Raw genomic sequence first — 72,089 nt, 5'->3', positions numbered from 1 at the left:
GCCGTTTTGGAAAGCGAATCCAAACTACGGCGGTCTCGTGTGGCTGCGATTAACTGTTCGTTTTTTAGTTTTTAAGAGCTTGTAATCACATTCCCATATATTTCACACCTACAACACAACAGAGTAAGACAAGGTGAATCTTATGATACTAAATAACTGTAATGTGAATTCTGTTGCAAGTCAACCTTTAACTTGCTTTTGTATATTGTACAAATAACTTGGTATTTTCCTTTCGTGACTGGCTTCTTCATGAAATCCCAGACTATCGACATCTTGGTTATTTTTTGCCGAAAAACAGTGTGAAACCTATAATCCAAAGACTATTGTCGCAGACGGCAAAATATAGTCTTGACTCACCTTGTTTTATTTCGCCTGGTCCTTCCGTGCTAGGACTATATGCGACTCCATTTCAATCGCACTTAAAAAGCAATATACAACCGCTGTTGTTTAGCCATAAACCAACTGTGTCTTTGTATAGGAAGACCCGAGTGTCGGGTGGCCCGACCTGGGCACCTCTGACCCGGTGGGTCAAGACCAGACGAGCTACCCATGCCAGCTCTATTCTTAGCTTCATAATGCGCCATAATCGAAATATATCTCTCTGCTATCTCACGAGCTAGTCTACTAGCTTGATGATTACACTTAAACAATAGCATGATGTTGAAACTTGAACCTCAGCAACTTCTCCATGGTGGCAATTAGTGCTAGCCTGGGAAAGTTTTTCACCAATCCAGCACTACTACGCAACACTCTCGTTGCTTTCTCACTGTGGTTACAAACCTCAATCACCACAGGCGAAGACAAAGTATAGCCATTACATCACGATTCTTAATTTTGATTAGGGAATTCGTTGCTTGGTTTACATTAAAGTTGGTAACATCCACGATGCTATTGATACAATCATTACACTTCAGCTTTGGTGACCTAGCCAGCTACATAGCCAGCTGTAAAAAATCATTCTGTCTCATTTTTGACTTAAGACATACTTGCATACTCATCATATTTAGTCATGTTTAGTTCAGCATGATATTAGTCTATTCACCTAGCCAGGGTCTGGCTCTTTGAGTGGGTGGGCTATTTGCTCCCCCTCTCCTTACTCCCTTCTCTCTTTTCCCCTTCTAACTTCTTCTTTGGAGAAGGGGAAAAGAGAGCATGGGGATAGGAGAGGGTTGCAAATAAAGCCCTGATGGCTCATGATTTGTGTACAACAATTCATAGCTTTTATAGTATTAATCTATGGTGGTTATCAGATATTATCACAGAATTGCTTTAGTTTACTGGATTATGTATCCAAGAAAGTTTTTATGTGAAAATAAATTTAATTTTGCCACCTTCTTCTCATTAGCTCAATTGTAAACAACAGTGCAGTCAAGCATGAGGTACAATACAAGACGTTATGTCGTGCTATTTAAGTCTGACAAGGCAACCGATGGGAATACTGTAGCTATTATTGGCCATTCTAGGTTTATATATCTACGAGCTGTGCCACCCGGCGTTGCCCATGTAATAGAAGAGTCTTTGGACAAAAAATGGATTTGTATTTAACATATAACAACATTTGCCACTATAAATTTCAAAATGCATATCATGAGAGAAGTGTGTCGTGTAGTTGAAGTGTTGAACTAAATTAAGAGGAAAATAAAAACAATTGTAAAGGTTTTAAAACTTTGTTAAACAACTGTACCTTTCAAGCTAGTAGCCTGGCATATTGCCAATGGAAAACTCCACTAAGCTAGTTAATAAGGTTAGGCTTCCAACATAGATATAGTAAACCCTATAGTTATATACATAGTAAACTATATCTATGGCTTCCAATGACAGTAAGCCATGACTTTGAGTATTTATTGTTGTCCAGCTCAGCTGTTCTAATAATGGCTATAACCGGATTTTTAACAGACGGAATTCCAACACACGGACTTTGAAAAATATATATATAGATGACTATACTATACTGCGTCATGTCATCAGTGGTTAAAACATGATGATATGCACACTGCAGCGCAACGTCATTACATTCTACAGGTAATAAATGACATACAATGACAGGTCAAAAACAGACCTGGGTATAAATACTCCTTCATTTGTCTACAACTACATGCCAAGGCAGTGTATCATCGCAGGGCTTACAAGTTGAGTGAAACCCTGCATATTCATTTCTGTTAAGAATGGCAGATGAGACCAGTAAGAAGGTTCCTATCAACATACAGATTGTTGCGTAAGTACATTCTATATGACAACCTTTACTCTATACTAGATGAATGCCTGGCATTGCACGGGTGATAAAAAGTTTCTGCACGGAAAATTAATTCTTTTCTCAACATATACAAAATTTACCATTCTAACTTTTAAACGAATGTGTTTTGTTTATTTCTGTGTACCGTGTTTATTTTTGTGTAATTCATAATATACTGGCTGCAGTGCCGACTACAGATTTATACTTATTGCAATTATCTCATTGGCTATGTGAGTTTAGGCATTTTTCTTCAAGTATAGGCAGGCATTTTTCTTCTGGTATGGCTTCATACATAGCGCTAGCTGCAGTGTTAAGAGTGAAGCCACGAAAGATTGGCATTTGTAATAAGTATGTGCCCAATTTATTCTGTCATATAGCCAATTGGACAGCATAGTGTATTGAATAGATGACTGTCTGCATAACTGAATGTTCTCCAAGTTCAAATCCGGTGTGCAGCTGGTGTTTTATGCTGAAAACCTTATCGCTATAACTGGACATGCAGACAAACATACATACAAACATTGAGATTTATATATACATGTATATAGATGCTTGAGAATGTTCATTTGTCTCCAAGCCTAGGAATACCTTTTATTCATGATATAATTACTAGAAGTCTCGAGTAGAGTTACGATTACTACCAAAGTATTTGAAAATCCTGACTGTAGATCCTTGTCTTTAGCCTTGAACTTTGTTTATTCTTAGATAGCTAAATTATTGAAAACATTTTAAACTTTTCAAAAAGAAAGAGGATAGCATGGCAGCGAGAAACTGGCACATGTCAATAGTTGTTATTCATCAAAGTCTTTTAATAGAGGTCACATGATCAGTTGGTGGCTTACATCGAGGAAAAATTATAAAAAAAACAGACCATAATATACAAACCCGAAGTGTTCCATTCTATGAAAGCAAGAGTTATTACAGATTAGTGAAGGCATTGCAGGGGCGGATCTACTGCGGTGCATTTGGTGCAAATGCACCACCATAACTATGCAAAAAATTAAAAAAAAGATTTAAAATTCATGAAGAATTGAGTAAATTAAAATTCATTTCACTGAGAACTTGCTTTGGGAGAAAATGAACAAAAATGGCCTAGTAGAGCTCGTTATAACGAACTAGTTTTAATAACATTGACCTGAATTTGTTTAGCTTATAAACAAATGAGAGTGGTTCCAATAAACATCCCCAATTGAGCCACAACTTTTTCGAAAGAAGTACTACAAGCAATTTTAAAAACAAAAAGTCTCAAAGAAAGGTCAAGAATGAAATTTGGATCATTTCTTTCGACGAAAAAACAACAACTCAAAAAAGTATGCCCTAATATGTCTGTTTTATAATAGCATCGTTATGTAGCTAATACTACGAAACATCTCTTATGGTACTTTACAGAAATGATGGCTAATTTCTGCACAGCCAAACCAAATGGCTGTTGAGGTTTTGTGATTGATTTTGTCTTGATTTTATTTTATTGCACAAATGTTTGTTAACTTTCTGTTTACATGTAATCTTGATATACATAGTATAAGGAACATTATAAAACACCAATTTAATTGATCATGTCTAATGTCAACTTTTACCTCTAAATTTGTTGTTTGCTGCAAATAAATGATTACACTTTTTTGGGCTCAAACATACCTCTCCTTCATTCTAAGATGCCTAAATTTCAAAAATGTCCGCTAGCGTGGGGCCAGGTAAGGGGGTCACTCCGCGCACCCCTTCCCACTCTAGATATATTACACAAATTTTGCACCACACACTTTTTTTCCTAGATCCGCCCCTGCATTGCATAGCCTTGTCTTTTGGGTTACTAACGACTACCATATACAAATCACTCCAGAATAGTCTAAATCGTAGTGATGCATGAGCTGTTTTGATTGATATTCGTGGTTAGTTTTGAAAGGAAAACATTTTACTGATTGGCCATGCTTGCGTCAGTGATAACTTTTCCAGCATTGAGAGAGAGAGAGAGCATGATGTGGCATATTCTGCTTGAAGTGTTGACGACACTATCAGCCAGGAGCACATTTAATTGGCTTAAATCCAAGACCTATTCCTGCCACAGACTAATTAAAGATACCTATGCTTTTCACAGCTAGACTTCAGTCATTAAAGTTTTTGCAAACACTGGATAGATATGACACACTAAAGCAAGTATTGATTAGCAATAACATGTAACTAGAGGCACTAGACTTAAGTGATATATAGAAGCCAGTGCTAGATAAAACTAATGTACAGAGATAAGTACTAATTGGGAGTGACATGTGAGAATATGTACTGGATAAAAATGACAAGCAAGAACATGTACTGGATAGAAATGACAAGTAAGAACATGTACTGGATAGAAATGACAAGTAAGAACATGTACTGGGTAGAAATGACAAGTAAGAACATGTACTGGATAGAAGTGACAAGTAAAAACATGTACTGGATAGAAATGGCAAGTAAGAACATGTACTGGGTAGAAATGACAAGTAAGAACATGTACTGGATAGAAGTGACAAGTAAAAACATGTACTGGATAGAAATGACAAGTAAGAACATGTACTGGATAGAAATGACAAGTAAGAACATGTACTGGATAGAAATGACAAGTAAGAATATGTACTGGATAGAAATGACAAGTAAGAACATGTACTCGATAAAAATGACATGTTAGAACATGTACTGGATAGAAATGAAATGTTCGAACAGGTGCTAGATAGAGATGAAATGTTCGAACAGGTGCTAGATAGAAATGACACACTAGAATTATACCATTTTGGAATGAATGTGGCTATATCAAACTGTTAGCTATTCCCCAAAGAGCTAAATTGCCATTTCGGAGTTCTTATAAAGGGTTTTACTAAACTTTGTAGTAATAGGTATACATTTCATCAGCCCAAGGGTGCCCTTTACCCATAAACAGACTAGTTCAACAATGATAGTCTATTCTTTACAGGTGAATAACAAACAGGCAATTGAAGAGCCAGGTGCACAAAGTGATAGTCACATTTTAAAAAGTTGAGTTGTAAAACTTTTAACACCAATTCGAACATACTGAGAGTGATTTAGTGCAAAAAACTTTTATGTTAGAGGTGTAAAAGTCCTTGAAGCATTTCTAGCAGAAAAAAGCTGCGCAAAGTGTAAACTTTACACAGTTTCTTCCTGTATAAGCGTTGAGAAGCTGTTTCAATTTTGTAACTGAACTTTTTTTGACTGTGATTTGACCAATTTTATCACTGACTATCCTATGGTAGTATTCAGCCTGATTAGTAAGAAGCTCATTAAAAATCGGTTTTAAGAAAATCAGGTGAAAATATTTTAAGTGCATGAGGCAAGTTATTGATATATATTTGGGTTGAAATAGTGGTTATATAGTGGTTATATAGTGGTTGAAATAGATGAAAACTACAAAAATAAACAAATATTGAGACGCACTAAAATGATTTGCTGTCACTAAAGTCTAACGACCAGAACCAGCAAGCCCAATACAGTCAATCACAAAAATAAGATCTGGCTTTTTCCACAACTTTTCTTCATTTGGAACCTCTGTGTATTTATTGTAGCTGTTGTAGTTGTACCTAAAAAGGAACCACCAAGCATACTGGTTGTTCTGACCCTATCACCTTTACCAGACAAACTACTAGAGAGATTGTTACTTGCAGGGATTTTATGTGACTATCGTGCTGGATCGGCAAGCGAAAGCTGGAGGCTGCCATGCAGCAGACGGCTGACTTGTACGATTTCAATGTTTCTTGGGAGCCATTTTTCCTCTTTCCTGGTCTTACAGATGAAGGAGTTGAGAAACTTCCCAGGATGAAAAATCCCAGGTTAGTAGATGCGAGAAGGTCAAGGTTGGGATAAACATTTTAATCAAATAAAAAAAATTGAAAGCAGCACATACAGAGTTATAATATATGATAATATATATATATTATCATATATATTATGTATCATATATTATTTAATATATGATAATGTATAATATCCAAATATATCAGTAGTTTGTAGGGTCGCTGTGTTTAGGAGGTAAATTAACTGTTATAGCATATGCATGTTATCCAAACAAAAGCTTTCAATGTCATAGATCATGCAAATGTTGTCCAGCACCAAAGTTTTTCTCAATATATTAGTAGACATGCTCTTTTTAATCTAAACTTACTAACAACCATATAGGAAAGCGAGTAATTCACATTATTCGCAATCAATTTGAGTAAGGTTTTTGCGGTTACGCGGCATTTTGTGGGTTAGCGGAAGCTATAAATTAAAAAAGCAGTTAGCATTTCGGATAAGCAAACTCCAAACGAGCTGTAGATTCCTAGACAACAACACAGCATCAAATGGTTAACTCTATTGTCCTCTCATGATCATGGAGTAATTTAGCCAGTTGTCTTAGTACCACGTGCTTTTACTAGCATTTCTAGTAGAACATGTAATGAGTGATTACACCGTGAAAAGCCTTTTTAATAATTAATGCATTAATTAACATTGATACGGCCTGTTCAATTGAATATCATAATGGCCTGTTCGATCAAATATTAATATGGCCTGTTCGATTGAATATCAATATGGCCTGTTCAATCCAATATTAATATGGCCTGTTCGATCGAATATTAATATGGCCTGTTTGATCGAATATTAATATGGCCTGTTCAATCCAATATTAATATGGCCTGTTCAATCCAATATTAATATGGCCTGTTAGATCGAATATTAATATGGCCTGTTAGATCGAATATTAATATGGCCTATTAGATCGAATATTAATATGGCCTGTTCAATCCAATATTAATATGGCCTGTTAGATCAAATATTAATATGGCCTGTTCAATCCAATATTAATATGGCTTGTTCAATCCAATATTAATATGGCCTGTTAGATCGAATATTAATATGGCCTGTTAGATCGAATATTAATATGGCCTGTTAGATCGAATATTAATATGGCCTGTTCGATTCAATACATTGTTTTCCCAAAGATTAATCATGATAACCTCAGTGGCTCAGTTTTGCTATACCGAATAGACACATGTAATGCTTGTTTAAAATATACTTTTAATATTTACGGTACTTATAGACTTGCCTTTGATTGAAATCACATAACAGTATATTAGAAAGATTGTACAGCCATCTACGTTTGAAAATTAGTCTAGATGACATTTCTTTGTAGCATTCTTGAACAAATGCGACAGCGGGCAGCTTCTGTAGGAATCAAATTTAGTGGACGGTCTAAACGACTACCTAACACGTTTCCTGGCCATCAAATGCTGGAGTATTGTAAAACTTTGGATAATTCGACGAATGTGCAGAGCAACGTAGCTGAACGAATATTCAAGGTAACTCATGTCAATAGTACTTATCATATTATCATGATGGAATAAAATTTTTTGTTGATTTTAAACCACTAGACGAATGCTCATTTTATAATGTAATACCTTGTTTGTGAAAGTCCTAGACTTATACATTTGATAGTTGTGAAAAGACAACTCCTTTACGAGAAACACAGCCTGTGATCCCATTGATGTCTCACCAGATACAGTAACTCCAATGCTATAGAAGAGAAGCCTTTCAATTTTCTTTCAGCCTTTTTTAGCATTTCCCATTTAGGGGTCATCACTGCAAATAGTATTTCCTGGTATAGAGCGACCATTTTTCACATGAGATTTGGCTGGATGCCCTTCCTGATACCATCAATGGTTCTTCTGCTATTCAAACCTTTGACTTACCGATTGTAGGCTAGCACACTAACCACTGATCTACGGCTGCTCCTCTTCTGTGGTCAATATGACCGATAAGACATTCTACACTAGTACTATAAACTAATAGATCAGCCACTCTAGAGTTGCGTTACCTTGGCATTGCAGGTGGTCTTTCAAGGTACAAAAACAATTACAATTCTATATTCAAAGTTTATCAACTAACTTATATGTGTTAAAATTATTATTCAGAATTACCTCTGTGAAGATCAGCTGCTTAACAGAGGAGTCTTAAACAAAATAGCAGAAGAGCTGTGTTTTGATATGGCTGCCTATGAGGGTTACATGGACTGTGCAGACAACTCCAAGAAAGTAGAAGAGACTGCTCTTTCTTGGAAATCAAAACCTATCCCGAGTATGTAAACCTTTTTTACAGCGTATGAAATAGTTCTTGTCTAGTAGTCACACTTTATAGTTAAGATATTTCCTGCTGTAGAAACAATTGAGTTCAAAGGCTGAGTGTAGTATTCAGAGCTCAGCTTCTCAATACGAAATTCTCTCCACGTATGCAGCAAACACACGGAGCTACTAAGCTTCAAAACTATTTCCATCAAGAGGCAATTCTTTAGTTTTTTTCAGTTACAAGCCAACTTTCACCAGCTCTTATGCTACGGGCTAATTGTTTGCAGAGTAAAGCCACATTTAGGCAGCAAGTTTTGAGGTTGGGCGACGGAAAACACTACATTCAAGTGTTTTGAGAGGCGCTTTGAGAGCTATTAGTAGTTTCATAAAAAGCTATTGCAGTTACTATTAAACAATATTGCAATAAAACAATAAAATGATACAATCAGGTAGTCATTTATATTCCTAAATGCTTTGCATATAATAACTCATCATCCCGACTAGTTGGTTTGTTCAATCGAATACCAAAAAATCTATGAACAATTTAAAAATATAACGTTTGTTTTGGGTAAAAGATGATGTCCTACAACCACAGTAGTATCATTGGTTATTGATCAGCTTATACTTCAGCATTTTTTGTGTTTCAGGTGTACCACATTTTATTATAAATGGAGAGACACATATCTCAGGTTCACTGGAGCCCGACGCATTTGCAAAGACATTTGCTTTCATAGCAGACAATCAGAAATAAACTATTAAAGGAATTAACCTACGTCTCTTAGTTTTTACATCTAAAATGACAGCAGTATGTTTGTTATCAGCTTTTTGCTTCTTGTGTTACCATTTAAAAGGTATATATTGCTAGCATATGAAACTAGCAGTCAATATTTTCTACTCACATGGAAAGCACTATATTCAATTTTATGATATTGTCATTTTTAAGCTTTGAACGAATCACAATGGATGTCAGTTTGAATATCTTGTTATCCATGATCAGAAAATATACAGAACACTAGAAGAATTACAATTAATGTCTATTTAGGTATATATAAAATCGCAATTTCCATCACATTCACATGAAAATGTTATTTAACCTCTAAATGTAACAATCGCACCATATAATATATTCTATATAGTTTTGATAGAACTAAAATACTAACAATTAAAAAAGGTTAGCACCATTTAGAAAATAGAAGCTTTTGACTCAATTTAATAAAACATAAAATTTGAAGAAGAAAATGTCTTCTAGCAGATGAATCTAATTCGCCTGTTAAACATGATGAATGGCAACAAAAAAAAGTTCGTAAAATATATGGCTTGAAATGAAAAATCGCAACAAAATATTACAGCATATCTTCTCGCATTTTAAATACGAAAAACACAAAACAAATTATTTCTACTAGTTTTCCATGAAGCATTTTCATGTTGATGAAATCATCATGCAATAGTGAGTCGAATTTTCATGTTCCTGGGTTAGTCGACATGTGGTCAAAGCATCATCACCAACCGTTGGCACAATGGCTCGAATGTAGAGTACACGTCACAGAATCCAGCTTAATGCAATTGAGAAATGTTTTACATAACGTCTGTAGGGTTTGTCCATATATTTTGGTAACATAAGAGAAGTGACGATATAACGATGAGCAGAAAATCTTCAAAGCACCTTGAATCGTAAGAACGGTAATAAATCATTCCTCTATATGCACTGACAGATCTCTGGGTGTTGACGAACTGAAACTTTACCATCGCCTCATGAAAACTTTGTGATTAAAACAATCACATGGTGAATTATGTTATACAGCTAACATATTTTCATGGTATAGTGGAAGACTTCCATCCGAGTTGAGAAACTTACAAATGCGCAACCAGAAGTAGCGTCTAAATACCAAAAGCAGTAACATTACTAGTGAGAGAGTGACAACTAAAACCAACCAGACACGCTTGTCATATGTAACATTCAATCCGTTGAATTCTGTGGAAAGAACGCTGGCCCTCTTTTTAATACAAGTATGATCCAATAAAACAGAATGATTTAGCTTGTGCACATCAAAGCATAACGAATCAGAATGTTCTATATGAAGATTCAACAATGTAATGAGGGCTGGAAGATGCTCTTTAAAGACTTTGGGTGATGTTGGCAGGCTGTGAATAGACACACCCTCAGTTTGAAGACCCACAATGAATGAACTGAGGCTACCTCCACTCCCAAGTTGAGAATCTGTAGCAACAAGTCGTGATATATGGTAACCATTCTGGCCGCCCACAATAAACAGATCAACTTTGAACTCTACTAAAAGATCTGTGAATGCCCGACAACCAGGCGTCTTACCCCAAGGCGTATCATCAGATGCGCATACTGGGAGATGATCAGACATCAGCACTAACCAAGGACATTCTGCCCTGCAATTATTTACTCACATCTTAAAACAAGGCCTCAAATACAATTTGAATTTTTTTTGTTTGTATATATAATTTGAACTATAAATCAGTAAATGAATGTGCTGCACTAAATGTGTTTGATATCAGTGATAAAAATGATGAGTGGTCTTTGACTTCACAATACTATCAAAACACAGTTTTTTGCTACTTTTACCGACTCATAAAGTTCATGAAGAGTATTTGTGAGTCGTGTCCTGTGATTGGTTTTTACAAAATTTATTGCTGAAAACAATGAATTTACAAAAATTCCAAGAAAAGATTACAAAAATATTCTTTCAACAAAATAAAAAAAAAATACTTTAAAAAATCTTTTTGACAGGCAACTTGAAATATTCACAATAAAACTACAAAGATGCGGATCTAGATCCGCCATTTGGCCATAGCTGCACTATACTATGCACTATACTCATAGATATATAAACCTAGATTGGCCAATAGGGAAAAAGCCTGTCAGACGTAAAGAGCATGACGTAACGTCATTGTATTGTACCTCACGCTTGACTGCACTATCGTTAACAATGGAGCTCATGAGGAGAATTTGACAAAATCATATTTATTTTTGCATAAAAACCTTCTTGTATACATAATCAAGAAAAGCAATTATGTAATAATATCTGATAACCACAATAGAGTAAAAGTATAAAAGCTATGAAATGTTGCACACAAATCATGAGCTATCAGGGCTTTATTTGCCACCCTCCCCTATCCCCATTCTCTCTTTTCCCCTTCTCCAAAGAAGAAGTGAGAAGGGGAAAAGAGAGAAGGGCAAAAGGAGGGGGGCAAATAGCCCACCCACCCGAAGAGCCAGACCCTGGCTAGGTAAAAGACTAATATCATGCTGAACTAAACATGACTAAATATGATGAGCCTGTGAAGTTTTTGACCTGATCAGGGAAATGGAATCAATGGCTTTCTTAGCTAGAGCTGGAATGAGACCAAGGAATGCAGAGTCGGACCAGACTCAGGGTCAACAATGAGAGCCAATATCGGGTCGGACCGGGTCAGCACGCGCGATTTTTTTATTCATTTAAGTTTACGAGATAGTTCTATTACAGCCTAATTTTGTGACATCATTAAACTAAGATAAAAGAAACCATTATCACACCAATCATTATATTCTGTAGCTTGGTTTATAGATGCAATCTACAATTTATGGTTAGACATTGGTGGATCAATGCTATTCAATGGGTCATAGATTAATGGCATGATTGGGCTAGTGTTTTTATTACAGATTTTATTTTCAACTGCTATTATAATCAACAAGAGGTTAGTTAAGAAATACTTTACAAATATAGAAATACATAACCCAGCATAGTGGAAAACAAAAATCCATCACTTTCCTAAAACCTCTGGTATTAGTGAAAGAAACTAAAAATAAAATATATTTGCTGGATTGAAGGTTCTTAGATGCGCTTTTAAGTTCCTCAGGATGCCCTCGTTGTAAATGCCTCAATAGTATTGAGGTGGAACTTAAAAAGATGACTTGCAACAAAATTCACATTACAGTTATCTGGTATCAAAAGATTCACCATGTCTTACTCTGTTGTGTTGTAGGTGCCAATACGTGGAACTGTGATTATAAGCTCTTAAAAGCTCAAAAACATAAATCCGCCGTATCAAATATAGATGCTCGCTAGTTTACAGTTTTGTTTCGGCATTATTCAATCGTCAAGTCGTAATCTGATCACGTGACCCAATACTTCGAAAATAATTTCTGCAGCACTTTTCAATTATCACAGGTGACCAACAGGCTTGTCATGATTATCAGACAATGATATGTACTCCTTTGAGCTAAGGTTAAAAAGTTTAATGATGTTTTACGGTAAGTTATAAGATATCAGTGATAAAAGTGACAGCATTACAATGATGATAAAACAGACGCGTAAGAACCATAGACATGGTTTTATTGAATGCATGAAGTATATTTGTGAAAATATTTCGACGAATGAGGTTGCATGAAAGTGTAAACAGAAACCATCCTGTAACAACTACGTCCCATTAGAGCCGTTTTGGAAAGCGAATCCAAACTACGGCGGCCTCGTGTGGCTGCGATTAACTGCTCGTTTTTTAGCTTTTAAGAGCTTGTAATCACATTCCCATATATTTCACACCTGATTTCACAACACAACAGAGTAAGACAAAGTGAATCTTATGATACTAAATAACTGTAATGTGAATTCTGTTGCAAGTCAACCTTTAACTTGCTTTTGTATATTGTACAAATAACTTGGTATTTTCCTTTCGTGACTGGCTTCTTCATGAAATCCCAGACTACCGACATCTTGATTATTTTTTGCCGAAAAACCTTGTGAAACCTATAATCCAAAGACTATTGTCGCAGATGGAAAAATATAGTCTTGACTCACCTTGTTTTATTTCGCCTGGTCCTTCCGTGCTAGGACTATATGCGACTCCATTTCAATCGCACTTAAAAAGCGATATACAACCGCTGTTGTTTAGCCATAAACCAACTGTGTCTTTGTATAAGAAGACCCGAGGGTCGGGTTGCCCGACTCGGGCACCTCTGACCCGGTGGGTCAAGACCAGACGAGCTACCCGTGCCAGCTCTATTCTTAGCTTCATAATGCGCCATAATCGAAATATATCTCTCTGCTATCTCACGAGCTAGTCTACTAGCTTAATGATTACACTTAAACAATAGCATGATGTTGAACCTCAGCAACTTCTCCATGGTGGCAATTAGTGCCAGTCTGGGAAAGTTTTTCACCAATCCAGCACTACTACGCAACACTCTCGTCGCTTTTTCACTATTGGTTGCAAACCTCAATCACCACAGGCGAAGACAAAGTATAGCCATTACATCACGATTCTTAATTTTGATTAGGGAATTCGTTGCTTGGTTTACATTAAAGTTGGTAACATCCACGATGCTATTGATACAATCATTACACTTCAGCTCTGGTGACCTAGCCAGCTACATAGCCAGCTGTAAAAAATCATTCTGTCTTATTTTTGACTTGAGACATACTTGCATACTCATCATATTTAGTCATGTTTAGTTCAGCATGATATTAGTCTAATCACCTAGCCAGGGTCTGGCTCTTTGAGTGGGTGGGCTATTTGCTCCCCTTCTCCTTACTCCCTTCTCTCTTTTCTCCTTCTAACTTCTTCTTTGGAGAAGGAGAAAAGAGAGCATGGGGATAGGAGAGGGTTGCAAATAAAGCCCTGATGGCTCATGATTTGTGTACAACAATTCATAGCTTTTATAGTATTAATCTATGGTGGTTATCAGATATTATCACAGAATTGCTTTAGTTTACTGGATTATGTATCCAAGAAGGTTTTTATGTGAAAATAAATGTAATTTTGTCACCTTCTTCTCATTAGCTCAATTGTAAACAACAGTGCAGTCAAGCGTGAGGTACAATACAATGACGTTATGTCGTGCTATTTAAGTCTGACAAGGCAACCGATGGAAATACTGTAGCTATTATTAGCCAATCTAGGTTTATATATCTACAAGCTGTGCCACCCGGCGTTGCCCATGTAATAGAAGAGTCTTTGGACAGAAAATTGATTTGTATTTAACACATAACAAAATTTGCCACTATAAATTTCAAAGTGCATATCATGAGAGAAGTGTGTCGTGTAGTTGAACCAGAGCTGTGCTCAAGTACTTTTTTTCAGTTCAAGTAGAGTAAGCGAGTACTCAAAACAAAATCGAGTAGAAGTACAAGTACAAGTAATCACACGTTTCTGCCTTCCGAGTACAAGTAGAGTATCACAACTTGATTCCGAGTACAAGTAGAGTATCACAACTTGGTTCCGAGTACAAGTAGAGTTATCTCTCAAATTTCAAGATCAAGTAGAGTTTTCCTTCTGAATTTCAAGTACAAGTATTGAGTACATTAATCAAATATCAAGTACTTTTTATTAAATTAAAGTAAAACGAACAAACAAGTAAAACAACCAAATTAACCAGTACAGGTAGGCCTATATATATAATATGATAATGATTAGGATGTGATAATAATATGATAAAATAATATGATAATATAAAAGTATAATGTCCAACTATCCCCGGGTTCTAGTTTTCTTTATTTATACTAGGTCCTGCAGCCTGTTGCATTTGCAGAAAATGAGGTTCTCCAGAATGGCATCGCTCATTGAGGCATGATGTGGCCTCATCAAGATGCCACCGTGAGAGAATATCCTCTCGACGGCAGCAGAACTTGCCGGCACACTCAACACTTTTTGGGCAAGAGGGTACAGCTTGAAGAGTATTTCCCGCTTTCGGTGCCAGAACACCAATGGATCGCGTGCTGCCATGGGTGTTGATCTGGCGAGTTCCAGATACATAGTAAACTGGCCGCTGATGGTAAGAACTGTATTTGGATTGCTGGTAGTGACAGGGATATTCTCCTCCTGCTGATAGTCAAATAGCCGAGGCAGTTTGAATACAGGTTCTCCGGCGGCGTCCTCTACATCGGCGGCAACAGGTACATTAACTTCATTGGTAACATAAGCAGCAGTTTCCAGTGGTTCCTTGTATTCTATTCACCAAAAAACACACATTGTTTGTATAGCAAGTTAAAGCATGATGATAATTATCTCCTCATCAGATTCAGCACGAGCAGAGCTATTGCACAAATAATCTTGAAAAACAAACACAGTATAATAATAATAATAATAAACACAACACCCCGTAGCCTTACCTCTCCCAGCTGCATCGATCACCTGCCTACGAATCTTCAGCTCTAGCTCTTCGTCATCCTCCGGAAGCCATTGAGTTAGATGTCTAGGATCCAGCACTGCAGCTATCATGTATAGCTCATGACCGAAAGACTTGTTGGTGACAGCGATGTCTTCCGTATGCAGTTCCATGTGCATATAGTCAAATATGCCTGCGTAAAAGCCATAAAGTTAGTCTTGGGTTAACGGAGATCAGGTAAAATTAGATACATCGCAACAATCGCCACTCAATTAATCAATAATTTATAGCAAGTGTGGATGTGCCATCAGCCTGCTGCTGCTCGGTCTGTTGAATTATGAGTCTGTTTTTGTAAAACAAGAACAGAAACTCATAGCTGTGGTAGAGAAAAGGGCTACTAAGCCACACATAATGAAGGAAAAAACGAATGTAACAACTAACCTTATATCAGTATATCCAAATTGTATTATTGTAGGGGAAGACTTGGTATTCCTATCTGTTACTGGCTCTATTACTGTCACTGGTCCTGCCTCTGCCATTTTTAAAATAAATCTCTGCTCACATTTTAATTTTCTGAATTCTCACAGACACTTACCTACTATCATACCATGTTACTTGCACAAGTAGTCTATGTGACCTTGGATTGACATTTCAATAAGAAAAAGCCCTTGTTCCAACATACATTACACACGTACAGAGTACAAACAGAGAAATTGTGGTGCTGAACAAAGCAGGTAGTACACAATACAAATTGGATCACAGTCTAGATAAAGTAAAGAGAAATATTATGTGTCAACAGGGAGTTGACAACTCCCTGGTGCAAGTAAGAGTAGAGTATATTTGATGTAGAGTAAAGTAGAGTAGAGTATTTTGATGTAGAGTAAAGTAGAGTAGAGTATATTTGATGTAGAGTAAAGTAGAGTAGAGTATTTAAGTTTGCAAGTAGATTCCGAGTACTTTCTTCCCAAGGGAGTACAAGTAGAGTATATTTATTCCATATTATGGTCCCTTCGAGTAGAGTAGAGAGTAGTTGAAATCGGTACTCGAGTAGTACTTGTACTCGAATTCGTACTCGAGTAGCACAGCTCTGAGTTGAACTAAATTAAGAGGAAAATAAAAACAATTGTAAAGGTTTTAAAACTTTGTCAAACAACTGTACCTTTCAAGCTAGTAGCCTGGCATATTGCCAATAGAAAACTCCACTAAGCTAGTTAATAAGGTTAGGCTTCCAATTACACTAAGCCATGACTTTGAGTATTTATTGTTGTCCAGCTCAGCTGTTCTAATAATGGCTATAACCGGATTTCCAACAGACGGAATTCCAACACACGGACTTTGAGAAATATATATATAGATGACTATACTATACTGCGTCATGTCATCAGTGGTTACAACATGATGATATGCACACTGTGCGGTGCAACGTCATTACATTCTACAGGTAATAAATGACATACATTACAATGACAGGTCAAAAACAGACCTGGGTATAAATACTCCTTCATTTGTCTACAACTACATGCCAAGGCCGTGTATCATTGCAGGGCTTACAAGTTGAGTGAAACCCTGCATATTCATTTCTGTTAAGAATGGCAGATGAGACCACTAAGAAGGTTCCTATCAACATACAGATTGTTGCGTAAGTACATTCTATATGACAACCTTTGTTCTATACTAAATGAATGCCTAGCATTACACGGGTGATAAAAAGTTTCTGCACAGAAAATTAATTTTTTTCTAAACATATACAAAATTTACCATTCTAACTTTTAAATGAAAGTGTTTTGTTTATTTCTGTGTACCGTGTTTATTTTTGTGTGATTCATACTATACTGGCTGCAGTGCCGGCTACAGATTTATATTTATTGCAATTATCTTGTTGGCTATGTGAGTTTAGGCATTTTTCTTCAAGCATAGGCAGGCATTTTTCTTCTGGTATTGCTTCATTAATAGTGCTAGCTGCAGTGTTAAGAGTGAAGCCATAAAAGATTGGCATTTGTAATAAGTATGTGCCCAATTTATTCTGTCATATAGCCAATTGGACAGCATAGTGTATTGAATAGATGACTGTCTGCATAACTGAATGTTCTCCAAGTTCAAATCTGGTGTGCAGCGGGTGTTTTATTCTGAAAACCTTATCGCTATAACTGGACATGCAGACAAACATACATACAAACATTTAGATTTATATATACATGTATATAGATGCTTGAGAATGTTCATTTGTCTCCAAGCCTAGGAATGCCTTTCATTCATGATATAATTACTAGAAGTCTCGAGTAGAGTTACGATTACTACCAAAGTATTTGAAAATCCTGACTGTAGATCCTTGTCTTTAGCCTTGAACTTTGTTTATTCTTAGATAGCTAAATTATTGAAAACATTTTAAAGCTTTTCAAAAGGAAAGAGGATAGCATGGCAGCGAGAAACTGGCACATGTCAATAGTTGTTATTCATCAAAGTCTTGTAATAGAGGTCACATGATCAGTTGGTGGCTTACATAGAGGAAAAATTATAAAAACTGACCATAATATACAAACCCGAAGTGTTCCATTCTATGAAAGCAAGAGTTATTACAGATTAGTGAGGGCATTGCATAGCCTTGTCTTTTGGGTTACTAACGATTACCATATACAAATCACTCCAGAATAGTCTAAATCGTAGTGATGCATAAGCTGTTTTGATTGATATTCGTGGTTAGTTTTGAAAGGAAAACATTATACTGATTGGCCATGCTTGCGTCAGTGATAACTTTTCCAGCATTGAGAGAGAGAGCATGATGTGGCATATTCTGCTTGAAGTGTTGATGACACTATCAGCCAGGAGCACATTTAATTGGCTTAAATCCAAGACCTATTCCTGCCACAGACTAATTAAAGATACCTATGCTTTTCACAGCTAGACTTCAGTCATTAAAGTTTTTGCAAACACTGGATAGATATGACACACTAAAGCAAGTATTGATTAGCAATAACATGTAACTAGAGGCACTAGACTTAAGTGATATATAGAAGCCAGTGCTAGATAAAACTAATGTACAGAAATAAGTACTAATTGGGAGTGACATATAAGAATATGTACTAGATAGAAATGACAAGTAAGAACATGTACTCGATAAAAATGACATGTTAGAACATGTACTGGATAGAAATGAAATGTTCGAACAGGTGCTAGATAGAAATGACACACTAGAATTATACCATTTTGGAATGAATGTGGCTATATCAAACTGTTAGCTATTCCACAAAGAGCTAAATTGCCATTTCGAAGTTCTTATAAAGGGTTTTACTAAACTTTTTAGTAATAGGTATACATTTCATCAGCCCAAGGGTGCCCTTTACCCATAAACAGACTAGTTCAACAATGATAGTCTATTCTTTACAGGTGAATAACAAACAGGCAATTGAAGAGCCAGGTGCACAAAGTGATACAGTCACATTTTAAAAAGTTGAGTTGTAAAACTTTTAACACCAATTCAAACATACTGAGAGTGATTTAATGCAAAAAACTTTTATGTTAGAGGTGTAAAAGTCCTTGAAGCATTTCTAACAGAAAAAAGCAGCGCAAAGTGTAAACTTTACACAGTTTCTTCCTGTATAAGCGTTGAGAAGCTGTTTCAATTTTGTAACTGAACTTTTTTTGACTGTGATTTGACCAATTTTATCACTGACTATCCTATGGTAGTATTCAGCCTGATTAGTAAGAAGCTCATTAAAAATCGGTTTTAAGAAAATCAGGTGAAAATATTTTAAGTGCATGAGGCAAGTTATTGATATATATTTGGGTTGAAATAGTGGTTATATAGTGGTTATATAGTGGTTGAAATAGATGAAAACTACAAAAATAAACAAATATTGAGACACACTAAGATGATTTGCTATCACTAAACTCTAACGACCAGAACCAGCAAGCCCAATATAGTCAATCACAAAAATAAGATCTGGCTTTTTCCACAACTTTTCTTCATTTGGAACCTCTGTGTATTTATTGTAGTTGTTGTAGTTGTACCTAAAAAGGAACCACCAAGCATACTCGTTGTTCTGACCCTATCACCTTCACCAGACAAACTACTAGAGAGATTGTTACTTGCAGGGATTTTATGTGTCTATCGTGCTGGATCGGCAAGCGAAAGCTGGAGGCTGCCATGCAGCAGACGGCTGACTTGTACGATTTCAATGTTTCTTGGGAGCCATTTTTCCTCTTTCCTGGTCTTACAGATGAAGGAGTTGAGAAACTTCCCAGGATGAAAAATCCCAGGTTAGTAGATGCGAGAAGGTCAAGGTTGGGATAAACATTTTAATCAAATAAAAAAATTGAAAGCAGCACATACAGAGTTATAATATATGATAATATATATATATTATCATATATATTATGTATCATATATTATTTAATATATGATAATGTATAATATCCAAATATATCAGTAGTTTGTAGGGTCGCTGTGTTTAGGAGGTAAATTAACTGTTATAGCATATGCATGTTATCCAAACAAAAGCTTTCAATGTCATAGATCAAATGTTGTCCAGCACCAAAGTTTTTCTCAATATATTAGTAGACATGCTCTTTTTAATCTAAACTTATTAACAACCATATCGGAAAGCGAGTAATTCACATTATTCGCAATCAATTTGAGTAAGATTTTTGCGGTTTCGCGACATTTTGTGGGTTAGCGGAAGCTATAAATTAAAAAAGCAGTTAGCATTTCGGATAAGCAAACTCCAAACGAGCTGTAGATTCCTAGACAACAACACAGCATCAAATGGTTAACTCTATTGTCCTCTCATGATCATGGAGTACTTTAGCCAGTTGTCTTAGTACCACATGCTTTTACTAGCATTTCTAGTAGAACATGTAATGAGTGATTACACCGTGAAAAACCTTTTCAATAATTAATGTTTTAATTAACATTGATACGGCCTGTTCAATTGAATATCATAATGGCCTGTTCGATCGAATATTAATATGGCCTGTTCAATCGAATATTAATATGGCCTGTTCGATCCAATATTAATATGGCCTGTTTGATCGAATATTAGTATGGCCTGTTCGATCCAATATTAATATGGCCTGTTTGATCAAATATTAATATGGCCTGTTTGATCCAATATTAATATGGCCTGTTAGATCGAATATTAATATGGCCTATTAGATCGAATATTAATATGGCCTGTTCAATCGAATATTAATATGGCCTGTTCGATCCAATATTAATATGGCCTGTTCGATCGAATATTAATATGGCCTGTTCAATCCAATATTAATATGGCCTGTTCAATCCAATATTAATATGGCATGTTAGATCGAATATTAATATGGCCTGTTAGATCGAATATTAATATGGTCTGTTCGATTCAATACATTGTTTTCTCAAGGATTAATCATGATAACCTCAGTGGCTCAGTTTTGCTATACCGAATAGACACATGTAATGCTTGTTTAAAATATACTTTTAATATTTACAGTACTTATAGACTTGCTTTTGATTGAAATCACATAACAGTATATTAGAAAGATTGTACAGCCATCTACGTTTGAAAATTAGTCTAGATGACATTTCTTTGTAGCATTCTTGAACAAATGCGACAGCGGGCAGCTTCTGTAGGAATCAAATTTAGTGGACGGTCTAAACGACTACCTAACACGTTTCCTGGCCATCAAATGCTGGAGTATTGTAAAACTTTGGATAATTCGACGAATGTGCAGAGCAACGTAGCTGAACGAATATTCAAGGTAACTCATGTCAATAGTACTTATCATATTATCATGGTGAAAGAAAATTTTTTGTTGATTTTAAACCACTAGACGAATGCTCATTTTATAATGTAATACCTTGTTTGTGAAAGTCCTAGATTTATACATTTGATAGCTGTGAAAAGACAACTCCTTTACGAGAAACACAGCCTGTGATCCCATTGATGTCTCACCAGATACAGTAACTCCAATGCTATAGAAGAGAAGCATTTCAATTTTCTTTCAGCCTTTTTTAGCATTTCCCATTTAGGGGTCATCACTGCAAATAGTATTTCCTGGTATAGAGCGACCATTTTTCACATGAGATTTGGCTGGATGCCCTTCCTGATACCATCAACGGTTCTTCTGCTATTCAAACCTCTGACTTATCGATTGTAGGCTAGCACGCTAACCACTGATCTACGGCTGCTCCTCTTCTGTGGTCAATATGACCGATAAGACATTCTACACTAGTACTATAAACTAATAGATCAGCCACTCTAGAGTTGCGTTACCTTGGCATTGCAGGTGGTCTTTCAAGGTACAAAAACAATTACAATTCTATATTCAAAGTTTATCAACTAACTTATATGTGTTAAAATTATTATTCAGAATTACCTCTGTGAAGATCAACTGCTTAACAGAGGAGTCTTAAACAAAATAGCAGAAGAGCTATGTTTTGATATGGCTGCCTATGAGGGTTACATGGACTGTGCAGACAACTCCAAGAAAGTAGAAGAGACTGCTCTTTCTTGGAAATCAAAACCTATCCCGAGTATGTAAACCTTTTTTACAGCGTATGAAATAGTTCTTGTCTAGTAGGCACACTTTATAGTTAAGATATTTCCTGCAGTAGAAACAATTGAGTTCAAAGGATGAGTGTAATATTCAGAGCTCAGCTTCTCAATACGAAATTCTCTCCATGTATGCAGCAAACACACGGAGCTACTAAGCTTCAAAACTATTTCCATCAAGAGGCAATTCTTTAGTTTTTTTCAGTTACAAGCCAACTTTCACCAGCTCTTATGCTACGGGCTAATTGTTCGCAGAGTAAAACCACATTTAAGCAGCAAGTTTTGAGGTTGGGTGACGAAAAACACTACATTCAAGTGTTTTGAGAGGAGCTTTCCGAGCTATTAGTAGTTTCATAAAAAGCTATTGCAGTTACAATTAAACAATATTGCAATAAAACAATAAAATGATACAATCAGCTAGTAATTTATATTCCTAGATGCTTTGCATATAATAACTAATCATCACGACTAGTTGGTTTGCTCAATCGAATACCAAAAAATCTATAAACAATTTAAAAATATCACGTTTGTTTTGGGTAAAAGATGATGTCCTACAACCACAGTAGTATTATTGGTTATTGATCAGCTTATACTTCAGCATTTTTTGTGTTTCAGGTGTACCACATTTTATTATTAATGGAGAGACACATATCTCAGGTTCACTGGAGCCCGACGCATTTGCAAAGACATTTGCTTTCATAGTAGACAATCAGAAATAAACTATTAAAGGAATTAACCTACGTCTCTTAGTTTTTACATCTAAAATGACAGCAGTATGTTTGTTATCAGCTTTTTGCTTCTTGTGTTACCATTTAAAAGGTATATATTGCTAGCATATGAAACTAGCAGTCAATATTTTCTACTCACATGGAAAGCACTATATTCAATTTTATGATATTGTCATTTTTAAGCTTTGAACGAACCACAATGGATGTCAGTTTGAATATCTTGTTATCCATGATCAGAAAATATACAGAACACTAGAAGTATTACAATTAATGTCTATTTAGGTATATATAAAATCGCAATTTCCATCACATTCACATGAAAATGTTATTTAACCTCTAAATGTAACAATCGCACCATATAATATATTCTATATAGTTTTGATGGAACTGAAATACTAACAATTAAAAAAGGTTAGCACCATTTAGAAAATAGAAGCTTTTGACTCAATTTAATAAAACATAAAATTTGAAGAAGAAAATGTCTTCTAGCAGATGAATCTAATTCGCCTGTTAAACATGATGAATGACAACAAAGAGGTTCGTAAAATATATGGCTTGAGATGAAAAATCGCAACGAAATATTACAGCATATCTTCTCGGATTTTAAATACCAAAAATACAAAAAAAAAATTACTTCTACTAGTTTTCCATGAAGCAATTTCATGTTGATGAAATCATCATGCAATAGTGAGTCGAATTTTCATGTTCCTGGGTTAGTCGACATGTGGTCGAAGCATCATCACCAGCTGTTGGCACAATGGCTTGAATGTAGAGTACACGTCACAGAATCCAGCTTAATGCAATTGAGAAATGTTTTACTAACGTCAGTAGGGTTTGCCAATATACTTTGGCAACATAAGAGAAGTGACGATATAACGATGAGCAGAAAATCTTTAAAGCACCTTGAATCGTAAGTACGACAGTAAATCATTCCTCTATGCACTGACAGATCTCTGAGTGTTGATGAACTGAAACTTTACCATCGCCTCATGAAAACTTTGTAATTAAAACAGTCATATGGTGAATTATGTTATACAGCTAACAGATTTTCATGGTATAGTGGAAGACTCCCATCCAGGTTGAGAAACTTACAAATGCGCAACCAGAGGTAGCGTCTAAATACCAAAAGCAGTAACATTACTAGTGAGAGAGTGACAACTAAAACCAACCAGACACGCTTGTCATATGTAAAATTCAATCCGTTGAATTCTGTGGAAAGAACGCTGACCCTCTTTTTAATACAAGTATGATCCAATAAAACAGAATGATTTAGCTTGTGCACATCAAAGCATAACGAATCAGAATGTTCTATATGAAGATTCAACAATGTAATGAGGGCTGGAGGATGCTCTTTAAAGACTTTGGGTGATGTTGGCGGGCTGTGAATAGACACACCCTCAGTTTGAAGACCCACAATGAATGAACTGAGGCCACCTCCACTCCCAAGTTGAGAATCTGTAGCAACAAGTCGTGATATATGGTAACCATTCTGGCCGCCCACAATAAACAGATCAACTTTGAACTCTACTAAAAGATCTGTGAATGCCCGACAACCAGGCGTCTTACCCCAAGGCGTATCATCAGATGCACATACTGGGAGATGCTCAGACATCAGCACTAACCAAGGACATTCTGCCCTGCAATTATTTACTCACATCTTAAAACGAGGCCTTAAATACGATTTGAAAACTTTTTGTTTGTACATATAATTTGAACTATAAATCAGTGAATGAATGTGCTGTAATAACTATGTCTGATATCAGTGATAAAAATGATGAGTGGTCTTTGACTTCACAATACTATCAAAACACAGTTTTTTGCTACTTTTACCGACTCATAAAGTTCATGAAGAGTATTTGTGAGTCGTGTCCTGTGATTGGTTTTTACAAAATTTATTGCTGGAAACAATGAATTTACAAAAATTCCAAGAAAAAATTACAAAAATATTTTTTCAACAAAATTTAAAAAAAATACTTCAAAAAATCTTTTTGACAGGCAACTTGAAATATCCACAATAAAACTACAAAGATGCGGATCTAGATCCGCCATTTGGCCATAGCTGCACTATACTATGCACTATACTCATAGATATATAAACCTAGATTGGCCAATAGGGAAAAAGCCTGTCAGACGTAAATAGCATGACGTAACGTCATTGTATTGTACCTCACGCTTGACTGCACTATCGTTAACAATGGAGCTCATGAGGAGAATTTGACAAAATCATATTCATTTTTGCATAAAAACCTTCTTGTATACATAATCAAGTAAACTAAAGTAATTATGTAATAATATCTGATAACCACCATAGATTAAAAGTATAAAAGCTATGAAATGTTGCACACAAATCATGAGCTATCAGGGCTTTATTTGCCACCCTCTCCTATCCCCATTCTCTCTTTTCTCCTTCTCCAAAGAAGAAGTGAGAAGGGGAAAAGAGAGAAGGGCAAAAGGAGGGGGGCAAATAGCCCACCCACCCGAAGAGCCAGACCCTGGCTAGGTAAAAGACTAATATCCTGCTGAACTAAACATGACTAAATATGATGAGCCTGTGAAGTTTTGATCTGATCAGGGAAATGGAATCAATGGCTTTCTTAGCTAGAGCTGGAATGAGACCAAGGAATGCAGAGTCGGACCAGACTCAGGGTCAGCAATGAGGGCCAATATCGGGTCGGACCGGGTCAGCACACGCGATTTGTTTATTCATTTAAGTTTACGAGATAGTTCTATTACAGCCTAATTTTGTGACATCATTAAACTAAGATAAAAGAAACCATTATCACACCAATCATTATATCCTGTAGCTTGGTTTATAGATGCAATCTACAATTTATGGTTAGACATTGGTGGATCAATGCTATTCAATGGGTGATAGATTAATGGCATGATTGGGCTAGTGTTTTTATTACAGATTTTATTTTCAACTGCTATTATAATCAACAAGAGATTAGTTAAGAAATACTTTACAAATATAGAAATACATAACCCAGCATAGTGGAAAGCAAAAATCCATCACATTCCTAAAACCTCTGGTATTAGTGAAAGAAACTAAAAATAAAATATATTTGCTGGATTGAAGGTTCCTAGATGCGCTTTTAAGTTCCTCAGGATGCCCTCGTTGTAAATGCCTCAATAGTATTGAGGTGGACCCTTCTTTGTAACTTAAAAAGATGACTTGCAACAAAATTCACATTACAGTTATCTGGTATCAAAAGATTCACCATGTCTTACTCTGTTGTGTTGTAGGTGCCAATACGTGGAACTGTGATTACAAGCTCTTAAAAGCTCAAAAACATAAAGCCGCCATAGATTGGAATCTCTTTATTTCTCTGACGTAGTCATTACAGTTTGGTTATCGTCTTGTCACGTGATGTTCTCGTGTGAATTGAAAAGCCATTAAAAAACTCAATATAAAACTTGTCGTAGCACTAGTTTATGACAAACACTTCGGGTTTTACCGAAGACCCCGTATCAAATATAGATGCTCGCTAGTTTACAGTTTTGTTTCGGCATTATTCAATCGTCAAGTCGTAATCTGATCACGTGACCCAATACTTCGAAAATAATTTCTGCAGCACTTTTCAATTATCACAGGTGACCAACGGGCTCGTCATGATTATCAGACAATGATATGTACTCCTGTGAGCTAAGGTTAAAAAGTTTAATGATATTTTACGGTAAGTTATAAAATATCACTGCTAAAAGTGACAGCATTACAATGATGATAAAACAGACGCGTAAGAACAATAGACATGGTTTTATTGAATGCGTGAAGTATATTTGTGAAAATATTTCGACGAATGAGGTTGCATGAAAGTGTAAACAGAAACCATCCTGTAACAACTACGTCCCATTAGAGCCGTTTTGGAAAGCGAATCCAAACTACGGCGGTCTCGTGTGGCTGCGATTAACTGTTCGTTTTTTAGCTTCTAAGAGCTTGTAATCACATTCCCATATATTTCACACCTACAACACAACAGAGTAAGACAAGGTGAATCTTATGATACTAAATAACTGTAATGTGAATTCTGTTGCAAGTCAACCTTTAACTTGCTTTTGTATATTGCGCAAGTAACTTGGTATTTTCCTTTCGTGACTGGCTTCTTCATGAAATCCCAGACTATCGACATCTTGGTTATTTTTTGCCGAAAAACGTTGTGAAACCTATAATCCAAAAACTATTGTCGCAGACGGAAAAATATAGTCTTGACTCACCTTGTTTTATTTCGCCTGGTCCTTCCGTGCTAGAACTATATGCGACTCCATTTCAATCGCACTTAAAAAGCGATATACAACCGCTGTTGTTTAGCCATAAACCAACTGTGTCTTTGTATAGGAAGACCCGAGGGTCGGGTGGCCCAACCTGGGCACCTCTGACTCGGTGGGTCAAGACCAGACGAGCTACCCGTGCCAGCTCTATTCTTAGCTTCATAATGCGCCATAATCGAAATATATCTCTCTGCTATCTCACGAGCTAGTCTACTAGCTTAATGATTACACTTAAACAATAGCATGATGTTGAAACTTGAACCTCAGCAACTTCTCCATGGTGGCAATTAGTGCCAGCCTGGGAAAAATTTTCACCAATCCAGCACTACTAAGCAACACTCTCGTCGCTTTCTCCCAGTGGTTGCAAACCTCAATCACCACAGGCGAAGACAAAGTATAGCCATTACATCACGATTCTTAATTTTGATTAGGGAATTCGTTGCTTGGTTTACATTGAAGTTGGTAACATCCACGATGCTATTGATACAATCATTACACTTCAGCTTTGGTGACCTAGCCAGCTACATAGCCAGCTGTAAAAAATCATTCTGTCTCATTTTTGACTTAAGACATACTTGCATACTCATCATATTTAGTCATGTTTAGTTCAGCATGATATTAATCTATTCACCTAGCCAGGGTCTGGCTCTTTGAGTGGGTGGGCTATTTGTTCCCCCTCTCCTTACTCCCTTCTCTCTTTTCCCCTTCTAACTTCTTCTTTGGAGAAGGGGAAAAGAGAGCATGGGAATAGGAGAGGGTTGCAAATAAAGCCCTGATGGCTCATGATTTGTGTACAACAATTCATAGCTTTTATAGTATTAATCTATGGTGGTTATCAGATATTATCACAGAATTGCTTTAGTTTACTGGATTATGTATCCAAGAAGGTTTTTATGTGAAAATAAATGTAATTTTGCCACCTCATTAGCTCAATTGTAAACAACAGTGCAGTCAAGCGTGAGGTACAATACAATGACGTTATGTCGTGCTATTTAAGTCTGACAAGGCAGCCGATGGGAATACTGTAGCTATTATTGGCCAATCTAGGTTTATATATCTATCTATCTATATATCCGGGAGCTGTGCCACCCGGCGTTGCCCATGTAATAGAAGAGTCTTTGGACAGAAAATTGATTTGTATTTAACATATAACAACATTTGCCACTATAAATTTCAAAGTGCATATCATGAGAGAAGTGTGTCGTGTAGTTGAACCAGAGCTGTGCTCAAGTACTTTTTTTCACTTCAAGTAGAGTAAGCGAGTACTCAAAACAAAATCGAGTACAAGTACAAGTAATCACATGTTTCTGCCTTCCGAGTGCAAGTAGAGTATCACAACTTGATTCCGAGTACAAGTAGAGTATCACAACTTGGTTCCGAGTACAAGTAGAGTTATCTCTCAAATTTCAAGATCAAGTAGAGTTTTCCTTCTGAATTTCAAGTACAAGTATAGAGTACATTAATCAAATATCAAGTAGTTTTTATTAAATTAAAGTAAAACGAACAAACAAGTAAAACAGCCAAATTAACCAGTACAGGTAGGCCTATATATATAATATGATAATGATTAGGGTATGATAATAATATGATAAAATAATATGATAATATAAAAGTATAATGTCCAACTATCCCCGGGTTCTAGTTTTCTTTATTTATACTAGGCCCTGCAGACTGTTGCATTTGCAGAAAATGAGGTTCTCCAGACTGGCATCACTCATTGAGGCGCGATGTGGCCTCATCAAGATGCCACCGTGAGAGAATATCCTCTCGACGGCAGCAGAACTTGCCGGCACTTGCTCAACACTTTTTGGGCAAGAGGGTACAGCTTGAAGAGTATTCCCCGGTTTCGGTGCCAGAACACCAACAGATCGCGTGCTGCCATGGGTGTTGATCTGGCGAGCCCCAGATACATAGTAAACTGGCCGCTGATGGTAAGAACTGTATTTGGATTGCTGGTAGTGACAGGGATATTCTCCTCCTGCTGATAGTCAAATAGCCGAGGCAGTTTGAATACAGGTTCTCCGGCGGCGTCCTCTACATCGGCGGCAACAGGTACATTAACTTCATTGGTAACATCAGCAGCAGTTTCCAGTGGTTCCTTGTATTCTATTCACCAAAAAACACACATTGTTTGTATAGCAAGTCAAAGCATGATGATAATTATCTCCTCATCAGATTCAGCACGAGCAGAGCTATTGCACAAATAATCTTGAAAAACAAACACAGTATAATAATAATAATAATAAACACAACACCCCGTAGCCTTACCTCTCCCAGCTGCATCGATCACCTGCCTACGAATCTTCAGCTCTAGCTCTTCGTCATCCTCCGGAAGCCATTGAGTTAGATGTCTAGGATCCAGCACTGCAGCTATCATGTATAGCTCATGACCGAAAGACTTGTTGGTGACAGCGATGTCTTCCGTATGCAGTTCCATGTGCATATAGTCAAATATGCCTGCGTAAAAGCCATAAAGTTAGTCTTGGGTTAACGGAGATCAGGTAAAATTAGATACATCGCAACAATCGCCACTCAATTAATCAATAATTTATAGCAAGTGTGGATGTGCCATCAGCCTGCTGCTGCTCGGTCTGTTGAATTATGAGTCTGTTTTTGTAAAACAAGAACAGAAACTCATAGCTGTGGTAGAGAAAAGGGCTACTAAGCCACACATAATGAAGGAAAAAACGAATGTAACAACTAACCTTATATCAGTATATCCAAATTGTATTATTGTAGGGGAAAACTTGGTATTCCTATCTGTTACTGGCTTTATTACTGTCACTGGTCCTGCCTCTGCCATTTTTAAAATAAATCTCTCCTCACATTTTAATTTTCTGAATTCTCACAGACACTTAACTATCATACCATGTTACTTGCACAAGTAGTCTATGTGACCTTGGATTGACATTTCAATAAGAAAAAGCCCTTGTTCCAACATACATTACACACGTACAGAGTACAAACAGAGAAATTGTGGTGCTGAACAAAGCAGGTAGTACACAATACAAATTGGATCACAGTCTAGATAAAGTAAAGAGAAATATTATGTGTCAACAGGGAGTTGACAACTCCCTGGTGCAAGTAAGAGTAGAGTAGGCTATATTTGATGTAGAGTAAAGTAGAGTATTTTGATGTAGATTAAAGTAGAGTAGAGTATATTTATTGTAGAGTAAAGTAGAGTAGAATATTTAAGTTTGCAAGTAGATTCCGAGTACTTTCTTCCCAAGGGAGTACAAGTAGAGTATATTTATTCCATATTATGGCCCCTTCGAGTAGAGTAGAGAGTAGTTGAAATCGGTACTCGAGTAGTACTTGTACTCGAATTCGTACTCGAGTAGCACAGCTCTGAGTTGAACTAAATTAAGAGGAAAATAAAAACAATTGTAAAGGTTTTAAAACTTTGTCAAACATCTGTACCTTTCAAGCTAGTAGCCTGGCATATTGCCAATAGAAAACTCCACTAAGCTAGTTAATAAGGTTAGGCTTCCAATGACAGTAAGCCAGGACTGAGTATTTATTGTTGTCCAGCTCAGCTGTTCTAATAATGGCTATAAACGGATTTCCAACAGACGGAATTCCAGCACACGGACTTTGAGAAATATATATATAGATGACTATACTATACTGCGTCATGTCATCAGTGGTTACAACATGATGATATGCACACTGTGCAGTGCAACGTCATTACATTCTACAGGTAATAAATGACATACATTACAATGACAGGTCAAAAACAGACCTGGGTATAAATACTCCTTCATTTGTCTACAACTACATGCCAAGGCCGTGTATCATTGCAGGGCTTACAAGTTGAGTGAAACCCTGCATATTCATTTCTGTTAAGAATGGCAGATGAGACCAGTAAGAAGGTTCCTATCAACATACAGATTGTTGCGTAAGTACATTCTATATGACAACCTTTGTTCTATACTAAATGAATGCCTGGCATTGCACAGGTGATAAAAAAGTTTCTACACAGAAAATTAATTCTTTTCTCAACATATACAAAATTTACCATTCTAACTTTTAAATGAAGGTGTTTTGTTTATTTTTGTGAACCGTGTTTATTTTTGTGTGATTCATAATATACTGGCTGCAGTGCTATACTGGCTGCAGATTTATATTTATTGCAATTATCTCGTTGGCTTTGTGAGTTTAGGCATTTTTCTTCAAGTATAGGCAGGCATTTTTCTTCTGGTATGGCTTCATTCATAGTGCTAGCTGCAGTGTTAAGAGCGAAGCCATAAAAGATTGGCATTTGTAATAAGTATGTGCCCAGTTTATTCTGTCATATAGCCAATTGGACAGCATAGTGTATTGAATAGATGACTGTCTGCATAACTGAATGTTCTCCAAGTAAAAATCTGGTGTGCAGCTGGTGTTTTATTCTGAAAACCTTATCGCTATAACTGGACATGCAGACAAACATACAGACAAACATTGAGATTTATATATACATGTATATAGATGCTTGAGAATGTTCATTTGTCTCCAAGCCTAGGAATGCCTTTCATTCATGATATAATTACTAGAAGTCTCGAGTAGAGTTACGATTACCACCAAAGTATTTGAAAATCCTGACTGTAGATCCTTGTCTTTAGCCTTGAACTTTGTTTATTCTTAGATAGCTAAATTATTGAAAACATTTTAAAGCTTTTCAAAAAGAAAGAGGATAGCATGGCAGCGAAAAACTGGCACATGTCAATAGTTGTTATTCATCAAAGTCTTGTAATAGAGGTCACATGATCAGTTGGTGGCTTACATAGAGGAAAAATTATAAAAACAGACCATAATATACAAACCCGAAGTGTTCCATTCTATGAAAGCAAGAGTTATTACAGATTAGTGAGGGCATTGCATAGCCTTGTCTTTTGGGTTACTAACGATTACCATATACAAATCACTCCAGAATAGTCTAAATCGTAGTGATGCATGAGCTGTTTTGGTTGAGATTCGTGGTTAGTTTTGAAAGGAAAACATTTTACTGATTGACCATGCTTGCGTCAGTGATAACTTTACAAGCATTGATAGAGAGAGGTCAATCTATTAGCAAGTGTTTGTTAAACGCTGTGAGTCAGCATGATGTGGCATATTCTGCTTGAAGTGTTGGGGGCACTATCAGCCAGGAGCACAATTAATTGGCTTAAATCCAAGACCTATTTCTGCCGCAGACTAATTAAAGATACCTATGCTTTTCACAGCTAGACTTAAGTCATTAAAGTTTTTGCAAACACGGGATAGATATGACACACTAAAGCAAGTATTGATTAGCAATAACATGTAACTAGAGGCACTAGACTTAAGTGATATATAGAAGCCAGTGCTAGATAAAACTAATGTACAGAAATAAGTACTAATTGGGAGTGACATGTGAGAATATGTACTGGATAGAAATGACAAGTAAGAACATGTACTGGATAGAAATGACAAGTAAGAACATGTACTGAATAAAAATGACAAGTAAGAACATGTACTGGATAGAAATGACAAGTAAGAACATGTACTGGATAGAAATGACAAGTAAGAATATGTACTGGATAGAAATGACAAGTAAGAACATGTACTGGATAGAAATGACAAGTAAGAATATGTACTGGATAGAAATGACAAGTAAGAACATGTACTGGATAGAAATGACAAGTAAGAACATATACTGGATAGAAATGACAAGTAAGAACATGTACTGGATAGAAATGACAAGTAAGAATATGTACTGGATAGAAATGACAAGTAAGAACATGTACTCGATAAAAATGACATGTTAGAACATGTACTGGATAGAAATGAAATGTTCGAACAGGTGCTAGATAGAAATGACACACTAGAATTATACCATTTTGGAATGAATGTGGCTATATTAAACTGTTAGCTATTCCACAAAGAGCTAAATGGCCATTTCGAAATTCTTATAAAGGGTTTTACTAAACTTTGTAGTAATAGGTATACATTTCATCAGGCCAAGGGTGCCCTTTACCCATAGACAGACTAGTTCAACAATGATAGTCTATTCTTTACAGGTGAATAACAAACAGGCAATTGAAGAGCCAGGTGCACAAAGTGATACAGTCACATTTTAAAAAGTTGAGTTGTAAAACTTTTAACACCAATTCAAACATACTGAGAGTGATTTAATGCACAAAACATTTATGTTAGAGGTGTAAAAGTTCTTGAAGCATTTCTAACAGAAAAAAGCAGCGCAAAGTGTAAACTTTACACAGTTTCTTCCTGTATAAGCGTTGAGAAGCTGTTTCAATTTTGTAACTGAACTTTTTTTGACTGTGATTTGACCAATTTTATCACTGACTATCCTATGGTAGTATTCAGCCTGATTAGTAAGAAGCTCATTAAAAATCGGTTTTAAGACAATCAGGTAAAAATATTCTAAGTGCATGAGGCAAGTTATTGATATATATTTGGGTTGAAATAGTGGTTATATAGTGGTTATATAGTGGTTGAAATAGATGAAAACTACAAAAATAAACAAATATTGAGACACACTAAGATGATTTGCTGTCACTAAAGTCTAACAACCAGAACCAGCAAGCCCAATATAGTCAATCACAAAAATAAGATCTGACTTTTTCCACAACTTTTCTTCATTTGGAACCTCTGTGTATTTATTGCAGTTGTTGTAGTTGTACCTAAAAAGGAACCACCAAGCATACTCGTTGTTCTGACCCTATCACCTTCACCAGACAAACTATTAGAGAGATTGTTACTTGCAGGGATTTTATGTGACTATCGTGCTGGATCGGCAAGCGAAAGCTGGAGGCTGCCATGCAGCAGACGGCTGACTTGTACGATTTCAATGTTTCTTGGGAGCCATTTTTCCTCTTTCCTGGTCTTACAGATGAAGGAGTTGAGAAACTTCCCAGAATGAAAAATCCCAGGTTAGTAGATGCGAGGTCAAGGTTGGGATAAACATTTTAATCAAATAGAAAAATGAAAGCAGCACATACAGAGTTATAATATATGATAATATATATATATATTATCATATATATTATGTATCATATATATTATATAATATATGATAATGTATAATATCCAAATATATCAGTAGTTTGTAGGGTCACTGTGATTAGGAGGTAAATTAACTGTTATAGCATATGCATGTTATCCAAACAAAAGCTTTCAATGTCATAGATCAAATGTTGTCCAGCACCAAAGTTTTTCTCAATATATTAGTAGACATGCTCTTTTTAATCTAAACTTACTAACAACCATATAGGAAAGCGAGTAATTCACATTATTCGCAATCAATTTGAGTAAGGTTTTTGCGGTTCGCGACATTTTGTGGGTTAGTGGAAGCTATAAATTAAAAAAGCAATTAGCATTTCGGATAAGCAAACCCCAAACGAGCTGTAGATTCCTAGACAACAACACAGCATCAAATGGTTAACTCTATTGTCCTCTCATGATCATGGAGTACTTTCGCCAGTTGTCTTAGTACCACATGCTTTTAGTAGCATTTCTAGTAGAACATGTAATGAGTGATTACACCGTGAAAAACCTTTTCAATAATTAATGTTTTAATTAACATTGATACGGCCTGTTCAATTGAATATCATAATGACCTGTTCGATCGAATATTAATATGGCCTGTTCAATCGAATATTAATATGGCCTGTTCGATCCAATATTAATATGGCCTGTTCAATCGAATATTAATATGGACTGTTTGATTGAATATTAATATGGCCTGTTCAATCGAATATTAATATGGACTGTTTGATTGAATATTAATATGGCCTGTTTGATCAAATATTAATATGGCCTGTTCAATCTAATATTAATATGGCCTGTTAGATCGAATATTAATATGGCCTGTTCGATTCAATACATTGTTTTCCCAAGGATTAATCATGATAACCTCAGTGGCTCAGTTTTGCTATACCGAGTAGACACATGTAATGCTTGTTTAAAATATACTTTTAATATTTACTGTACTTATAGACTTGCCTTTGATTGAAATCACATAACAGTATATTAGAAAGATTGTGCAGCCATCTACGTTTGAAAATTAGTCTAGATGACATTTCTTTGTAGCATTCTTGAACAAATGCGACAGCGGGCAGCTTCTGTAGGAATCAAATTTAGTGGACGGTCTAAACGATTACCTAACACGTTTCCTGGCCACCAAATGCTGGAGTATTGTAAAACCTTGGATAATTCGACGAATGTGCAGAGCAACGTAGCTGAACGAATATTCAAGGTAACTCATGTCAATAGTACTTATCATATTATCATGATGGAAGAAACATTTTGTTGATTTTAAACCGCTAGACGAATGCTCATTTTATAATGTAATACCTTGTTTGTGAAAGTCCTAGACTTATACATTTGATAGTTGTGAAAAGACAACTCCTTTACAAGAAATACAGCCTGTGATCCCATTGATGTCTCACCAGATACAGTAACTCCAATGCTTTAGAAAAGAAGCCTTTCAATTTTCTTTCAGCTTTTTTTAGCATTTCCCATTTAGAGGTCATCATAGCCTGTCTTGACAAGCTGTTGTTTTTGCGTAGTTGTCCCCCCGTCGAGCGGCGAGCAACAACAGCTTGTCACAAGACGTACTGCACCTGATGCATCAGCTGCACTTATAAGGAGTTATTCTCTTCCGTCTATGCGACTTGGTTGCAATGTTATGTCGGTCGCTCCATTGGTAATCATAACGAATTTTGCGCAAAAATTTATGTAGAAAATTTAAGATTATAACGTTAAACCAGCGACCAGTCTCTGCGGTAAACTTTAGTAGAACTTGAGAACTTAGGTAACAACAGCGACTAAACATGTCGTTATTTGTGCGCTCAGTCAGTTTTAGTTCTATTTTTGTATCAGTTTTATTTGTTCTAATGGATTTTATTTTAAGTTTATTTTATTCTTAAGTTCTACTAAAGTTTATCACAGAAACTGGTCTTTGGTTAAACGTTGTAATCTTGTTTTTTGTTCTACATAAATTTTTGCGTGAAATCCGTTATGATTACCAATGGAGCGACCGACATAACATCGCGGCCAAGCCGCGTAGACGGAATAGAACAACTCCCTATAAGTGCAGCTGATGCATCAGGTGCAGTACGTCTTGTGACAAGCTGTTGTTGCTCGCCGGGGGGACAACTACGCAAAAACAACAGCTTGTCAAGGCAGGCTAGGGTCATCACTGCAAATAGTATTTCCTGGTATAGAGCGACCATTTTTCACATGAGATTTGGCTGGATGCCTTTCCTAATACCATCAACAGTTCTTCTGCTATTCAAACCTCTGACTTACCGATTGTATGCTAGCACGCTAACCACTAATCCACAGCTGCTCCTCTTCTGTGGTCAATGTGACCGATAAGACATTCTACACTAGTACTATAAACTAATAGATCAGCCACTCTAGAGTTGCGTTACCTTGGCATTGCAGGTGGTCTTTCAAGGTACAAAAACCATTCTATATTCAAAGTTTATCAACTAACTTATATGTGTTAAAATTATTATTCAGAATTACCTCTGTGAAGATCAGTTGCTTAACAGAGGAGTCTTAAACAAAATAGCAGAAGAGCTATGTTTTGATATGGCTGCCTATGAGGGTTACATGGACTGTGCAGACAACTCCAAGAAAGTAGAAGAGACTGCTCTTTCTTGGAAATCAAAACCTATTCCGAGTATGTAAACCTTTTTTACAGCGTATGAAATAGTTCTTGTCTAGTAGTCACACTTTATAGTTAAGATATTTCCTGCAGTAGAAACAATTGAGTTCAAAGGCTGAGTGTAGTATTCAGAGCTCAGCTTCTCAATACGAAATTCTCTCCACGTATGCAGCAAACACACGGAGCTACTAAGCTTCAAAACTATTTTCATCAAGAGGCAATTCTTTAGTTTTTTCAGTTACAAGCCAACTTTCACCAGCTCTTATGCTACAGGCTAATTGTTTGCAGAGTAAAACCACATTTAAGCAGCAAGTTTTGAGGTTGGGTGATGAAAAACACTACATTCAAGTGTTTTGAGAGGCGCTTTGAGAGCTATTAGTAGTTTCATAAAAAGCTATTGCAGTTACTATTAAACAATATTGCAATAAAACAATAAAATGATACAATCAGCTAGTCATTTATATTCCTAGACGCTTTGCATATAATAACTCATCATCCCGACTAGTTGGTTTGTTCAATCGAATACCAAAAAATCTATAAACAATTTAAAAATATCACGTTTGTTTTGGGTAAAAGACGATGTCCTACAACCACAGTAGTATTATTGGTTATTGATCAGCTTATACTTCAGCATTTTTTGTGTTTCAGGTGTACCACATTTTATTATTAATGGAGAGACACATATCTCAGGTTCACTGGAGCCCGACGCATTTGCAAAGACATTTGCTTTCATAGCAGACAATCAGAAATAGACTATTAAAGGAATTACCCTACGTCTCTTAGTTTTTACATCTAAAATGACAGCAGTATGTTTGTTATCAGCTTTTTGTTTCTTGTGTTACCATTTAACAGATATATATTGCTAGCATATGAAACTAGCAGTCAATATTTTCTACTCACATGGAAAGCACTATATTCAATTTTATGATATTGTCATTTTTAAGCTTTGAACGAATCACAATGGATGTCAGTTTGAATATCTTGTTATCCATGATCAGAAAATATACAGAACACTAGAAGAATTACAATTAATGTCTATTTAGGTATATATAAAAGCGAAATTTCCATCACATTCACATGAAAATGTTATTTAACCTCTAAATGTAACAATCGCACCATATAATATATTCTACATAGGTAGTTTTGATGGAACTAAAATACCAACAATTAAAAAGGTTAGCACCATTTAGAAAATAGAAGCGTTTGACTCAATTTAATACAACATAAAATTTGAAGAAGAAAATGTCTTCTAGCAGATGATTCTAATTCGCCTGTTAAACATGATGAATGACAACAAAAAGAGGTTCGTAAAATATATGGCTTGAAATGATAAATCACAACAAAATATTACATCATATCTTCTCACATTTTAAATACAAAAAAATACAAAACAAATTACTTCTACAAGTTTTTCATGAAGCATTTTCATGTTGATGAAATCATCATGCAATAGTGAGTCGAATTTTCATGTTCCTGGGTTAGTCGACGTGTGGTCGAAGCATCATCACCAACCGTTGGCACAATGGGTTGAATGTAGAGTACACGTCACAGAATCCAGCTTAATGCAGTTGAGAAATGTTTTACATAACGTCAGTAGGGTTTGTCGATATATTTTGGCAACATAAGAGAAGTGACGATATAACGATGAGCAGAAAATCTTTAAAGCACCTTGAATCGTAAGTACGACAGTAAATCATTCCTCTATGCACTGACAGATCTCTGAGTGTTGATGAACTGAAACTTTACCATCGCCTCATGAAAACTTTGTAATTAAAACAGTCATATGGTGAATTATGTTATACAGCTAACATATTTTCATGGTATAGTGGAAGACTCCCATCCGGGTTGAGAAACTTACAAATGCGCAACCAGAGGTAGCGTCTAAATACCAAAAGCAGTAACATTACTAGTGCGAGAGTGACAACTAAAACCAACCAGACACGCTTGTCATATGTAACATTCAATCCGTTGAATTCTGTGAAAAGAACGCTGACCCTCTTTTTAATACAAGTATGATCCAATAGAACAAAATGATTTAGCTTGTGCACATCAAAGCATAACGAATCAGAATGTTCTATATGAAGATTCAACAATGTAATGACGGCTGGAAGATGCTCTTTAAAGACTTTGGGTGATGTTGGCGGGCTGTGCATAGACACACCCTCAGTTTGAAGACCCACAATGAATGAACTGAGGCCACCTCCACTCCCAAGTTGAGAATCTGTAGCAACAAGTCGTGATATATGGTAACCATTCTGGCCGCCCACAATAAACAGATCAACTTTGAACTCTACTAAAAGATCTGTGAATGCCCGACAACCAGGGGTCTTACCCCAAGGCGTATCATCAGATGCGCATACTGGGAGATGATCAGACATCAGCACTAACCAAGGATATTCTGCCCTGCAATTATTTACTCACATCTTAAAACAAGGCCTCAAATACAATTTGAATTTTGTTTGTTTGTATATATAATTTGAACTATAAATCAGTGAATGAATGTGCTGCACTAAATGTGTTTGATATCAGTGATAAAAATGATGAGTGGTCTTTGACTTCACAATACTATCAAAGCACAGTTTTTTGCTACTTTTACCGACTCATAAAGTTCATGAAGAGTATTTGTGAGTCGTGTCCTGTGATTGGTTTTTACAAAATTTATTGCTGAAAACAATGAATTTACAAAAATTCCAAGAAAAAATTACAAAAATATTTTTTCAACAAAATAAAAGAAACTACTTTAAAAAATCTTTTTGACAGGCAACTTGAAATATCCACAATAAAACTACAAAGATGCGGATCTAGATCCGCCATTTGGCCATAGCTGCACTATACTATGCACTATACTCATAGATATATAAACCTAGATTGGCCAATAGGGAAAAAGCCTGTCAGACGTAAATAGCATGACATAACGTCATTGTATTGTACCTCACGCTTGACTGCATTATCGTTAACAATGGAGCTCATGAGGAGAATTTGACAAAATCATATTTATTTTTGCATAAAAACCTTCTTGTATACATAATCAAGAAAAGCAATTATGTAATAATATCTGATAACCACAATAGATTAAAAGTATAAAAGCTATGAAATGTTGCACACAAATCATGAGCTATCAGGGCTTTATTTGCCACCCTCTCCTATCCCCATTCTCTCTTTTCCCCTTCTCCAAAAAAGAAGTGAGAAGGGGAAAAGAGAGAAGGGCAAAAGGAGGGGGCAAATAGCCCACTCACCCGAAGAGCCAGACCCTGGCTAGGTAAAAGACTAATATCATGCTGAACTAAACATGACTAAATATGATGAGCCTGTGAAGTTTTGATCTGATCAGGGAAATGGAATCAATGGCTTTCTTAGCTAGAGCTGGAATGAGACCAAGGAATGCAGAGTCGGACCAGACTCAGGGTCAGCAATGAGAGCCAATATCGGGTCAGACCGGGTCAGCACGCGCGATTTTTTTATTCATTTAAGTTTACGAGATAGTTCTATTACAGCCTAATTTTGTGACATCATTAAACTAAGATAAAAGAGACCATTATTACACCAATCATTATATTCTGTAGCTTGGTTTATAGATGCAATCTACAATTTATGGTTAGACATTGGTGGATCAATGCTATTCATTGGGTGATAGATTAATGGCATGATTGGGCTAGTGTTTTTATTACAGATTTTATTTTCAACTGCTATTATAATAAACAAGAGGTTAGTTAAGAAATACTTTACAAATATAGAAATACATAACCCAGCATAGTGGAAAACAAAAATCCATCACTTTCCTAAAACCTCTGGTATTAGTGAAAGAAACTAAAAATAAAATCTATTTGCTGGATTGAAGGTTCTTAGATGCGCTTTTAGGTTCCTCAGGATGCCCTCGTTGTAAATGCCTCAATAGTATTGAGGTGGACCCTTCTTTGTAACTTAAAAGGATGACTTGCAACAAAATTCACATTACAGTTATCTGGTATCAAAAGATTCACCATGTCTTACTCTGTTGTGTTGTAGGTGCCAATACGTGGAACTGTGATTACAAGCTTTTAAAAGCTCAAAAACATAAATCCGCCGTAGATTGGAATCTCTTTATTTCTCTGACGTAGTCATTACAGTTTGGTTATCGTCTTGTCACGTGATGTTCTCGCGTGAATTGAAAAGCCATTAAAAAGCTTAATATAAAACTTGTCGTAGCACTAGTTTATGACAAACACTTCGGGTTTTACCGAATACCCCGTATCAAATATAGATGCTCGCTAGTTTACAGTTTTGTTTCGGCATTATTCAATCGTCAAGTCGTAATCTGATCACGTGACCCAATACTTCGAAAATAATTTCTGCAGCACTTTTCAATTATCACAGGTGACCAACAGGCTCGTCATGATTATCAAACAATGATATGTACTCCTTTGAGCTAAGGTTAAAAAGTTTAATGATGTTTTACGGTAAGTTATAAGATATCAGTGCTAAAAGTGACAGCATTACAATGATGATAAAACAGACGCGTAAGAACAATAGGCATGGTTTTATTGAATGCATGAAGTATATTTGTGAAAATATTTCGACGAATGAGGTTGCATGAAAGTGTAAACAGAAACCATCCTGTAACAACTACGCCCCATTAGAGCCGTTTTGGAAAGCGAATCCAAACTACGGCGGCCTCGTGTGGCTGCGATTAACTGTTCGTTTTTTAGCTTTTAAGAGCTTGTAATCACATTCCCATATATTTCACACCTGATTTCACAACACAACAGAGTAAGACAAAGTGAATCTTATGATACTAAATAACTGTAATGTGAATTCTGTTGCAAGTCAACCTTTAACTTGCTTTTGTATATTGTACAAATAACTTGGTATTTTCCTTTCGTGACTGGCTTCTTCATGAAATCCCAGACTAACCGACATCTTGATTATTTTTTGCCGAAAAACCTTGTGAAACCTATAATCCAGAGATTATTGTCGCAGATGGAAAAATACAGTCTTGACTCACCTTGTTTTATTTCGCCTGGTCCTTCCGTGCTAGGACTATATGCGACTCCATTTCAATCGCACTTAAAAAGCGATATACAACCGCTGTTGTTTAGCCATAAACCAACTGTGTCTTTGTATAGGAAGACCCGAGGGTCGGGTTGCCCGACTCTTGCACCTCTGACCTGGTGGGTCAAGACCAGACGAGCTACCCGTGCCAGCTCTATTCTTAGCTTCATAATGCGCCCTAATCGAAATATATCTCTCTGCTGTCTCATGAGCTAGTCTACTAGCTTGATGATTACACTTGAACAATAGCATGATGTTGAACCTCAGCAACTTCTCCATGGTGGCAATTAGTGCCAGTCTGGGAAAGTTTTTCACCAATCCAGCACTACTACGCAACACTCTCGTCGCTTTTTCACTATTGGTTGCAAACCTCAATCACCACAGGCGAAGACAAAATATAGCCATTACATCACGATTCTTAATTTTGATTAGGGAATTCGTTGCTTGGTTTACATTAAAGTTGGTAACATCCACGATGCTATTGATACAATCATTACACTTCAGCTCTGGTGACCTAGCCAGCTACATAGCCAGCTGTAAAAAACCATTCTGTCTCATTTTTGACTTAAGACATACTTGCATACTCATCATATTTAGTCATGCTTAGTTCAGCATGATATTAGTCTAATCACCTAGCCAGGGTCTGGCTCTTTGAGTGGGTGGGCTATTTGCTCCCCCTCTCCTTACTCCCTTCTCTCTTTTCCCCTTCTAATTTCTTCTTTGGAGAAGGGGAAAAGAGAGCATGGGGATAGGAGAGGGTTGCAAATAAAGCCCTGATGGCTCATGATTTGTGTACAACAATTCATAGCTTTTATAGTATTAATCTATAGTGGCTATCAGATATTATCACAGAATTGCTTTAGTTTACTGGATTATGTATCCAAGAAGGTTTTTATGTGAAAATAAATGTAATTTTGTCACCTTCTTCTCATTAGCTCAATTGTAAACAACAGTGCAGTCAAGCGTGAGGTACAATACAATGAGTGCTATTTAAGTCTGACAAGGCAACCGATGGAAATACTGTAGCTATTATTGGCCAATCTAGGTTTATATATCTACGAGCTGTGCCACCCGGCGTTGCCCATGTAATAGAAGAGTCTTTGGACAGAAAATTGATTTGTATTTAACACATAACAAAATTTGCCACTATAAATTTCAAAGTGCATATCATGAGAGAAGTGTGTCGTGTAGTTGAACCAGAGCTGTGCTCAAGTACTTTTTTTCAGTTCAAGTAGAGTAAGCGAGTACTCAAAACAAAATCGAGTAGAAGTACAAGTAATCACATGTTTCTGCCTTCCGAGTGCAAGTAGAGTATCACAACTTGATTCCGAGTACAAGTAGAGTATCACAACTTGGTTCCGAGTACAAGTAGAGTTATCTCTCAAATTTCAAGATCAAGTAGAGTTTTCCTTCTGAATTTCAAGTACAAGTATAGAGTACATTAATCAAGTATCAAGTACTTTTTATTAAATTAAAGTAAAACGAACAAACAAGTAAAACAACCAAATTAACCAGTACAGGTAGGCCTATATATATAATATGATAATGATTAGGATATGATAATAATATGATAAAATAATATGATAATATAAAAGTATAATGTCCAACTATCCCCGGGTTCGAGTTTTCTTTATTTATACTAGGCCCTGCAGCCTGTTGCATTTGCAGAAAATGAGGTTCTCCAGAACGGCATCGCTCATTGAGGCGCGATGTGGCCTCATCAAGACGCCACCGTGAGAGAATATCCTCTCGACGGCAGCAGAACTTGCCGGCACACTCAACACTTTTTGGGCAAGAGGGTACAGCTTGAAGAGTATTTCCCGCTTTCGGTGCCAGAACACCAATGGATCGCGTGCTGCCATGGGTGTTGATCTGGCGAGTTCCAGATACATAGTAAACTGGCCGCTGATGGTAAGAACTGTATTTGGATTGCTGGTAGTGACAGGGATATTCTCTTCCTGCTGATAGTCAAATAGCCGAGGCACTTTGAATACAGGTTCTCCGGCGGTGTCCTCTACATCGGCGGCAACAGGTACATTAACTTCATTGGTAACATAAGCAGCAGTTTCCAGTGGTTCCTTGTATTCTATTCACCAAAAAACACACATTGTTTGTATAGCAAGTCAAAGCATGATGATAATTATCTCCTCATCAGATTCGGCACGAGCAGAGCTATTGCACAAATAATCTTGAAAAACAAACACAGTATAATAATAATAATAATCATAAACACAACAACCCGTAGCCTTACCTCTCTCAGCTGCATCGATCACCTGCCTACAAATCTTCAGCTCTAGCTCTTCGTCATCCTCCGGAAGCCATTGAGTTAGATGTCTAGGATTCAGCACTGCAGCTATCATGTATAGCTCATGACCAAAAGGCTTGTTGGTGACAGCGATGTCTTCCGTATGCAGTTCCATATGCATATAGTCAAATATGCCTGCGTAAAAGCCATGAAGTTAGTCTTGGATTAACGGAGATCAGGTAAAATTAGATACATCGCAACAATCGCCACTCAATTAATCAATAATATATAGCAAGTGTGGATGTGCCATCAGTCTGCTGCTGCTCGGTCTGTTGAATTATCAAGTCTGTTTTTGTAAAACAAAAACAGAAACTCATAGCTGTGGTAGAGAAAAGGGCAACTAAGCCACACATAATGAAGGAAAAAGCGAATGTAACAACTAACCTTATAGTCAGTATATCCAAATTGTATTATTGTAGGGGAAGACTTGGTATTCCTATCTGTTACTGGCTCTATTACTGTCACTGGTCCTGCCTCTGCCATTGTTAAAATAAATCTCTCTTCACATTATAATTTTCTGAATTCTCACAGACACTTAACTATCATACCATGTTACTTGCACAAGTAGTCTATGTGACCTTGGATTGACATTTCAATAAGAAAAAGCCCTTGTTCCAACATACAATACACACGTACAGAGTACAAACAGAGAAATTGTGGTGCTGAACAAAGCTGGTAGTACACAATACAAATTGGATCACAGTCTAGATAAAGTAAAGAGAAATATTATGTGTCAACAGGGAGTTGACAACTCCCTGGTGCAAGTAAGAGTAGAGTATATTTGATGTAGAGTAAAGTAGAGTAGAGTATTTTGATGTAGAGTAAAGTAGAGTAGAGTATATTTATTGTAGAGTAAAGTAGAGTAGAGTATTTAAGTTTGCAAGTAGATTCCGAGTACTTTCTTCCCAAGGGAGTACAAGTAGAATATATTTATCCCATATTATGATCCCTTCGAGTAGAGTAGAGAGTAGTTGAAATCGGTACTCGAGTAGTACTTGTACTCGAATTCGTACTCGAGTAGCACAGCTCTGAGTTGAACTAAATTAAGAGGAAAATAAAAACAATTGTAAAGGTTTTAAAACTTTGTCAAACAACTGTACCTTTCAAGCTAGTAGCCTGGCATATTGCCAATAGAAAACTCCACTAAGCTAGTTAATAAGGTTAGGCTTCCAATGACAGTAAGCCATGACTGAGTATTTATTGTTGTCCAGCTCAGCTGTTCTAATAATGGCTATAACCGGATTTCCAACAGACGGAATTCCAACACACGGACTTTGAGAAATATATATATAGATGACTATACTGCGTCATGTCATCAGTGGTTACAACATGATGATATGCACACTGTGCGGTGCAACGTCATTACATTCTACAGGTAATAAATGACATACATTACAATGACAGGTCAAAAACAGACCTGGGTATAAATACTCCTTCATTTGTCTACAACTACATGCCAAGGCCGTGTATCATTGCAGGGCTTACAAGTTGAGTGAAACCCTGCATATTCATTTCTGTTAAGAATGGCAGATGAGACCACTAAGAAGGTTCCTATCAACATACAGATTGTTGCGTAAGTACATTCTATATGACAACCTTTGTTCTATACTAAATGAATGCCTAGCATTACACGGGTGATAAAAAGTTTCTGCACAGAAAATTAATTTTTTTCTAAACATATACAAAATTTACCATTCTAACTTTTAAACGAAAGTGTTTTGTTTATTTCTGTGTACCGTGTTTATTTTTGTGTGATTCATAATATACTGGCTGCAGTGCCGGCTACAGATTTATATTTATTGCAATTATCTTGTTGGTTATGTGAGTTTAGGCATTTTTCTTCAAGTATAGGCAGGCATTTTTCTTCTGGTATTGCTTCATTCATAGTGCTAGCTGCAGTTAAGAGTGAAGCCATAAAAGATTGGCATTTGTAATAAGCATGTGCCCAATTTATTCTGTCATATAGCCAATTGGACAGCATATTGTATTGAATAGATGACTGTCTGCATAACTGAATGTTCTCCAAATTCAAATCTGGTGTGCAGCTGGTGTTTTATTCTGAAAACCTTATCGCTATAACTGGACATGCAGACAAACATACATACAAACATTGAAATTTATATATACATGTATATAGATGCTTGAGAATGTTCATTTGTCTCCAAGCCTAGGAATGCCTTTCATTCATGATATAATTACTAGAAGTCTCGAGTAGAGTTACGATTACTACCAAAGTATTTGAAAATCCTGACTGTAGATCCTTGTCTTTAGCCTTGAACTTTGTTTATTCTTAGATAGCTGAATTATTGAAAACATTTTAAAGCTTTTCAAAAAGAAAGAGGATAGCATGGCAGCGAGAAACTGGCACATGTCAATAGTTGTTATTCATCAAAGTCTTGTAATAGAGGTCACATGATCAGTTGGTGGCTTACATAGAGGAAAAACTAAAAAAACAGACCATAATATACAAACCCAAAGTGTTCCATTCTATGAAAGCAAAAGTTATTACAGATTAGTGAGGGCATTGCATAGCCTTGTCTTTTGGGTTACTAACGACTACCATATACAAATCACTCCAGAATAGTCTAAATCGTAGTGATGCATGAGCTGTTTTGGTTGAGATTCGTGGTTAGTTTTGAAAGGAAAACATTTTACTGATTGACCATGCTTGCGTCAGTGATAACTTTACAAGCATTGAGAGAGAGAGGTCAATTTATTAGCAAGTGTCTGTTAAACGCTGCGAGTCAGCATGATGTGGCATATTCTGCTTGAAGTGTTGGCGGCACTATCAGCCAGGAGCACATTTAATTGGCTTAAATCCAAGACCTATTTTTGCCACAGACTAATTAAAGATACCTATGCTTTTCACAGCTAGACTTCAGTCATTAAAGTTTTTGCAAACACGGGATAGATATGACACACTAAAGCAAGTATTGATTAGCAATAACATGTAACTAGAGGCACTAGACTTAAGTGATATATAGAAGCCAGTGCTAGATAAAACTAATGTACAGAAATAAGTACTAACTGGGAGTGACATGTGAGAATATGTATTGGATAGAAATGACAAGTAAGAACATGTACTGGATAGAAATGACAAGTAAGAACATGTACTGGATAGAAATGACAAGTAAGAACATGTACTGGATAGAAATGACAAGTAAGAACATGTACTGGATAGAAATGACAAGTAAGAATATGTACTGGATAGAAATGACAAGTAAGAATATGTACTGGATAGAAATGACAAGTAAGAACATGTACTGGATAGAAATGACAAGTAAGAACATGTACTGGATAGAAATGACAAGTAAGAATATGTATTGGATAGAAATGACGAGTAAGAACATGTACTCGATAAAAATGACATGTTAGAACATGTACTGGATAGAAATGACATGTTAGAACATGTGCTGGATAGAAATGATATGTTAGAACATGTACTGGATAGAGATGAAATGTTCGAACAGGTGCTAGATAGAAATGACACACTAGAATTATACTATATTGGAATGAATGTGGCTATATCAAACTGTTAGCTATTCCACAAAGAGCTAAATTGCCATTTCGAAGTTCTTACAAAGGGTTTTACTAAACTTTGTAGTAATAGGTATACATTTCATCAGCCCAAGGGTGCCCTTTACGCATAAACAGACTAGTTCAACAATGATAGTCTATTCTTTACAGGTGAGTAACAAACAGGCAATTGAAGAGCCAGGTGCACAAAGTGATACAGTCACATTTTAAAAAGTTGAGTTGTAAAACTTTTAACACCAATTCAAACATACTGAGAGTGATTTAATGCCAAAAACTTTTATGTTAGAGGTGTAAAAGTCCTTGAAGCATTTCTAACAGGAAAAAAACTGTGCAAAGTGTAAAATTTACAGTTTCTTCCTGTATAAGCGTTGAGAAGCTGTTTCAATTTTGTAACTGAACTTTTTTTGACTGTGATTTGACCAATTTTACCACTGACTATCCTATGATAGTATTCAGCCTGATTAGTAAGAAGCTCATTAAAAATCGGTTTTAAGAAAATCAGGTAAAAATATTCTAAGTGCATGAGGCAAGTTATTGATATATATTTGGGTTGAAATAGTGGTTATATTATAATAGTGGTTATATAGTGGTTGAAATAGATGAAAACTACAAAAATAAACAAATATTGAGACACACTAAGATGATTTGCTGTCACTAAAGTCTAACAACCAGAACCAGCAAGCCCAATATAGTCAATCACAAAAATAAGATCTGGCTTTTTCCACAACTTTTCTTCATTTGGAACCTCTGTGTATTTATTGTAGTTGTTGTAGTTGTACCTAAAAAGGAACCACCAAGCATACTCGTTGTTCTGACCCTATCACCTTTACCAGACAAACTACTAGAGAGATTGTTACTTGCAGGGATTTTATGTGTCTATCGTGCTGGATCGGCAAGCGAAAGCTGGAGGCTGCCATGCAGCAGACGGCTGACTTGTACGATTTCAATGTTTCTTGGGAGCCATTTTTCCTCTTTCCTGGTCTTACAGATGAAGGAGTTGAGAAACTTCCCAGGATGAAAAATCCCAGGTTAGTAGATGCGAGAAGGTCAAGGTTGGGATAAACATTTTAATCAAATAAAAAAATGAAAGCAGCACATACAGAGTTATAATATACGGTAATATATATATATATATATTATCATATATATCATATATATTATGTATCATATAGATTATATAATATATGATAATGTATAATATCCAAATATATCAGTAGTTTGTAAGGTCACTGTAATTAGGAGGTAAATTAACTGTTATAGCATATGCATGTTATCCAAACAAAAGCTTTCAATGTCATAGATCAAATGTTGTCCAGCCCCAAAGTTTTTCTCAATATATTAGTAGACATGCTCTTTTTAATCCAAACTTACTAACAACCATATAGGAAAGCGAGTATTGCAATCAATTTGAGTAAGGTTTTTGCGGTTACGGGACATTTTGTGGGTTAGTGGAAGTTATAAATTAAAAAAGCAGTTAGCATTTCGGATAAGCAAACTCCAAACGAGCTATGGTTAAATGGTTAACTCTATTGTCCTCTCATGATCATGGAGTACTTTAGCCAGTTGTCTTAGTACCTTTTACTAGTTAGTATGCTTTTACTAGCATTTCTAGTAGAACATGTAATGAGTGATTACACCGTTAAAAGCCTTTTCAATAATTAATGTTTTAATTAACATTGATACGGCCTGTTCAATTGAATATTAATATGGCCTGTTCGATCCAATATTAATATGGCCTGTTTGATCAAATATTAATATGGCCTGTTCAATCCAATATTAATATGGCCTGTTCAATCAAATAATAATATGGCCTGTTAGATCGAATATTAATATGGCCTGTTCGATTCAATACATTGTTTTCCCAAGGATTAATCATGATAACCTCAGGCGCTCAGTTTTGCTATACCGAGTAGACACATGTAATGCTTGTTTAAAATATACTTTTAATATTTACTGTACTTATAGACTTGCCTTTGATTGAAATCACATAAAAGTATATTAGAAAGATTGTACAGCCATCTACGTTTGAAAATTAGTCTAGATAACATTTCTTTGTAGCATTCTTGAACAAATGCGACAGCGGGCAGCTTCTGTAGGAATCAAATTTAGTGGACGGTCTAAACGACTACCTAACACGTTTCCTGGCCACCAAATGCTGGAGTATTGTAAAACTTTGGATAATTCGACGAATGTGCAGAGCAACGTAGCTGAACGAATATTCAAGGTAACTCATGTCAATAGTACTTATCATATTATCATGGTGAAAGAAAATTTTTTGTTGATTTTAAACCACTAGACGAATGCTCATTTTATAATGTAATACCTTGTTTGTGAAAGTCCTAGTATACATTTGATAGTTGTGAAAAGACAACTCCTTTACGAGAAACACAGCCTGTGATCCCATTGATGTCTCACCAGATACAGTAACTCCAATGCTATAGAAGAGAAGCCTTTCAATTTTCTTTCAGCCTTTTTTTAGCATTTCCCATTTAGTGGTCCTCGCTGCAAATAGTATTTCCTGGTATAGAGCGACCATTTTTCACATGAGATTTGGCTGGATGCCCTTCCTAATACCATCAACGGTTCTTCTGCTATTCAAACCTCTGACTTACCGATTGTAGGCTAGCACACTAACCACTGATCTACGGCTGCTCCTCTTCTGTGGTCAATATGACCGATAAGACATTCTACACTAGTACTATAAACTAATAGATCAGCCACTCTAGAGTTGCGTTACCTTGGCATTGCAGGTGGTCTTTCAAGGTACAAAAACAATTACAATTCTATATTCAAAGTTTATCAACTAACTTATATGTGTTGAAATTATTATTCAGAATTACCTCTGTGAAGATCAGCTGCTTAACAGAGGAGTCTTAAACAAAATAGCAGAAGAGCTATGTTTTGATATGGCTGCCTATGAGGGTTACATGGACTGTGCAGACAACTCCAAGAAAGTAGAAGAGACTGCTCTTTCTTGGAAATCAAAACCTATCCCGAGTATGTAAACCTTTTTTACAGCGTATGAAATAGTTCTTGTCTAATAGGCACACTTTATAGTTAAGATATTTCCTGCAGTAGAAACAATTGAGTTCAAAGGCTGAGTGTAGTATTCAGAGCTCAGCTTCTCAATACGAAATTCTCTCCACGTATGCAGCAAACACACGGAGCTACTAAGCTTCAAAACTATTTCCATCAAAAGAAAATTCTTTAGTTCTTTTCAGTAACAAGCCAACTTTCACCAGCTCTTATGCTACAGGCTAATTGTTTGCAGAGTAAAACCACATTTAAGCAGCAAGTTTGAGGTTGGGTGACGAAAAACACAACATTCAAGTGTTTTGAGAGGCGCTTTGCGAGCTATTAGTAGTTTCATAAAAAGCTATTGCAGTTACTATTAAACAATATTGCAATAAAACAATAAAATGATACAATCAGCTAGTCATTTATATTCCTAAATGCTTTGCATATAATAACTCATCATCCCGACTAGTTGGTTTGTTCAATCGAATACCAAAAAATCTATAAACAATTTAAAAATATCACGTTTGTTTTGGGTAAAAGACGATGTCCTACAACCACAGTAGTATTATTGGTTATTGATCAGCTTATACTTCAGCATATTTTGTGTTTCAGGTGTACCACATTTTATTATTAATGGAGAGACACATATCTCAGGTTCACTGGAGCCCGACGCATTTGCAAAGACATTTGCTTTCATAGCAGACAATCAGAAATAAACTATTAAAGGAATTAACCTACGTCTCTTAGTTTTACATCTAAAATGACAGCAGTATGTTTGTTATCAGCTTTTTGCTTCTTGTGTTACCATTTAAAAGGTATATATTGCTAGCATATGAAACTAGCAGTCAATATTTTCTACTCACATGGAAAGCACTATATTCAATTTTATGATATTGTCATTTTTAAGCTTTGAACGAATCACAATGGATGTCAGTTTGAATATCTTGTTATCCATGATCAGAAAATATACAGAACACTAGAAGAATTACAATTAATGTCTATTTAGGTATATATAAAAGCGAAATTTCCATCACATTCAAATGAAAATGTTATTTAACCTCTAAATGTAACAATCGCACCATATAATATATTCTACATAGGTAGTTTTGATGGAACTAAAATACCAACAATTAAAAAGGTTAGCACCATTTAGAAAATAGAAGCGTTTGACTCAATTTAATACAACATAAAATTTGAAGAAGAAAATTTCTTCTAGCAGATGAATCTAATTCGCCTGTTAAACATGATGAATGAAAACAAAAAGAGGTTCGTAAAATATATGGCTTGAAATGATAAATCACAACAAAATATTACATCATTTTTTCTCACATTTTAAATACAAAAAATACAAAACAAATTACTTCTACAAGTTTTCCATGAAGCATTTTCATGTTGATGAAATCATCATGCAATAGTGAGTCGAATTTTCATGTTCCTGGGTTAGTCGACATGTGGTCGAAGCATCATCACCAACCGTTGGCACAATGGCTTGAATGTAGAGTACACGTCACAGAATCCAGCTTAATGCAGTTGAGAAATGTTTTACATAACGTCAGTAGGGTTTGCCGATATATTTTGGCAACATAAGAGAAGTGACGATATAACGATGAGCAGAAAATCTTTAAAGCACCTTGAATCGTAAGTACGACAGTAAATCATTCCTCTATGCACTGACAGATCTCTGGGTGTTGATGAACTGAAACTTTACCATCGCCTCATGAAAACTTTGTAATTAAAACAGTCATATGGTGAATTATGTTATACAGCTAACATATTTTCATGGTATGGTGGAAGACTCCCATCCGGGTTGAGAAACTTACAAATGCGCAACCAGAGGTAGCGTCTAAATACCAAAAGCAGTAACATTACTAGTGAGAGAGTGACAACTAAAACCAACCAGACACGCTTGTCATATGTAACATTCAATCCGTTGAATTCTGTGGAAAAAACGCTACCCTCTTTTTAATACAAGTATGATCCAATAGAACAAAATGATTTAGCTTGTGCACATCAAAGCATAACGAATCAGAATGTTCTATATGAAGATTCAACAATGTAATGAGGGCTGGAAGATGCTCTTTAAAGACTTTGGGTGATGTTGGCGGGCTGTGAATAGACACACCCTCAGTTTGAAGACCCACAATGAATGAACTGAGGCCACCTCCACTCCCAAGTTGAGAATCTGTAGCAACAAGTCGTGATATATGGTAACCATTCTGGCCGCCCACAATAAACAGATCAACTTTGAACTCTACTAAAAGATCTGTGAATGCCCGACAACCAGGGGTCTTACCCCAAGGCGTATCATCAGATGCGCATACTGGGAGATGATCAGACATCAGCACTAACCAAGGACATTCTGCCCTGCAATTATTTGCTCACATCTTAAAACAAGGCCTCAAATACAATTTGAATTTTTTTTGTTTGTATATATAATTTGAACTATAAATCAGTGAATGAATGTGCTGCACTAAATGTGTTTGATATCAGTGATAAAAATGATGAGTGGTCTTTGACTTCACAATACTATCAAAACACAGTTTTTTGCTACTTTTACCGACTCATAAAGTTCATGAAGAGTATTTGTGAGTCGTGTCCTGTGATTGGTTTTTACAAAATTTATTGCTGGAAACAATGAATTTACAAAAATTCCAAGAAAAGATTACAAAAATATTCTTTCAACAAAATAAAAAAAAATACTTTAAAAAATCTTTTTGACAGGCAACTTGAAATATTCACAATAAAACTACAAAGATGCGGATCTAGATCCGCCATTTGGCCATAGCTGCACTATACTATGCACTATACTCATAGATATATAAACCTAGATTGGCCAATAGGGAAAAAGCCTGTCAGACGTAAAGAGCATGATGTAACGTCATTGTATTGTACCTCACACTTGACTGCACTATCGTTAACAATGGAGCTCATGAGGAGAATTTGACAAAATCATATTTATTTTTGCATAAAAACCTTCTTGTATACATAATCAAGAAAAGCAATTATGTAATAATATCTGATAACCACAATAGAGTAAAAGTATAAAAGCTATGAAATGTTGCACACAAATCATGAGCTATCAGGGCTTTATTTGCCACTCTCTCCTATCCCCATTCTCTCTTTTCCCCTTCTCCAAAAAAGAAGTGAGAAGGGGAAAAGAGAGAAGGGCAAAAGGAGGGGGGCAAATAGCCCACCCACCCGAAGAGCAAGACCCTGGCTAGGTAAAAGACTAATATCATGCTGAACTAAACATGACTAAATATGATGAGCCTGTGAAGTTTTGATCTGATCAGGGAAATGGAATCAATGGCTTTCTTAGCTAGAGCTGGAATGAGACCAAGGAATGCAGAGTCGGACCAGACTCAGGGTCAGCAATGAGAGCCAATATCGGGTCGGACCGGGTCAGCACGCGCGATTTTTTTATTCATTTAAGTTTACGAGATAGTTCTATTACAGCCCAATTTTGTGACATCATTAAACTAAGATAAAAGAAACCATTATCACACCAATCATTATATTCTGTAGCTTGGTTTATAGATGCAATCTACAATTTATGGTTAGACATTGGTGGATCAATGCTATTCAATGGGTGATAGATTAATGGCATGATTGGGCTAGTGTTTTTATTACAGATTTTATTTTCAACTGCTATTATAATCAACAAGAGGTTAGTTAAGAAATACTTTACAAATATAGAAATACATAACCCAGCATAGTGGAAAACAAAAATCCATCACTTTCCTAAAACCTCTGGTATTAGTGAAAGAAACTAAAAATAAAATATATTTGCTGGATTGAAGGTTCTTAGATGCGCTTTTAAGTTCCTCAGGATGCCCTCGTTGTAAATGCCTCAATAGTATTGAGGTGGACCCTTCTTTGTAACTTAAAAAGATGACTTGCAACAAAATTCACATTACAGTTATCTGGTATCAAAAGATTCACCATGTCTTACTCTGTTGTGTTGTAGGTGCCAATACGTGGAACTGTGATTACAAGCTCTTAAAAGCTCAAAAACATAAATCCGCCGTAGATTGGAATCTCTTTATTTCTCTGACGTAGTCATTACAGTTTGGTTATCGTCTTGTCACGTGATGTTCTCGCGTGAATTGAAAAGCCATTAAAAAGCTTAATATAAACTTGTCGTAGCACTAGTTTATGACAAACACTTCGGGTTTTACCGAAGACCCCGTATCAAATATAGATGCTCGCTAGTTTACAGTTTTGTTTCGGCATTATTCAATCGTCAAGTCGTAATCTGATCACGTGACCCAATACTTCGAAAATAATTTCTGCAGCACTTTTCAATTATCACAGGTGACCAACAGGCTTGTCATGATTATCAGACAATGATATGTACTCCTTTGAGCTAAGGTTAAAAAGTTTAATGATGTTTTACGGTAAGTTATAAGATATCAGTGATAAAAGTGACAGCATTACAATGATGATAAAACAGACGCGTAAGAACAATAGACATGGTTTTATTGAATGCATGAAGTATATTTGTGAAAATATTTCGACGAATGAGGTTGCATGAAAGTGTAAACAGAAACCATCCTGTAACAACTACGTCCCATTAGAGCCGTTTTGGAAAGCGAATCCAAACTACAGCGGCCTCGTGTGGCTGCGATTAACTGCTCGTTTTTTAGCTTTTAAGAGCTTGTAATCACATTCCCATATATTTCACACCTGATTTCACAACACAACAGAGTAAGACAAAGTGAATCTTATGATACTAAATAACTGTAATGTGAAGTCTGTTGCAAGTCAACCTTTAACTTGCTTTTGTATATTGCGCAAATAACTTGGTATTTTCCTTTCGTGACTGGCTTCTTCATGAAATCCCAGACTATCGACATCTTGGTTATTTTTTGCCGAAAAACGTTGTGAAACCTATAATCCAAAGACTATTGTCGCAGACGGAAAAATATAGTCTTGACTCACCTTGTTTTATTTCGCCTGGTCCTTCCGTGCTAGAACTATATGCGACTCCATTTAAATCGCACTTAAAAAGCGATATACAACCGCTGTTGTTTAGCCATAAACCAACTGTGTCTTTGTATAGGAAGACCCGAGGGTCGGGTGGCCTGACCTGGGCACCTCTGACTCGGTGGGTCAAGACCAGACGAGCTACCCGTGCCAGCTCTATTCTTAGCTTCATAATGCGCCATAATCGAAATATATCTCTCTGCTATCTCACGAGCTAGTCTACTAGCTTAATGATTACACTTAAACAATAGCATGATGTTGAAACTTGAACCTCAGCAACTTCTCCATGGTGGCAATTAGTGCCAGCCTGGGAAAAATTTTCACCAATCCAGCACTACTAAGCAACACTCTCGTCGCTTTCTCCCAGTGGTTGCAAACCTCAATCACCACAGGCGAAGACAAAGTATAGCCATTACATCACGATTCTTAATTTTGATTAGGGAATTCGTTGCTTGGTTTACATTAAAGTTGGTAACATCCACGATGCTATTGATACAATCATTACACTTCAGCTTTGGTGACCTAGCCAGCTACATAGCCAGCTGTAAAAAATCATTCTGTCTCATTTTTGACTTAAGACATACTTGCATACTCATCATATTTAGTCATGTTTAGTTCAGCATGATATTAATCTATTCACCTAGCCAGGGTCTAGCTCTTTGAGTGGGTGGGCTATTTGTTCCCCCTCTCCTTACTCCCTTCTCTCTTTTCCCCTTCTAACTTCTTCTTTGGAGAAGGGGAAAAGAGAGCATGGGAATAGGAGAGGGTTGCAAATAAAGCCCTGATGGCTCATGATTTGTGTACAACAATTCATAGCTTTTATAGTATTAATCTATGGTGGTTATCAGATATTATCACAGAATTGCTTTAGTTTACTGGATTATGTATCCAAGAAGGTTTTTATGTGAAAATAAATGTAATTTTGCCACCTCATTAGCTCAATTGTAAACAACAGTGCAGTCAAGCGTGAGGTACAATACAATGACGTTATGTCGTGCTATTTAAGTCTGACAAGGCAGCCGATGGGAATACTGTAGCTATTATTGGCCAATCTAGGTTTATATATCTATCTATCTATATATCCGGGAGCTGTGCCACCCGGCGTTGCCCATGTAATAGAAGAGTCTTTGGACGGAAAATTGACTTGTATTTAACATATAACAACATTTGCCACTATAAATTTCAAAGTGCATATCATGAGAGAAGTGTGTCGTGTAGTTGAACCAGAGCTGTGCTCAAGTACTTTTTTTCAGTTCAAGTAGAGTAAGCGAGTACTCAAAACAAAATCGAGTACAAGTACAAGTAATCACATGTTTCTGCCTTCCGAGTGCAAGTAGAGTATCACAACTTGATTCCGAGTACAAGTAGAGTATCACAACTTGGTTCCGAGTACAAGTAGAGTTATCTCTCAAATTTCAAAATCAAGTAGAGTTTTCCTTCTGAATTTCAAGTACAAGTATAGAGTACATTAATCAAATATCAAGTAGTTTTTATTAAATTAAAGTAAAACGAACAAACAAGTAAAACAGCCAAATTAACCAGTACAGGTAGGCCTATATATATAATATGATAATGATTAGGGTATGATAATAATATGATAAAATAATATGATAATATAAAAGTATAATGTCCAACTATCCCCGGGTTCTAGTTTTCTTTATTTATACTAGGCCCTGCAGACTGTTGCATTTGCAGAAAATGAGGTTCTCCAGACTGGCATCATTCATTGAGGCGCGATGTGGCCTCATCAAGATGCCACCGTGAGAGAATATTCTCTCGACGGCATCAGAACTTGCCGGCACTTGCTCAACACTTTTTGGGCAAGAGGGTACAGCTTGAAGAGTATTCCCCGGTTTCGGTGCCAGAACACCAACAGATCGCGTGCTGCCATGGGTGTTGATCTGGCGAGCCCCAGATACATAGTAAACTGGCCGCTGATGGTAAGAACTGTATTTGGATTGCTGGTAGTGATAGGGATATTCTCCTCCTGCTGATAGTCAAATAGCCGAGGCAGTTTGAATACAGGTTCTCCGGCGGCGTCCTCTACATCGGCGGCAACAGGTACATTAACTTCATTGGTAACATCAGCAGCAGCTTCCAGTGGTTCCTTGTATTCTATTCACCAAAAAACACACATTGTTTGTATAGCAAGTCAAAGCATGATGATAATTATCTCCTCATCAGATTCAGCACGAGCAGAGCTATTGCACAAATAATCTTGAAAAACAAACACAGTATAATAATAATAAACACAACACCCCGTAGCCTTACCTCTCCCAGCTGCATCGATCACCTGCCTACGAATCTTCAGCTCTAGCTCTTCGTCATCCTCCGGAAGCCATTGAGTTAGATGTCTAGGATCCAGCACTGCAGCTATCATGTATAGCTCATGACCGAAAGGCTTGTTGGTGACAGCGATGTCTTCCGTATGCAGTTCCATGTGCATATAGTCAAATATGCCTGCGTAAAAGCCATAAAGTTAGTCTTGGGTTAACGGAGATCAGGTAAAATTAGATACATCGCAACAATCGCCACTCAATTAATCAATAATTTATAGCAAGTGTGGATGTGCCATCAGCCTGCTGCTGCTCGGTCTGTTGAATTATGAGTCTGTTTTTTTAAAACAAGAACAGAAACTCATAGCTGTGGTAGAGAAAAGGGCTACTAAGCCACACATAATGAAGGAAAAAACGAATGTAACAACTAACCTTATATCAGTATATCCAAATTGTATTATTGTAGGGGAAGACTTGGTATTCCTATCTGTTACTGGCTCTATTACTGTCACTGGTCCTGCCTCTGCCATTTTTAAAATAAATCTCTGCTCACATTTTAATTTTCTGAATTCTCACAGACACTTAACTATCATACCATGTTACTTGCACAAGTAGTCTATGTGACCTTGGATTGACATTTCAATAAGAAAAAGCCCTTGTTCCAACATACATTACACACGTACAGAGTACAAACAGAGAAATTGTGGTGCTGAACAAAGCAGGTAGTACACAATACAAATTGGATCACAGTCTAGATAAAGTAAAGAGAAATATTATGTGTCAACAGGGAGTTGACAACTCCCTGGTGCAAGTAAGAGTAGAGTATATTTGATGTAGAGTAAAGTAGAGTAGAGTATTTTGATGTAGAGTAAAGTAGAGTAGAGTATATTTGATGTAGAGTAAAGTAGAGTAGAGTATTTAAGTTTGCAAGTAGATTCCGAGTACTTTCTTCCCAAGGGAGTACAAGTAGAGTATATTTATCCCATATTATGGCCCCTTCGAGTAGAGTAGAGAGTAGTTGAAATCGGTACTCGAGTAGTACTTGTACTCGAATTCGTACTCGAGTAGCACAGCTCTGAGTTGAACTAAATTAAGAGGAAAATAAAAACAATTGTAAAGGTTTTAAAACTTTGTCAAACAACTGTACCTTTCAAGCTAGTAGCCTGGCATATTGCCAATAGAAAACTCCACTAAGCTAGTTAATAAGGTTAGGCTTCCAATGACAGTAAGCCATGACTTTGAGTATTTATTGTTGTCCAGCTCAGCTGTTCTAATAATGGCTATAACCGGATTTCCAACAGACGGAATTCCAACACACGGACTTTGAGAAATATATATATAGATGACTATACTATACTGCGTCATGTCATCAGTGGTTACAACATGATGATATGCACACTGTGCGGTGCAACGTCATTACATTCTACAGGTAATAAATGACATACAATGACAGGTCAAAAACAGACCTGGGTATAAATACTCCTTCATTTGTCTACAACTACATGCCAAGGCCGTGTATCATTGCAGGGCTTACAAGTTGAGTGAAACCCTGCATATTCATTTCTGTTAAGAATGGCAGATGAGACCAGTAAGAAGGTTCCTATCAACATACAGATTGTTGCGTAAGTACATTCTATATGACAACCTTTGTTCTATACTAAATGAATGCCTGGCATTACACGGGTGATAAAAAGTTTCTGCACACAAAATTAATTTTTTTCTCAACATATACAAAATTTACCATTCTAACTTTTAAACGAAGGTGTTTTGTTTATTTCTGTGTATCGTGTTTATTTTTGTGTGATTCATACTATACTGGCTGCAGTGCCGACTACAGATTTATATTTATTGCAATTATCTCGTTGGCTATGTGAGTTTAGGCCTTTTTCTTCAAGTATAGGCAGGCATTTTTCTTCTGGTATGGCTTCATTCATAGCGCTAGCTGCAGTGTTAAGAGTGAAGCCATAATATATTGGCATTTGTAATAAGTATGTGCCCAATTTATTCTGTCATATAGCCAATTGAACAGCATAGTGTATTGAATAGATGACTGTCTGTATAACTGAATGTTCTCCAAGTTCAAATCTGGTGTGCAGCTGGTGTTTCATTCTGAAAACTTTATCGCTATAACTGGACATGCAGACAAACATACATACAAACATTGAGATTTATATATACATGTATATAGATGCTTGAGAATGTTCATTTGTCTCCAAGCCTAGGAATGCCTTTTATTCATGATATAATTACTAGAAGTCTCGAGTAGAGTTACGATTACTACCAAAGTATTTGAAAATCCTGACTGTAGATCCTTGTCTTTAGCCTTGAACTTTGTTTATTTTTAGATAGCTAAATTATTGAAAACATTTTAAAGCTTTTCAAAAGGAAAGAGGATAGCATGGCAGCGACAAACTGGCACATGCCAACAGTTGTTATTCATCAAAGTCTTTTAATAGAGGTCACATGATCAGTTGGTGGCTTACATAGAGGAAAAATTATAAAAACAGACCATAATATACAAACCCGAAGTGTTCCATTCTATGAAAGCAAGAGTTATTACAGATTAGTGAGGGCATTGCATAGCCTTGTCTTTTGGGTTACTAACGACTACCATATACAAATCACTCCAGAATAGTCTAAATCGTAGTGATGCATGAGCTGTTTTGATTGATATTCGTGGTTAGTTTTGAAAGGAAAACATTTTACTGATTGGCCATGCTTGCGTCAGTGATAACTTTTCCAGCATTGAGAGAGAGAGCATGATGTGACATATTCTGCTTGAAGTGTTGATGACACTATCAGCCAGGAGCACATTTAATTGGCTTAAATCCAAGACCTATTCCTGCCACAGACTAATTAAAGATACCTATGCTTTTCACAGCTAGACTTCAGTCATTAAAGTTTTTGCAAACACTGGATAGATATGACACACTAAAGCAAGTATTGATTAGCAATAACATGTAACTAGAGGCACTAGACTTAAGTGATATATAGAAGCCAGTGCTAGATAAAACTAATGTACAGAAATAAGTACTAATTGGGAGTGACATATGAAAATATGTACTGGATAGAAATGACAAGTAAGAACATGTACTGGATAGAAATGACAAGTAAGAACATGTACTGGATAGAAATGACAAGTAAGAACATGTACTGGATAGAAATGACAAGTAAGAACATGTACTGGATAGAAATGACAAGTAAGAACATGTACTGGATAGAAATGACAAGTAAGAATATGTACTGGATAGAAATGACAAGTAAGAACATGTACTCGATTAAAATGACATGTTAGATAATGTACTGGATAGAAATGATATGTTAGAACATGTACTGGATAGAGATGAAATGTTCGAACAGGTGCTAGATAGAAATGACACACTAGAATTATACCATATTGGAATGAATGTGGCTATATCAAACTGTTAGCTATTCCACAAAGAGCTAAATTGCCATTTCGAAGTTCTTATAAAGGGTTTTACTAAACTTTGTAGTAATAGGTATACATTTCATCAGCCCAAGGGTGCCCTTTACCCATAGACAGAGTAGTTCAACAATGATAGTCTATTCTTTACAGGTGAATAACAAACAGGCAATTGAAGAGCCAGGTGCACAAAGTGATACAGTCACATTCTAAAAATTTGAGTTGTAAAACTTTTAACACCAATTCGAACATACTGAGAGTGTTTTAATGCAAAAAACTTTTATGTTAGAGGTGTAAAAGTCCTTGAAGCATTTCTAACAGGAAAAAAACTGCGCAAAGTGTAAACTTTACAGTTTCTTCCTGTATAAGCGTTGAGAAGCTGTTTCAATTTTGTAACTGAACTTTTTTTGACTGTGATTTGACCAATTTTATCACTGACTATCCTATGGTAGTATTCAGCCTGATTAGTAAGAAGCTCATTAAAAATCGGTTTTAAGAAAATCAGGTGAAAATATTTTAAGGGCATGAGGCAAGTGGTTGAAATAGATGAAAACTACAAAAATAAACAAATATTGAGACACACTAAGATGATTTGCTGTCACTAAAGTCTAACGACCAGAACCAGCAAGCCCAATACATTCAATCACAAAAATAAGATCTGGCTTTTTCCACAACTTTTCTTCATTTGGAACCTCTGTGTATTTGTTGTAGTTGTTGTAGTTGTACCTAAAAAGGAACCACCAAGCATACTCGTTGTTCTGACCCTATCACCTTTACCAGACAAACTACTAGAGAGATTGTTACTTGCAGGGATTTTATGTGTCTATCGTGCTGGATCGGCAAGCGAAAGCTGGAGGCTGCCATGCAGCAGACGGCTGACTTGTACGATTTCAATGTTTCTTGGGAGCCATTTTTCCTCTTTCCTGGTCTTACAGATGAAGGAGTTGAGAAACTTCCCAGGATGAAAAATCCCAGGTTAGTAGATGCGAGAAGGTCAAGGTTGGGATAAACATTTTAATCAAATAAAAAAAATGAAAGCAGCACATACAGAGTTATAATATATGATAATATATATATATATTATCATATATATCATATATATTATGTATCATATATTATTTAATATATGATAATGTATAATATCCAAATATATCAGTAGTTTGTAGGGTCGCTGTGATTAGGAGGTAAATTAACTGTTATAGCATAATTATGCATGTTATCCAAACAAAAGCTTTCAATGTCATAGATCAAATGTTGTCCAGCACCAAAGTTTTTCTCAATATATTAGTAGACATGCTCTTTTTAATCTAAACTTACTAAAAACCATATAGGAAAGCGAGTAATTCACATTATTCGCAATCAATTTGAGTAAGGTTTTTGCGGTTACGCGACATTTTGTGGGTTAGCGGAAGCTATAAATTAAAAAAGCAGTTAGCATTTCGGATAAGCAAACTCAAAATGAGCTGTAGATTCCTAGACAACAACACAGCATCAAATGGTTAACTCTATTGTCCTCTCATGATCATGGAGTACTTTAGCCAGTTGTCTTAGTACCTTTTACTACTTAGTATGCTTTTACTAGCATTTCTAGTAGAACATGTAATGAGTGATTACACCGTGAAAAGCCTTTTCAATAATTAATGTTTTAATTAACATTGATACGGCCTGTTCAATTGAATATCATAATGGCCTGTTCGATCGAATATTAATATGGCCTGTTCGATTGAATATCAATATGGCCTGTTCGATCGAATATTAATATGGCCTGTTCAATCGAATATTAATATGGCCTGTTCGATCCAATATTAATATGGCCTGTTTGATCAAATATTAATATGGCCTGTTCAATCCAATATTAATATGGCCTGTTCAATCCAATATTAATATGGCCTGTTAGATCGAATATTAATATGGCCTATTAGATCGAATATTAATATGGCCTGTTCAATCGAATATTAATATGGCCTGTTAGATCGAATATTAATATGGCCTGTTAGATCGAATATTAATATGGCCTGTTTGATTCAATACATTGTTTTCCCAAGGATTAATCATGATAACCTCAGTGGCTCAGTTTTGCTATACCGAGTAGACACATGTAATGCTTGTTTAAAATATACTTTTAATATTTACAGTACTTATAGACTTGCCTTTGATTGAAATCACAACAGTATATTAGAAAGATTGTACAGCCATCTACGCTTGAAAATTAGTCTAGATGACATTTCTTTGTAGCATTCTTGAACAAATGCGACAGCGGGCAGCTTCTGTAGGAATCAAATTTAGTGGACGGTCTAAACGACTACCTAACACGTTTTCTGGCCACCAAATGCTGGAGTATTGTAAAACCTTGGATAATTCGACGAATGTGCAGAGCAATGTAGCTGAACGAATATTCAAGGTAACTCATGTCAATAGTACTTATCATATTATCATGATGGAAGAAAATTTTTTGTAGATTTTAAACCACTAGACGAATGCTCATTTTATAATGTAATACCTTGTTTGTGAAAGTCCTAGTATACATTTGATAGTTGTGAAAAGACAACTCCTTTACGAGAAACACAGCCTGTGATCCCATTGATGTCTCACCAGATACAGTAACTCCAATGCTATAGAAAAGAAGCCTTTCAATTTTCTTTCAGCCTTTTTTAGCATTTCCCATTTAGGGGTCATCACTGCAAATAGTATTTCCTGGTATAGAGCGACCATTTTTCACATGAGATTTGGCTGGATGCCCTTCCTGATACCATCAATGGTTCTTCTGCTATTCAAACCTCTGACTTACCGATTGTAGGCTAGCACACTAACCACTGATCTACGGCTGCTCCTCTTCTGTGGTCAATATGACCGATAAGACATTCTACACTAGTACTATAAACTAATAGATCAGCCACTCTAGAGTTGCGTTACCTTGGCATTGCAGGTGGTCTTTCAAGGTACAAAAACAATTACAATTCTATATTCAAAGTTTATCAACTAACTTATATGTGTTAAAATTATTATTCAGAATTACCTCTGTGAAGATCAGCTGCTTAACAGAGGAGTCTTAAACAAAATAGCAGGAGAGCTATGTTTTGATATGGCTGCCTATGAGGGTTACATGGACTGTGCAGACAACTCCAAGAAAGTAGAAGAGACTGCTCTTTCTTGGAAATCAAAACCTATCCCGAGTATGTAAACCTTTTTTACAGCGTATGAAATAGTTCTTGTCTAGTAGTCACACTTTATAGTTAAGATATTTCCTGCAGTAGAAACAATTGAGTTCAAAGGCTGAGTGTAGTATTCAGAGCTCAGCTTCTCAATACGAAATTCTCTCCACGTATGCAGCAAACACACGGAGCTACTAAGCTTCAAAACTATTTTCATCAAAAGAAAATTCTTTAGTTTTTTTCACTAACAAGCCAACTTTCACCAGCTCTTATGCTACGGGCTAATTGTTTGCAGAGTAAAACCACATTTAAGCAGCAAGTTTTGAGGTTGGGTGACGCAAAACACTACATTCAAGTGTTTTGAGAGGCGCTTTGCGAGCTATTAGTAGTTTCATAAAAAGCTATTGCAGTTACTATTAAACAATATTGCAATAAAACAATAAAATGATACAATCAGCTAGTCATTTATATTCCTAAATGCTTTGCATATAATAACTGATCATCACGGCTAGTTGGTTTGTTCAATCAAATACCAAAAAATCTATGAACAATTTAAAAATATAACGTTTGTTTTGGGTAAAAGATGATGTCCTACAACCACAGTAGTATCATTGGTTATTGATCAGCTTATACTTCAGCATTTTTTGTGTTTCAGGTGTACCACATTTTATTATTAATGGAGAGACACATATCTCAGGTTCACTGGAGCCCGACGCATTTGCAAAGACATTTGCTTTCATAGCAGACAATCAGAAATAAACTATTAAAGGAATTAACCTACGTCTCTTAGTTTTTACATCTAAAATGACAGCAGTATGTTTGTTATCAGCTTTTTGCTTCTTGTGTTACCATTTAAAAGGTATATATTGCTAGCATATGAAACTAGCAGTCAATATTTTCTACTCACATGGAAAGCACTATATTCAATTTTATGATATTGTCATTTTTAAGCTTTGAACGAATCACAATGGATGTCAGTTTGAATATCTTGTTATCCATGATCAGAAAATATACAGAACACTAGAAGAATTACAATTAATGTCTATTTAGGTATATATAAAATCGCAATTTCCATCACATTTACATGAAAATGTTATTTAACCTCTAAATGTAACAATCGCACCATATAATATATTCTATATAGTTTTGATGGAACTAAAATACTAACAATTAAAAAAGGTTAGCACCATTTAGAAAATAGAAGCTTTTGACTCAATTTAATAAAACATAAAATTTGAAGAAGAAAATGTCTTCTAGCAGATGAATCTAATTCGCCTGTTAAACATGATGAATGGCAACAAAAAAAAGTTCGTAAAATATATGGCTTGAAATGAAAAATCGCAACAAAATATTACAGCATATCTTCTCGCATTTTAAATACGAAAAATACAAAACAAGTTATTTCTACTAGTTTTCCATGAAGCATTTTCATGTTGATGAAATCATCATGCAATAGTGAGTCGAATTTTCATGTTCCTGGGTTAGTCGACATGTGGTCAAAGCATCATCACCAACCGTTGGCACAATGGCTCGAATGTAGAGTACACGTCACAGAATCCAGCTTAATGCAATTGAGAAATGTTTTACATAACGTCTGTAGGGTTTGTCCATATATTTTGGTAACATAAGAGAAGTGACGATATAACGATGAGCAGAAAATCTTTAAAGCACCTTGAATCGTAAGAACGGTAATAAATCATTCCTCTATATGCACTGACAGATCTCTGGGTGTTGACGAACTGAAACTTTACCATCGCCTCATGAAAACTTTGTGATTAAAACAATCACATGGTGAATTATGTTATACAGCTAACATATTTTCATGGTATAGTGGAAGACTTCCATCTGAGTTGAGAAACTTACAAATGCGCAACCAGAAGTAGCGTCTAAATACCAAAAGCAGTAACATTACTAGTGAGAGAGTGACAACTAAAACCAACCAGACACGCTTGTCATATGTAACATTCAATCCGTTGAATTCTGTGGAAAGAACGCTGGCCCTCTTTTTAATACAAGTATGATCCAATAAAACAGAATGATTTAGCTTGTGCACATCAAAGCATAATGAATCAGAATGTTCTATATGAAGATTCAACAATGTAACGAGGGCTGGAGGATGCTCTTTAAAGACTTTGGGTGATATTGGCAGGCTGTGAATAGACACACCCTCAGTTTGAAGACCCACAATGAATGAACTGAGGCTACCTTCACTCCCAAATTGAGAATCTGTAGCAACAAGTCGTGATATTTGGTAACCATTCTGGCCGCCCACAATAAACATATCAACTTTAAACTCTACTAAAAGATCTGTGAGTGCCCGACAACCAGGCGTCTTCCCCCAAGGCGTATCATCAGATGCGCATACTGGGAGATGATCAGACATCAGCACTAACCAAGGACATTCTGCCCTACGTCGCTGAAGAAGTGCCAAATCTTCCCGCAGGTCTAGAGAGCCAACTGTGCGCTTATTAAACACAGCGACGTACACAGGACCAATCTTCATGTGCTGGAATGCAGACGTTTGTGGAAGTGGTGCCAATGTAGAGTTTAAGCTTGGTATAGGTAGAAAGGGAATACCTGTAACTAAAGGCTCCAAAGATGCATACATATAGTTCTGATTAGAGCTAGCTTCAGCCATGTTTACGATGATAGAAGGCTTGCGGTGAGAAGTTGAAAGATATTGCACCAACGGTTTAGTAATTTTCCCTGCAACGACAGCTATTTCAGGAGACCAATTGTTTCTTCTCTTCCAGGGAACAAAACTGTAGGTCTTTGAAGATTTGTCATTGCATGTGATTCTGTAGAAGTATCTGATAGGGAAAGAGCGTATGATGAGTGATGCAGAATGCTTATATTGAAAATGTTCGTGTCCACCTATGTCAGCCTACAAAAACAAGTAAATGCTAAAAATCAACAAACCAATTTAACTCTGCTTCAAAAAACATAAACTTATTAGAAACTCAATCATTTAGGAGTTCATAAGGTCAATGATCATAAGGTCAACGTTAATTTTACTGCAACAAATGCACTTGTGTAATCAACAAGCTGGCACTAATCAGCTTTATTCTTCAAACGTAGGAGCATGATAATTTTTAATAGAAAGTACGTGATATTATTTCGAGATTCCATTTCAAGCAAACGAAGGCAGTTCATGTTTAACTTGCTCTTAAGAGTGAATGCAAAAGAATGAAAAATGTATTCATCAGTTATTGATATGCTAGAGCTGCACAGTAATTCATTACAGAGTTGCAAAATACTTGCTTAGATAGGCGAATGTGAACGCTTCACAGGAGAAGACAACTCCATATGCTGACCAACAATCTCTACCGATGCATAACAACCAATGCGCAAACTTTTTGAAAGATGATGACAAGCAGTAACAAATTATATGAAAGAAGACAACTCCATATTTTCAATAATGTTTTTGACTGGTGCAGGGCAACCTCCACAGATCTTTTTGCTTAGTTACAATGTACGTCAGTAATACACTTCATGTAAGGAGACAACTCCATACGTAAACCATACGTAAACCAACCAACTTTTCTGGTACAGAAAAATTGACACACAAAACTATTCGTATGGTTAATCCTACCATTTGAGTAATTGCATTCCATAGTGTCCAAAGTCTGCTGTTCATGGATTACTTATGTTGAAACGTCATAAAGTACACGCTAAAAACCTTGCAAGATGTATTGTTATAATGGAATATTATGTGGATTAGATGGAGGCACAGACCCACGTTTTATTTCTCTTAACATTTTGTTACCCTTTTTGAATAATGCATTCGCAAGAATGGTTTGGTTTATTCCGTTTATTATTTTGTGATGTACCAAATTGACTGTAAATTGATAGCCAGTTTTATTGTCACAGGTTTCACAGTGTGTTAGAACCAATAAAGAATAAATACGAAATTTTATCTGCACTTGTTTGAAATCGTCCTTACTCTAATTCGTAAATGAGCTTTGCAGTTGGTTTAACACTGTACAGCCTTCTACTTATCGATCCAAGCATCACAATAAAAACCAAACTTCTTGTTTAGGAGGTTCTATAAAAACCCTTTACAAACTCACACTCAGAGAGAAGGTCTCAAACTCCATTCGTCCATCGGGTCCGTATTGGACGGAGATAAAATTATTTGTAGGGAGATTAGTAGAGAAGGAGACAAAGGTGCTGTCACTCGTGTAGCCGGGACTTAGATATACGAGCCCGATATCCAACAGACCCTCCTCTAGGACCTCACACCGCCCCACCTCCTCCATGGGAGGATTTGGTAGCTTGTCAATCCATCTAAAATCAAAGAAGATTATAAAAAAAAAGACCAAGTCATTATTACTATATATTTCTTTCTTTTTGCTTGATTAGAAAGGAAACCCAATATCAAATGTTATCATAGTTTTACAGCAATAAAAACTCCAATATAATGCAATCATTTCTTTCATGAAAGTGTGACTTGCAAATCTTTGCTGAAGTTGTCTCTTTTCATAACTTGTAGATACATATTCTCATACATTTTAAATCAGCAGTAATCACTAGCAATCATGTAGCTGGTGCTCACAGAACTCAGACTAAGTTTTTCGTGTTACTTATTTACGCACACTTCAAAAATACTTAGCATTGTGTCTACTCTATCATTATTGGAGTCAATGCTGTTACTGACAAAGTGAGGGTGGTCAGTTCGCTGTATATATTTTAGGAACTCAAAAATAAACATCAAGCATACACAGTGAATAGGAGAAGCACTCCTAGTTTGTCACAGATTGAAGGCCTGTTGAATGCGAGTGTGGCTAAACATTTAGACAAGCCATGGTGCATCCAATCTTACACATCCAGTAAATTCTTTTATTACCAAAAATAGACAAATGTGAAACTGTGAGTTAAAAGTAGCTAACTTGGTGATGACACCTTTCATTGCATGATTAAGGATTTAGATAAAACTCTCATCATTTCACATACAGTCCTTTAACTGTAGCAATTTTCTCAGTCAAGTTTTGCTAGCTTAAAAAGCAATTACATAATGTAAAATCTATTGAAATACTATCACCATTCCATTTTCCAATTTGATATCAGAATTTGATGTAGGTTTTTGCACTTCATTTCGCCTCGAGTTAGACAAAATGTTTCACAACCTTGTCGTACTGGTCAAAGCAAAATTTGAACTTATTGCTTAGCCAACAACGGAAGCTAAATCCAGAAAATTGTCAGGTACTCCCATAATTAAATTTGCAAAGACTAACTGAACAGCACAAAAATATCTTTTTTATTATTTTTCAAAATAGAATATATGCAAATGCTAGCATGTTGAATCGATGATGTAATAACAAGCGCTCATAAACCTTCAATGCAAGCAGGTCAAATACAGTAGACACTCCTACAATGTAAAGAATCTGTATCGGGAATATTTACATCATAGGGATTTTACGTTATATGGACAGTACAATACATGCGAACTGCCTAACCCGTTCTAAGATCCTCCCAAACTCACCATTTTGGTCCTTAAAAAACTAGACATAATTTTTTAATTTAATGACTGTATCATAACTGCCATATTCTTGGGTTATATCGGCAAATTTTCACTTTTTTCCTATCACGTTCGGTCGGTTCATGATTGCAATAATTTTACAGCGAGTTAAGAAGAACGCATACCGTCGACATCAATATACAGTGAAACTCGGCTAACTCGACCTTCACAGGACCGAAAGAAAGTGTTCGAGTTATCAGAGCGTTCAAGTTATGAGAACACTGTCAGAAGTGCATGTATTATTGTATTTATCAGTACATATACAAACTATATATAAATCAAAAGCATTGATTGCTTGTTGCAAGTTAAGGGACCTCTCATCTAATGTTTTAACAATTTTTATCAGAAAGTATAAATATTTTCCTTTTATTACTTGAGATTCGTTTGTTTGTTTTAGGTGATGGGACTGCCAGGACGTTTTCAGATTAAAATAGGCAAAAGGTGATCGCGGGTGAAACTCTCAGAAAGAAAAGATACTTTTCTTTTGAGCGTTTTAACAAAAACCAGTTTTGCCGACTTTTCTTAAAGTTTATCTGACGGTTACCTGGGTTCTCCTCGCTTGCGGAGGGCTATCCCCAAGCAGATGTTTGGTAAAATTTGATTTTTTGTAAACTTTTAGAAAAGTCGTTAACGAAAATATTTTGCCGATAGCGGTAATAATGATGCCTAAGAACTACTAAAAGTTGTTGTTTACCTCTATGGCTTGGAATAAAGTGATAATCTAAAGCGACAACAATCGTCTCGGTAGCCGCTGGGCAAAAAAACTGTTCGAGTTAACGAAGTTAAGGTTGAGTTATCTAAAGCAATTTATCATTACGTGGGAAGGGACCAAACAAATCCGTTTGAGTTAACCATGTGTTCGAGATATCCGAGGGCGAGTTATCCGAGTTTCACTGTAATTAGGTTTTCCTTTCTTCTAGACAGCAAGGTACATTTTGCAAAAAGAAACCAATAAAAATGTTTTATGCCTAAAAATAAAGTAAAACAAAATATAACTTTACTATAATAACAGTGGTGTCTGTCTGTTTGTCCATCTATCCGTCGAAAATGTGGAAGATTACGATAAAAGATAGCTTTCGACGATACTCCAACTCCATATTTTCAGATCGATAGACGGACACACTAACACCTTCCCTGAATAATTGCGCAATTACTGTGCTTTATCGACACGCCTGACAATTTCTCAAGAGGAAATAGACTGCCAAGCCACTAGTACTAATATATACATAATAGAGATAACCCTATATGCTATTTTCTCTCCCTCAAGCGCGGCAAAAGGTAAAACAATATTTTTAAGGCTAACTATGAGACTCTAGGTAATTAAATCGAGTTTGAGAGCTTGCTACGGCTTAATGCTTTACGTTATATGAAATATTTTACTTTATATGAAGCCAAAACTTTACATATGTTCATTACTTTATGTGGAATTTATGTAATAGGAGGTATACGTTATGTAATAGGAGTTATACGTTATAAGAACATCTACTGCACTAAAAAGAAATGTTACTCACTTGATAATAGGGTATCTCAACAGGAACAAGAGAATAAGGAAGATGAACACAAGTACCATACACTTTCGTTGCCTATCATTTTTCAGCCAATCGAATCGGGTAAGAATTGTTGCATTACGCTGCAGTTTTCTCTCATGTCTCGTGATTGGCTTTTTATTCATTATGTAAAGTAAATAATTACAGGTAGATGAAAGCGATGGCACTGCTTAAAGTATATATACGTGAGATGTAAGCAATGACACTGCTTGAAGTAGCTATTAGCTAAAACATTTGAGAAGTTGACCAACATATGGTTTTCCATGAGCACCTTTGCAGCTAGTGGTGAGGGTATTTACCATTGAAGTTTATTGGTTGTTTTTCTCAGACTCAAGGAAAATATTTTCTGACGTGGGTCGATAAAAAATGACCAAATGATAAAAGTTTATAATCATTGTGTCGGTAGCAGCTTAATGAGTAGAAATGGTATTGATGAAGATTTGACTCTAGAGAGCTTGATGGTTTGAATTACCCTAGGACACTTATATTTAACTAGTATTTAGTTTCGTGAGCAGCATACAGCGTAAAATTTCGCTGCAACTTAATTTCGCAGCTCTGATGAGTGCGAAAATATAATGATGTGAAAATAAATGCAGTGGAACAAACATAATTATATTCCTAAGGTTCGGTTTGCCGATAAAAAACAATTTCAATTTGGGACTAGTTTGTAATTGTGAACCGCAGGTAGAATTGTATGGCCGAGATCGATAATGCAG

The 72,089-nt window shown here is 36.1% G+C and overlaps 5 protein-coding genes and 1 long non-coding RNA gene across 6 annotated transcripts; 5 read left to right on the top strand and 1 right to left on the bottom strand.

The window, feature by feature from the left end:
- The first annotated feature begins 2,129 nt into the window (after positions 1 to 2,129).
- On the top strand, positions 2,130 to 9,390 carry LOC137387829 (uncharacterized). The gene is made up of 5 exons (XM_068074341.1): positions 2,130 to 2,215; positions 5,878 to 6,042; positions 7,383 to 7,548; positions 8,161 to 8,323; positions 8,958 to 9,390. The coding sequence occupies exons 2-5, from the start codon at positions 5,930 to 5,932 to the stop codon at positions 9,059 to 9,061; spliced, it is 546 nt and encodes a 181-aa protein (XP_067930442.1). The 5' UTR covers positions 2,130 to 2,215; positions 5,878 to 5,929; the 3' UTR covers positions 9,062 to 9,390.
- Positions 9,391 to 16,936: 7,546 nt separating this feature from the next.
- LOC137388700 (uncharacterized protein YwbO-like) lies at positions 16,937 to 22,862 on the top strand. Its single transcript, XM_068075156.1, has 5 exons — positions 16,937 to 17,060; positions 19,514 to 19,678; positions 20,989 to 21,154; positions 21,767 to 21,929; positions 22,564 to 22,862. The coding sequence occupies exons 1-5, from the start codon at positions 17,011 to 17,013 to the stop codon at positions 22,665 to 22,667; spliced, it is 648 nt and encodes a 215-aa protein (XP_067931257.1). The 5' UTR covers positions 16,937 to 17,010; the 3' UTR covers positions 22,668 to 22,862.
- A 7,868-nt stretch (positions 22,863 to 30,730) lies between these two features.
- LOC137388836 (uncharacterized) lies at positions 30,731 to 35,126 on the top strand. The gene is made up of 3 exons (XR_010978036.1): positions 30,731 to 30,843; positions 33,674 to 33,838; positions 34,998 to 35,126. It is a non-coding gene; the product is annotated as an uncharacterized lncRNA (long non-coding RNA).
- Positions 35,127 to 45,364: 10,238 nt separating this feature from the next.
- LOC137388638 (uncharacterized protein YwbO-like) lies at positions 45,365 to 51,455 on the top strand. The gene is made up of 5 exons (XM_068075113.1): positions 45,365 to 45,488; positions 48,316 to 48,480; positions 49,511 to 49,676; positions 50,287 to 50,449; positions 51,083 to 51,455. The coding sequence occupies exons 1-5, from the start codon at positions 45,439 to 45,441 to the stop codon at positions 51,184 to 51,186; spliced, it is 648 nt and encodes a 215-aa protein (XP_067931214.1). The 5' UTR covers positions 45,365 to 45,438; the 3' UTR covers positions 51,187 to 51,455.
- Positions 51,456 to 59,227: 7,772 nt separating this feature from the next.
- Positions 59,228 to 65,337, top strand: LOC137388670 (uncharacterized protein YwbO-like). The gene is made up of 5 exons (XM_068075132.1): positions 59,228 to 59,354; positions 61,967 to 62,131; positions 63,392 to 63,557; positions 64,167 to 64,329; positions 64,964 to 65,337. Exons 1-5 carry the CDS (start codon positions 59,305 to 59,307, stop codon positions 65,065 to 65,067), a joined length of 648 nt encoding a protein of 215 aa, XP_067931233.1. The 5' UTR covers positions 59,228 to 59,304; the 3' UTR covers positions 65,068 to 65,337.
- Positions 65,338 to 65,433: 96 nt separating this feature from the next.
- Positions 65,434 to 71,396, bottom strand: LOC137387764 (uncharacterized). The gene is made up of 3 exons (XM_068074274.1): positions 71,338 to 71,396; positions 68,379 to 68,595; positions 65,434 to 67,192 (listed from the first exon to the last, which is right to left on the bottom strand). Exons 1-3 carry the CDS (start codon positions 71,394 to 71,396, stop codon positions 66,110 to 66,112), a joined length of 1,359 nt encoding a protein of 452 aa, XP_067930375.1. The 3' UTR covers positions 65,434 to 66,109.
- Between the last annotated feature and the right edge of the window lie 693 nt (positions 71,397 to 72,089).

The sequence above is a fragment of the Watersipora subatra genome, chromosome 2 (assembly GCF_963576615.1).
Source record: "Watersipora subatra chromosome 2, tzWatSuba1.1, whole genome shotgun sequence".
Lineage (NCBI taxonomy): Eukaryota > Metazoa > Bryozoa > Gymnolaemata > Cheilostomatida > Watersiporidae > Watersipora > Watersipora subatra.
Note: the sequence above shows the minus strand (reverse complement) of the source record. Positions and strands in the feature narration are given on the sequence as shown.

Excerpts from the sequence above, each read along its gene's own strand:
- LOC137388670 (XM_068075132.1), top strand. The coding sequence starts at position 59,305 with ATGGCAGATGAGACCAGTAAGAAGGTTCCTATCAACATACAGATTGTT. Across the intron at positions 59,355-61,966 it reads ATCAACATACAGATTGTTGC|GGATTTTATGTGTCTATCGT; the intron begins GTAAGTACATTC and ends TGTTACTTGCAG. Across the intron at positions 63,558-64,166 it reads TAGCTGAACGAATATTCAAG|AATTACCTCTGTGAAGATCA; the intron begins GTAACTCATGTC and ends ATTATTATTCAG.
- LOC137388700 (XM_068075156.1), top strand. The coding sequence starts at position 17,011 with ATGGCAGATGAGACCACTAAGAAGGTTCCTATCAACATACAGATTGTT. Across the intron at positions 17,061-19,513 it reads ATCAACATACAGATTGTTGC|GGATTTTATGTGTCTATCGT; the intron begins GTAAGTACATTC and ends TGTTACTTGCAG. Across the intron at positions 19,679-20,988 it reads CCCAGGATGAAAAATCCCAG|CATTCTTGAACAAATGCGAC; the intron begins GTTAGTAGATGC and ends ATTTCTTTGTAG.
- LOC137387764 (XM_068074274.1), bottom strand. The coding sequence starts at position 71,396 with ATGGTACTTGTGTTCATCTTCCTTATTCTCTTGTTCCTGTTGAGATAC. Across the intron at positions 68,596-71,337 it reads TTGAGATACCCTATTATCAA|ATGGATTGACAAGCTACCAA; the intron begins GTGAGTAACATT and ends CTTTGATTTTAG. Across the intron at positions 67,193-68,378 it reads TTGAGACCTTCTCTCTGAGT|GCTGACATAGGTGGACACGA; the intron begins GTGAGTTTGTAA and ends TTGTTTTTGTAG.
- LOC137387829 (XM_068074341.1), top strand. The coding sequence starts at position 5,930 with ATGCAGCAGACGGCTGACTTGTACGATTTCAATGTTTCTTGGGAGCCA. Across the intron at positions 6,043-7,382 it reads CCCAGGATGAAAAATCCCAG|CATTCTTGAACAAATGCGAC; the intron begins GTTAGTAGATGC and ends ATTTCTTTGTAG. Across the intron at positions 8,324-8,957 it reads GAAATCAAAACCTATCCCGA|GTGTACCACATTTTATTATA; the intron begins GTATGTAAACCT and ends TTTGTGTTTCAG.
- LOC137388638 (XM_068075113.1), top strand. The coding sequence starts at position 45,439 with ATGGCAGATGAGACCACTAAGAAGGTTCCTATCAACATACAGATTGTT. Across the intron at positions 45,489-48,315 it reads ATCAACATACAGATTGTTGC|GGATTTTATGTGTCTATCGT; the intron begins GTAAGTACATTC and ends TGTTACTTGCAG. Across the intron at positions 50,450-51,082 it reads GAAATCAAAACCTATCCCGA|GTGTACCACATTTTATTATT; the intron begins GTATGTAAACCT and ends TTTGTGTTTCAG.